This window comes from Bidens hawaiensis, unplaced genomic scaffold (genome assembly GCF_021521415.1).
Source record: "Bidens hawaiensis isolate Kalapana, Puna unplaced genomic scaffold, B.hawaiensis_p1.1 tig00011408_1, whole genome shotgun sequence".
NCBI lineage: Eukaryota > Viridiplantae > Streptophyta > Magnoliopsida > Asterales > Asteraceae > Bidens > Bidens hawaiensis.
In genome coordinates, this window is record NW_027491887.1 from 153,687 (window position 1) to 225,775 (window position 72,089).

Sequence of the window (72,089 nt, forward strand, 5' to 3'; positions counted from 1 at the left end):
GAGGGATATGATTTATCTAAAATAAACGTAATGGTAATAACGTATAAATATAAGTCCAACAATGATCAATGGTGTATATTGTTAAGATAAATTTGTGATCGGTCCATCTATTAATGTAAGGTTTGTGCTTTATGTATATTCTATATATAAATGATCTAGATAACAACTTTTGTTTTTTTTTTAATTCAGGATTCTTAAGCCGTTGCATGAGGCCTCAAGTTTATTTAAGGTTTAGTTATGTTTTATTGTTGTATCCTCGCAGTTCAATTCTACATTCTCTAATCCCTACCATGATTCTCTTAGTCCTTAATCTTTTGAATTTTATGTTGAAACTGCCACAACGTCCATGGACATCGCGATCACAATATGGAATATGATTGTCTCTAAGTAGATGTGTAAAAAAAATTGCTCATATCCTCATGTTTTTGTATCTTATTAGTTATTAAGCAAAATAAGAATTTATACAAAAGGTTCCTATTTAGAATCCGTTTTAGTCCGTCACAAACTAAGCTTAAAAAACTAAAAACTTTATAATAAAGAGAGAATAAATATATTTTTATTGGGTTGTTTGGCATTATTCGTTTATAATATTTATATATTTTTTTAAATTTTAATTTTATTTATTGTAAGGACATTAATAATAAACTTAGAATTTGATTATGAAAAAGTTTCACAAATAAATAAGATGTTATAACCCTGTTTAAAAGTTTTATGGATTTGGTAAGACCCATGACCCATTTATTTTTTACTACAAATTTGTTTCTTAATTATAATAATATCATTTCTTTATAAAAATCGGATATTAATTTTTAGTATATACCTATTTTATAGGATTTTCATATCAAATATTTTGTTAGATTATTTTTTAATTTAATGAGATGTTATAACATGTTTAAGGCTATGTTGGTTTGGTGAGACATATACCTATACCTGTAAATTCGGGTCAACTGCATGAAAAGTCTCTATTTACAAATAAAACAATCTGGTGGCTTGAGAGAATGTATGAAGCAACCAAGGAGATTTTAAAATTTTCGTTTATATATATATTTACTAGCTTTTATCCCGTATTACGAAGTTATTTTACATTATGCGTTTATATATATTGGATTTTTGTGCTTTCGTTTATATATATATATATATATATATAAACGAAAGCACAAAAATCCTACGTGTCGTGATGTGGTCGCTACCCCTTTTTTTGGAGTCACCAGATTTTCTTGATTTTTAAATAGAGGTTTCTCATGCATTTGACCCGAAATTCACGGTTATGGGTCTCTTCAAACCCAGATATTTCTTAAACGGGTTATAACATCTCATTAAATTAGAAACTAAGTTCACCAAATATTTGATATAAAAATCCTATAAGGTAGGGTCATACGAAAAGTTAATATCTGATTTATTAAAAAAAAGATTTATATTATTTATAATTAAAATATAAATTTTATTGTAAAAAAAATAAACGGGTCTTGGGTATCATTAAACCCATACAGATTTTAAACCGGGTTATATCATCTCATTTATTTATGAAACAGTTTATCATCAAACCACAAGTATATTATTAAATTTCATATAATAAAAAAAATAAAAATTCAAAAAACAAATAAATATTAGAAACAAATAATATAAATCAACCCCCGTTGATGTGAAAATCCTATAAAATAGGATATACTAAAAATTATTATATGATTTTTTTAAATATTATTTATAATTAAGAAACTATTTATATTAAAAAAAATAAACGGGTCTTGGGTCTTACCAAACCCAGATGACTTTTAAACCAGGTTATAACATCTTAGTTATTTGTGAAACCTTTTTATCATCAAACTCTAAGTATATTATAAATATTCATTACAATAATAAAATTAAACCTAAAGGTATATAAATATTAAAAACGAGTAATGTAAAACAGCCCCTGTAATACGGGGGATAAAAACTAGTATATATGTGTGTGTGTGTGTGTGTGTGTGTGTGTGTGTGTGTGTGTGTGTGTGTGTGTGTGTGTGTGTGTGATTTTAATTATATTTATTTTAAACAAATTAAGTTAATAATATACTCACAATTTGTTGATGAAAGAGTTTCATAAATAAATGAGATATTATAATCCGGTTTAAAAGCTAACTGAGCTTTGTGAGACCCATGATCTGCGTATTTTTCTACAATAAAATTGTTTTCTTATTTTTTTTAAATGGATATTAATTTTTAGTATATCTATATTTTATAGGTTTTCACATCAAATAATTGATGAGATTAATTTTTAATTTAATGAGATGTTATAACCCGTTTAGGGCTATTTGAGTTTTGTGAGACCCATACACGTAAATTCGGTTAAAATTAGGGGTGGCAATCTTGACTCAAACCCTTTCAAATGAGTCAGTTTGAGTTGTTTTAAAAGTTAAATGAGTTGGTTTGGGTAAAAGGTTTTAAATAAATGAGTCAAAATGAGTCATTTGAAATTCCATCCTTTTATTTTCGGGTCAAAATGGGTCGACAACTTCAAAGAAATGAGTTGATGTGGGTTAGTGTCATAATGAAATGAGAGAGGCTTCGGATTGGAACGGGTTTTCGTACAAGACAGGTTTCGGCACGAAACGGGTTTTAGATCGGAACGGGTTCGGTTCAGGTTTCAAGTCAACACGAGTTTTCACCCGGGACGTGTTGGGTTTTGGTTTCTTTTGTTTTTTTATGGTCGATTCCGGACTCGTTTTTGTTCATTTTTTCAGTTTTGTTTTTGTTCAGTTTGAATTCTTTTAGTTTCGTTTTGATTGATTTTTTCGATTTCGATTGATGTGGTCCGGTTTTGGCTTTTTGTTTCTTTGTTTCATTTTCGTCGATTCTTTCGGTTTCGGGGCGACTCTAGATGTTTTTTTTTTTTTTTTTTTTTTTTTTTTTATGAAACGAGGACAATGTATGAAACATTTTAGTGTTTTTATTTTTTTGTTTATGATTTATATTTTGAGTTATAATTTTTTTATTATTATTTTTGAATATTTTTTTAAGGGTTTTTAATCTTAATAGAAAACCCCTAAAAAAATTAAAAAAAAATCATTAAAAAAACATAACTTAAAATATAAGTAAAAAACGAAAAATCTAAAAAAACTAAAATGTTTCCGTCGTTATTATCGTTCACAAAAAAAAAAAAAAAATCCGGTTCGACCATAACCTATTCCGACCCAAACCAAAACAACCTTTTTTTTAAAGAAGTGGTGATAATTGCAATTACGATGAATGATCCGTTTAAGGTACGAAGTCATAAACTAGTCAAATATATATGTTGTTATTTGTTCGAAAATGACTCGTTGAAAGATAGACTTAACTCATACCTATTTTAAAAATAACTAAAATAGAGAAAACTTATCAACGAACACGAGTCCAAACCTTAAAAACCGAATTTCACTTATAGTAAAATTATATACGAGTATACCTTTGTTAAAAAAATACATTGTTTATATCCTTAAATCCTTATATTTTAGTAACGAACGTGAAAAACATGACACTTTGTTCTTTCTCGGAAGTCATCATATTATCAAAAGAATCCAAACAAAAACAAAAATGACAAAAAAATATATAATAATAATAATAATAATATTTAAGTTTTGTAAATGTAAGCATGATCAAGGGTACAATCGTCTAATGACAATAATTAAGGCTGAGGGGTGCGGAGCGCTAGTCAGGGCGCGTGAGGGACTTCGATAGCGCCCCGGGGCGCGAGAGCCACACCACCGGGGCGCGAGAGGGGCGCGAGAGGGGCGCGAGAGCGGAAAACGAGGCAGGCGCCAGGAGGCTCGCGCGCGTGAGTGGCTGTGGGAAATGGGAAAGAGCCGTTGGAAGGCTTTAATAATGAATAAAAATATATTTTTTTTTTTAACAAAATCATCTATATATATCACAATACATATATCACAATACATATCAAACACAACCATTCTCACATACTACAACCAAAACGAATATCACACACCACACCCAAAACCCAAAATCACCCTATCTTCGAAACCTTTTTTTAAAAACATGTCTGGAAATTGGTACCCAAACCTAGATTCAGATTACCCTTACGACGATTTATGGTCGGCACCGGAACAACCGATGTTTTATTCGGGGTCGCAACAATCATCCGGCTTTCAACCATCCAACATGCAACCGTCTCCTAACTTTGTAGTTCCGGAGACACAAGAACCGGAACCAGAAGGTGAAGCTGCGGGACAAAGAAGACGCGTCCACCGGAAAAAACAACTTGCAACGGACGGGTCGGGTTCGGCTTCGACCGGAAGGGCGAAACGGAAAATCACTCCGTGGTCATCGGATGAGAAGGAAGCCCTGTGTCGGGCTTGGATAGCCATTTCTGAGGATCGGCGTTGCGGTAATTGTTTTAACGTTTTTAAAAATGATTGTAAATAAAAAGTTAAATAAAAAAGTTAAATGGCTTACAAATTTATTTACATAATTTTGCAGCCGACTACCAAAAGAGCAAGGTCTTTTGGACAAAGGTTAGGGAGACGTTCTATTCGCTCGTTGGGAGTACAGAGCGGAATCCCGATATGATTTCGGGTCGGTGGACCGAAATTAGAAAATTTGTCGGCTTGTTTACTAATCTGTTCAACAGGAACGCCGGTCGTATGAGACCAAGTGGGTTGAGCTGGTGGCGCCGGACCTTGATGCGGAAGTAGGGCCGAAACGGACTAAAACTAGTTCGTCTGGAGCGTACAGCACAACGGACGGGTCGGATTGCCGGGTTGGATTCGACCTAAACGTTGCGGGGGAGGAAACGTCTTCACCGCCGAGGAGGCGGCCATTGGGAAGGGACGCCAGGGGGAAAAAACCGGCTGAGGGGGAAGCCGTAAACATCAACGATCTTGTTGAATCCCTCAATAAATTCAACAAAACCCTGGAGGTGGTCTCTGTTGACAAAAAGGAAAAAAAAAGAATGAGAGATTTGGACTTCCTTGCAAGAGACTTCAGCCACCTAAATCCGGTCGACCAAATGCTGATGGAAAAACAAAAGGAACGTATCCGGAAGAGGTTGATCGAAGAAGACGAAGCCGAAGAATAAGAATAATGTTAATGTGTTTTTTTAATTTTTTTTAATTAATGTGTTTTTTTAATTTTTTAGTACTTTAATTTTTTTTATATATTAATGTGTTTTTTTAATTAATGTGTGTTTGTTTAAATAATTACTTGTTTTTTTAATAATACGTTTTTTTAATACATTTATAAAAAAATAAAAAAATAAACCGCTCGCGCCCCCTCTCGCGGCCCTCCACACCATGCCCCGGGGCGCTATCACCACTACCAATACCCATCTTATCAAGTTTCTCTCTCTGCCACACGTCACAATATTATTGGATGGCGCCCCCACTCACGCCCCCTCTCGCGCCCCCCACACCCCTCAGCCTAATATCCACCATTGTCTTAACGCCGCGTATTAAATCCATTCCAGTTTCATGAAAGTACCAGACATGAGACAACGCATTGTGGGTCCCACTTCATCAAGATAAGCCTCGTTAAATGAACGATCAGGATCATGTGGTGAGTTTCATCTAGGCTGTCACGGTGGTCCCTCAGCACGAGGGCTCACACTGTATATAGATACAAAACGGGAATATACCTTCTGTATAATTCTAATTACTTTTGAACATGACTCTTTTTACTAAAATGATGAGATTGTACAAGTTTTGATGCATAGTGTACATCTGGTTAAGCTAGTTACAGTTTAATGGTAGTGAGTTGGTTTTTGGAGAGAGTAGAAACTATTGTTGGTAAGGTAATAGTTTCGAAAGTTAATAAAGCACCCTTGAGTTATTTTACATTTTTACGTACACATCCACCTATCTATGAAGCTTATCTCTATAACCCTTGGAAGAATATAATGCGTTATTACCTTCTTTTAGCAGCGAATATACTATTTTAAGAATTATATTAGTTGTTGGGCTATAAGCGAACTGAACGTCTAATGCATAATTCGTAACTCGTACGAGTTTGAAGAGAAGTTCGTTTACGAGGGTTTCATTAGCAAATGAATGTACTTAAACAGATTGCTTTGTCCCTTTTAGAAATAAGAGGGCATGAATACATGTGGCGTTTCTTTTATTAAGGTTCTTGAAATTTGCTTATGTTCGTTCATTTGGATAGTTTTTGTTTTCTAACTTATTAATTAGACTAGGTTTATTACCAAATCTATTAAGTCGAGTTCAAGCTAATTTAAGAGTTGAAACGTTAGTTAATTTCAGATTTTGTAATCATTGCCAATCAATCTACTTTAGATTTTAAAGACATCGGGCGATCAATATATTTTAATTAATAAGGTCAGAAAACGTGAGTATCAACTCAATCAATTATTTCCACATATGTCTCACACACGAGTCTCGGTCTCTTCAATGTTTACAATCTCACATTCTTTATTATCCATTTTGTGTTTATTAATGTTAGCTTATAAGGTTTTTAAATATCTACGAACAAACAATACCCACACGCTTGTTTTGTTAACAAACTAACATGAATAAGGATCATATAATAAAATAAGTTCGTTTACGTGTTTGTGATCCTTTACCTGTTCGATTTAAATACAAGCAAGCATGATTTGTTCGTATATGTTCGATTTTTTTACACGCATAACTAACCGTGTTTCTTTTAGGATTATCGGACTGAACTCGGATCAAAGTTATAAACTTATGGCTTCATTAAATGGTCATTTTTACAAGTCCCTAAAAACCTAAAACCTTTTAAAAGCCAAAATGCAAAACCTAAAGGTTTATTGAGTAATTAAAAAATAGAAAAAACAAATTTCCGAATATTCGAATATATCCTACAGAAATTACTGACTCAATACTGACGTGGATCCAAGCTGTTGGGCCCACCATCTTAGACCGTCCGTCAAGATGAAAACCATCAAATACCAACATATCCACGTGGCAGTCAATCACCATCCTATATAACCACCCTATTTCATTATTATTTCTTTCCATCGCAACCAAAAAAAAAACGTTCAAAAATATTAAATATAACGTGTAAGGGTAGGCCGATCCATGGGCGGAGCCACCACCAGAATTCCGATGAGCCACCGTGTCTTGTCACCGAGCCACGATTATAGCGGTGGAGACAACCTTGGTGATCAACAGGGCATCCAGCTGTCTGGTTCCATATTCAGGTTTCTAGAGGACGATACAACGTTGTTATCGTCCCCAGAAACCTACAATTTTCACTACACTGACGATGAAGAGGATGAAAAATCCGAAAAGATCGATGCCAAGATTAAATTTTGGGAAACTCAACATCAAAATTTACATGTAAGTTTTATATATTTTTAAGTTTTTTTAACCATTTAAATAATTTAACAAAATCTAGACGTTTAATAATTTGATCAATTTTGTCACAGGCCACGTTGTTCAGAACAACATCCTTAGAATCTAGGATCCGAACTACAACAAAGGAAGTACTTGCGGAACTAGATACGGCCGACAATGTATGTTCTTGCTCGAGACATGTTTCCGGCGGCTGTCGAACTTGCCATATGCGAGAAATCTGCCGAAGGTTACAAAATTCCGGTTTTAATTCAGCCATTTGCAAGTCCAAATGGAAGAGCTCATCAGATATCCCATCAGGTATTTATTTTATATTAAATAACTTGATATAGAAAATTAATTCTTATTCATTACCATATATGAATTATCCTAAATTAATACCCATAAAGTTATTCTCTAGAAATGTTGGGTTAATCACGTTAAATTTAATTATTATCTTTTAACTACTAAAAAAAGAGCATTGTATTAGTACACGAAACGATATAGCAAGATGTTAACCAAACCAGGTATAAAGAAACAAAGTTCTGAATTATTATTTTAAATAAATAAAACTTTGTTGTACTGTCGTACATGTAAACTTTTGTATTTTTACCTCTTTCGTAAAATTTTGTATTTTTTAATTCGTTTAATAATAAAACCATGTTAGAACTCGTGTTATAATCGGACTGGATATTAAAAAAATAAAATAATTAAATTAATAATATACATAATAACATATATTATGGAATCATTTGTTATTAAATGATCCAACAATGCAATACTTGTAAAACTTTGTATTGTTTAACTTCTTTATTAATAAAACTTTATGTACTTTTACGTTTCCTAAAAAAATATTAAAAGTTTAAAACCCGGATCTCGTTTACATAATTATCATGATTTTCTAATTAACTTCTATCATTATTTCACAGGTGAACACACATATATTGACGTGATCGACAACTCGAACCGCAAGAAAACCGAGACACGAGTGATCATCGAGTTAGATTTCCGTGGCCAGTTCGAAATGAAGAAAGGAAGTGACGAATACAACGGTCTTGTATCGAAGCTGCCCGAGGTGTTCGTTGGTAAAGTTGAGAGGTTACTAACGGTTATTAAAATAATGAGTAACGCGGCTAAACGATGCATGAAAGAGAAGAAAATGCATTTGGGGCCGTGGAGGAAGCAACGGTACATGGAGGCTAAGTGGCTTAGAGTGGTTGAACGCACAACATCTATGCCGATGGTTGAGCCGTTGGCGGTAGATTGTGACCCGCGACACGTGGTTAGGACTAGGGCCCGGGAGTCAATGCTGACTATGGATCTTCTCGACAAGTTAACGAAGATGTCGACTTATATGGTCCCTGTTGTTGAAGTGTTGTAACATGTTACATGTCTTGTTTGGATTATATGACTTTTAAGTGATTATTATTATTATAGATATAAGATGGAAAGTAGAGTGCCTAATTAGTTTGTGATGAATATAAGAGAATATTTTGTGAAATAGTATTAGCATGTATTCATGTTCTTGATATGGTTAAATCAATCTTGGAAAGTTGACTCACAACACAAAATGTAAATAAATACAAATAAAAATTAAAAATATAGTGACATTTGAAGGATGATGATAAAGTTTTATAATTATTAAAGTTTGAGTTTGAGTTTGAGTTCGATCGATTTAGTTAAGTTCATTGTGTTTATCTTTTTTTTAGGATACGTTTAAAGGAGTTTTGAGTTACAGTTTTTTAAGCTGTGTTTTCTTGTATATGATCTTCGGTGCCTGATTTCCAATAACATTTTACTGAAGAAAAGAATTAGATCATGGTTACAAAATTAGGGAAAAAATAACCAGGAACAAAATCATGGATTTAGATCTAGATTATGCCTACAAATTTGGTTATGAGAGTTCGACAACCTGTTAATGCTGTGTACTTGTTCATATTTCGTGGCTTTAATATGCTTGTTTTAAGCGAGTCTTTTTTTTTTTTTTTGCCAATTTGGCTCCGTCCTCTTTCGTCAAATATGAATTTGCTTACTTTGCATCGGATATGTGTTAATTCGGTTATCCTTAGATGTGTTGTAACTCTATCTTTGGGGCTATCAACCCTTTAGCGAGCGTACAACAAATCCTACTATTATATACCTCTGAACCCTTTTGCTTTGTAATTAAAAGAGTATAAAGTTTTTAATGTTAAATATATGATACATCTTTGAACCCTCTTGCTTCCTTAAAAAAATATTATCTAGTTTGGTTAAACGGGATGAAATTATAAAGTTAACAAAATAAGTAAAACAAAAATATCCTTTTAAACCTTCTAATAATAATACAGAAAAGTTAAAACCGAATGAAAACATTTACATAATTACATATATGATATAATAACCATCATTTTCTTGGGAAAGTTATTTGGAATCATCCAGAAGCCGCACAATTCTTCCTGAAAAGTTTTTAGAAATGGGAAAATGAAGAGGTTGAAATGATTTATATGAGATAAAAAATATTTTTGGGTTTCCAGGTGTTTCGTTATTTGAAATGGAATGGCGTAACCCACAATGATTGCAGAGCGTGTTAGAAATTGTCGGGTGAACAAGAGGTTTTTCTGGTGTTCCGTCATTTCAAATGGCGGAAGTGACTTATTTTCCATGTGTTCCGTCATTTGAAACAGCGGAACACCACTTTTACCTTGCCCTTATAACATTTGTTTCACTTCAGCAAATTGTGGCAGAATTGAATATTAATATTCCTGGCATGTTTGACAAGACCATTTTACCACACTGTTCACTTATGTCATTTCAAATGACAGAAGTGAACAGTATTGACACTTATGATAATTGATAAAACTTTTCTGTTTTTTGATCATACTATTCACTCATTTCATTTCAAATGGTGGAAGTGAATAATACTAACACTGATGACATATTGACAAGACTTTTCTCATTTTTGACCATACTATTTACTCATGTCATTTCAAATGGCAGGGGTAAACGATACTAATACTGATAACATGACAAAACTTTTCTTCTTTTTGACCATACTATTCACTCATTATATTTCAAATGGCAAGGGAAGAGTTATATTGTTATTATTTTTACAGTATTATTTAAAATAATTTATTTGAATATATAGTTTTAAATTTATTACAACTTTTATTTTTCTTTTAATTTTTTCTTATAACTATGAAACCAGAGTTTTTTTTAACATTTTTTAGTTTTTATTTCACAAGTAATTAAAAAAGTATAATTTAAATATTTTATAAAAATATCATAGGTAATTAAAAAAGTATTGTTATGAACTAAAATATACTTGTAATATTTTTTTTTGATAAAGTGTTTTTCAATTTCTTAATTAATTTGTTTATTAACATACATGTAATATTTTTTTAAAATGACTAATTTGAAAAATTGACGTTTTATTGTTATGAATTGGTTTTATCTCACCGCACCCTCGTGTCTTCGGACGAGTGTTTACAGACGTTGACCTTAAGTGAATTTAGCCAGTAGCTTATTTGGAAGATTCATGCCTTTCGAAAAAAAAGTTGGATCACTAATTGTATAAATATTTAAATATTCGACGGTTTCTACATGTTACAATTCACTAACTCATTATCAGGATTTAATAAATAAATTAAAAAAAATATAATTATTCTAACTTTTGCCATCTCAAATACAAATCTAAAATATTCCCCTATTCAGACATATGTCACGCGCCTCACATTTTTTTTTACATCATAAGCATGATTTTTCTTTATAAATAGGAGGTCTTCCAAATTATTTTTTTTATGCATTACCATGTCATCCACTTTCAAACCAATTCTAGTAAAGTTGTAGTGGGGAAGTGAACATATTTCATACGTAAATGGAGTTGTTCAGGGTGACGAATCCACTAATGTAACTTCGTTTATTATGAGATACAAAATGACATATGAAGAATTTGTTGCGTTGATTTGTAATTACGTTCAAATCAACCAACAATCCAATAGCCTATAGTTGTCACTCTACTACACATTTCAAGGCGTATGTGAATCCTCATATGTTGTTGAGGGTAAATAGTATGAGCATGTTATACTATCTAGCAGAATCTGGTGAAAATTTCATACATGAAATTTACGTAAAATGGCAAACGATAGCTCCTTTCCACCATAAAAGTTGCATGGATCTTTTGAGAGGGTTTTCTTCATTCAATAATTTTGAAGATGTTGAGTCACAAGCACACCAATACGATCATATACAATCACAAAATTTGGAGCTCGGTATGTCAAGTTACGCTAGAAATGTCTTCTGAACAAGTTGATAATAATGATGATGACAATGGGGGTTTTGATGACTTAGATGGTTAGCGTTTTCATTTTTCTTATAAATTTTTAAGATTGTCTGTTATATATATTGTGTTCATTTTATTACTTCCTTTAAGGTTACACGTCTAAAGAAACTGAAGAAAGTGAATTCACTCCAGAAGATGTTGAATCGAAAAAAGATGTTGTCCCTCCATCATCAGAGCATTACCATTCCGGTATTTATAACGGATTTTCTCAACAACAAGTTGATTATTCTGATCATGTTGGGGGAGTTAGAATATTATCAGCTTTCTAATATTAATGATGACATTGACATTGTTATATGGAATGATATATGAAGGAAATCCAAGTTGGTATGTCATTCAAATCCAAGGATGAGGTGATGTTAGCCGTCCGTAGGTGGAACGTTGAAAAGCACAGAGAGCTCTACATGTCCGATAGCAAACCAACATTTTGGAAAGCAAAATGTTGCACATTAAAGCCAACCAAAGATGGTATTCCTATCCAGACCCCTCCGACATGTCGTTGGACTGTAACCACCTCCAAAAGAAGAGATAATAACTTGTGGAGAATAACTGTGTGGAAATCTACACACAGTTACTACTCCAAAGTAGAACGCAACAATAACCGCTCATTAGCATCCAAAGATGTTGCCTCACATATCTTGTCGCAAATTCGTGTAGATGTAACTTTTAAAGCAAAACAAATTCAAGTTAACATCAAAGAGAAGTTGCACGTTGATATTACTTATTCTAAAGCTTGGACGGCACGAAGAAAAACGATAGAGTATCTACGGTACTTGGGATAGTCACTTCAAAGAGTTACCTTGCTGCATTACAACTCGCTAAAGAAAAATTTTCTAAAAAATTTCCATTTCTTCCTCCATCAATAGATCATTCCATGTGCTGATAAGGTTAAAACTTAGGAGCCTCGTTTTTACGTCTTAAGCCAAATATTGCAAAATTTTATAATTGATAGAAATATATAAGTTAAGTTCGCAAATATTTAAATAATCAATTACTTTATTCTCAACTTTAATGTTATATTGAATTTAGAAAACTTATTTTCATATTAACCATATATTAATCACAAGACATATTACACGTAGATTTATTAATTTTGAAGGTTTTTTTTACCGTAGTGAGTTCCAAATGACAGCTATCTATTGGTTTATTTTTTTAAAAAATTCTTTGAATGTACAAGCAATAATACTTAGGATACAACACCGTCTTAAACCACCATCTGTCTCTAGCACCGGCACACCACCAAAGCAAAGGGTGCAGTTTCGGTTCACAAACGTCGTTGGCCACCACACCACGACTCTGCCGCTGGCTACATTTGGGTCCTAATCGATCTGGTTGTCGCTAATAACCATAAGATGAGACTGCCACCGACTAGATCAAGGTTCTAATTGATCTTTCGATTGTCATAACTATAAAATCAAAGAGAGAAAAAAAATAAAAGAACACTAAAGAAAAGAAAGTTAAAATAAAGAAACTCACCATTCATATGCATGAAGGATAAAACGAAAATAATACATTGTAGCAAATACAATGAAAGGATCATGAAATGTGAGATAATGTGAGACAATGAGGTAAAACTTCTCACTAGTGCAACCAATAATATATAGCTCTATACAGTTTAGATTTTTATAACTATACATCCCGCAAACATCATTTGTATCTCTTACCGTTTTCTAACAACGGCGCAAACCAACCGCTTCCACAACACCGCCACTTCACCACCAGCGGCCACTACCCTACGTCGCCTGTTAACACTTGTGACATCTTTCCATCCCTTAGCAACCAACAACACCATCGCTCGCCAATAAAAAGGGCAATGTCAGTGCACAATACTCTTGCTTGCGCAAGCCCGAGGGTTGTGACTTGTGAGGGTAACTTGTGCCTTATTTGTGTATCTTTTACAATGCGTTCCTGTAAAAGGTTGGCTCGCTAATAAAAAGGCAACGCCAGTACACAATACTCCCGCATATGCGGATCTTGAGGGATATTTAGCTAACTTGTGTTTGATTTGCGCATCTTTACTATGCATTTCTACAAGAGGGTGTTTCCACCCACTCGACTTGTGACCTCCAGATCACATTAGCATTGCTCCAAGACTCATCACCGACGACCATTGTGAAACCAAGATTCTTGTTAATATGAACCGCATATCGATTCTTGACTATAAGGGTGGTGGGGCCGACTATGAAGTGGTCAACGGTGTCCCGTGGTGGTTATGTTACCATGATTGTTTGCCATTTGCAAATGGATTATATTCATAACCATGTAACAAAATTTCACTTACAACTCACACTCTACAAAACTTCAACAACATGAGCATACAAATAAGACATATTGGGCAAATCGTCAAGAAGATCCATAGTCAACATCGACGCCCTAGCCTTTGCCGGCCGAGCAAAACCAATATCCATCGCTAATGGCGATGATACCGTGGCGGCGGTAGTTGTCCGCTCCATCACTCTAAGCCACTTGGCTTGCATATATTGTTGCTTTCTCCATGGCCCCAAATGCATTTTCTTCTCTCTCATGCATCTTTTTGCGCCTAAACTCATTATTTTAATAACAGTCTGTAATCTGTCACACTTCCCGACAAACACGTCGGGAAGTTTGCAGACCAGACTGTTATAATCATCACCCCCTTTCTTCATCTCGAATTGACCTCGTAATTCCAACTCGATTATCACCCTCACCGCGCCTTTTTTCCGACAACCGGAGTTGTCGATCACGTCCAGAAACGTGTGTTCTCCTGATGGAATATCTAACGAGCTCTTCCATTTGGATTTGCAAATAGCGGAATCGAAACCGGAGTTTTGCAGGCGGCTGCATATTATCATCATCCGGCAGCTCCTGCAGCCGCCCGAGACCGGTCTTGAGCAAGAACATGTGTTTTCGGCTGTCTCAATTTCACTGAGTGCTTCTTTTGTTATGTTTCGAATTTTGGATTCCAAACTTGTCGTTCTAAATAATGTTGTCTGTCACATATTAATAAAACAACATATTAATAGATGATTTAAAAAAGCTCGTGACTTGTACCTCTTTAAAAGATAATTAGCTCGAAATCGGCTATGTAATAAACAAGCCAAGCCGAGTTTGACTCGATTTCTAAACGAGCCAAACCCAAACTAGCCCTGGCTTGGTTCTATTTAAACCGTGCCGAGCTCAAGCTTAATTATATTTAGATTTCGAGCCGAGTTTGTGCCGGATATAACTCGGGCTTAGCTCATGAACAACCCTAGTTTTTAATGACTAGTATGAGATTTGTATTCCAGTCATGATCCAGTTGTAAAATTGTGTCTCAAATTCATTCGAAAAATAATATAATTATATTAATTACTTTTCGGGATTAGTAAGCACTTTAATTTAATAAATTCAACTTTGGATATTTATTTATTTATTTATTTTTACCAGGAAATACAAAAACACATTTGTTAGTCTAACTTTTGTATAATTATTATGTTAAAAAATCTAATTATAAAAACAAAAAAATATTAACAATTTATTAACATTTAGCCGTTAAAAAAAAATCGAAGATCATGTCCTGTAAAATGTAACATTTAGTCGTTCAGAAAAACAAAACCGATAAAACTTACATGTAAATTCTGGCGTTGGGTCTCCCAAAACTTAATCTTATCATCAGAATCTTCATGTTTCTCACACTCATCTTCGTTTTCAATCTCTTGTTTAATATCATACACGTCACTTTCTAGTGATGACATCACGTTAGCTTCTTCCTCAAGGAACCCGAATATCGAACCGGACAACTGAACCTCAAGTGGGTTTTCCACGATGTCGTACATGTGGTTCGGTGACAGGACACGGTGGCTCATTGGGATTTGTGTGGTGGCTCTGCCCATGGCGACAGGTCAAAGGTTTTTTTAACCTTTTTGATGTTTTTTTTATGTTGTGGTGAGATTAATATTTGGGAGAGTTGGTTTTATAGGGTGATGTGTTCCACGTGGAATATTACTTTTGATGGTAGTGAGGTGAGGGTCAAAATTGATGGGTTGGATCCACGTCAGTTTGAGTCAAGATACATAAGAGCTGTAGATGAGATTCACAAGTTTAAAGATTTTTTATATTATGGTTTTCTTAACTACATAGAAGCCCCTTGAGCTTGAGTGACATGTCTTAATTAAGTGTTGCTTCTCTTTTGTTGGCAATTTAAGTCTGAAAATTTGATAGGTTATCGAATCGATCGCGGTAGTGGTTTACTGGTCAGATGGGTTTCAAAACTTATATTATATCATAGTTAACTTAAAGGAAAAAACAAATAATAAGAAAGTACGGTTTAGAGGATCATATGTAATTTAACTATACGTAAATACAATATCTTTCTAGATTAGTTGACAATTTATGTGTGTATGAGAGTTTTCAGTTTTGAATCAATCATACTAACATCAATGCACAAAAGCCCATAGAACTTTGCGGTCAAGCGTGTTCAGGGGAGAGTATTTAATTCATATTTAGAGTTGGGGATCCCCATATGAGCGACATTTCAATCTCTAAAAAAAGGTAAGGTTTTCTTTCGGCATATTTTTCCTAAATTCTATCAGTAACTTTGTTATATGTGTGATTTATAATGAATAATATATTTATAGTTATTTATTATAAAAATTTATCATTAAAGATGTTTTCTAAATTTTTAATAATTTGGAAAATATTTAACTAAATTATCTAAAAATATAGTTTTAACATATTCTTAACATATAACTTATAAGGATTGATCGAATGCTCACAATAATAAGAAGCGTGACTGGAGTGGCTTTGGTAGAGGTAGCAAAACAGTATCTCATGATCAACCCCTAAGCATGATCATGAGCAACGCCAAGAAGTACAGTAGGAACACCAGCTCGTGGGCACTGGCACCATATGAAGTTCGAGAGAAGCGGATACAAAAGATAGATGTTTTCCTTCCTAAGAAATTATAAGTTCGGTTCTTATAAACTACAATTAAAATATGTCACGTAAGTATTTACTCAAGATCGGTTCAACCAACGTGCAGGGTCATCGATTCAACTATTGCTTCCGAAAATCTTCCGGTCCAACAATGGTGGTCCAATCCATACAAACTAAACCCGAAAAACATATAGTTTATAGTCTAACTGTTTGGTCCGAGTTTTACAACAATAACTGTGGGAACAAATAAACCAAATTTGAAAACTGTAAGATATTACAAGGACTGTTTCATAAGTTATTATCAATTATTATGAAAGGATATCCTATCTTGTAGGGAGGTGGTATCTAATATCTAATATCTATCTTATATTCTCTTTCCATCTGTCGACTACAGTTTGTCGCATGCTTGCCAATGCCACACACGCGTGACAGCTTGGAATAATTGGTAAGATGTAATCCTGGCCGTTGAAAGTTGATGAGTTAATCAAATGAGGTAGGCTCCATGGCATCACCTACTCCATTTAATCATCAATGGATTGGATATGCGGCGTAAGGCCCATGGTTTTTCTTTTTTTTCCAAATTGGGATTTTAATTTACAATATTTATTGCCTTGTCAATGTTATTTTGCATGGCCAAAATGGTCAATTTTCGTGGACTAAGGCTGAGGGGTGTGGGGGGCGCGAGAGGGGGCGCGAGTGGGGGCTCCAGCCAATAATATTGTGACGTGTGGCAGAGAGAAAAACTTGATAAGATTGGTGTTGGTTGTGGTGCTCGCGCCCCGGGGCATGGTGTGGAGGGGCGCGAGAGGGGGCGCGAGCGGTTTATTTTTTTATTTTTTTATAAATGTATTAAAAAAACGTATTATTAAAAAAATAAGAAATTATTTAAAAAAACACACATTTTTTTGAAAATTCATAATAAAAAAAACATACTAAAAATTAAACAAACAATAATATTTAATAATAAAACTAATCTAATACAAGATCATCTGGTCGCCTCGCCCACAAATGTTCAACCAACTCATGTCGAAGACCCCCGTGTATCTCACGGCTCTTGATATTTGCTATGTTATGAAGTTTTTGTTGATCACTGATTGTGGACGGTTGTGGCGGAATGTCACCTTGGTAGTTTTGGCATATAGCTTTGCCCTCGTCTTCTAACGTCATGTTGTGTAGGATAAGACACGTGTAGACGACGTCCATTATCCTCTCCCGAGTCCAATAACGTATCGGGTTCGCCAGAACATAATATTGTTTTTTTATAGCTCCAAAAGCTCTTTCAATATCTTTTATAGCAGACTCTTGCTTCTTCGTAAAATACTTCCGTTTGTCGGCGATTGGATCTGTAAAAGCTTGAACTAACACAGCCCATTCGTTGTAAATACCATCGACCAGATAGTACCCGTACTTGAAGAGTTCTTCATTTGCAAGAAAAGATTGAGGTGGTTCAACCCCGTCGATAAGGTCGTTGATCAAATGTGACTGATCGATAACATTAAGGTCGTTATTTGACCCAGCAACACCAAAAAAAGCATGCCAAAACCAAAGATCCTGTGACACCGCCGCCTCAAGTATGAGGGTCGGCCCTTCATGATCACCACGGTGGAACTGACCTCGCCAGGCCGTTGGACACATAGCCCATCCAACATGCGTACAATCGATGCTACCTAGCATCCCAGGAAAACCATGTTTTTCTGCGTGCACCTCATATATGCGTTGGATGTCATACGTTGTAGGTTTACGCAGATATCTCCGAGCGTAAGTCGATATGACTCCTACGTACAATATATATTACAAAATGTAATAAATATTTAATAAAAAGTAAAATTAATGTTTTTTACATTGGCAGAAAAAATGAAGGGATTCACGTGCAACCCTTTTCGACATCTGTAAATACTCATCCAAAGCGTCCGACGAGATGCCGTACGCTAATTGACGGATAGCAGCCGTGCATTTTTGAAGAGGGGTAAAACCGGGAAGACCCCTAGCATCCTCCCTTTGTTGAAAAAAGGGATACCGTGCCTCTAAATCACTCGCTATACGCGTGAACAATTGCCTGCTCATTCGAAAACGAGTTCGAAAATCCGACTCCGCGTATACCGGTTGAGGGCTAAAATAATGCCTCATCAAAGTATCGTTAGCACCCGATCGATCACGATCACGAGGTGGTGCTCTAACCCTCGGGAGTCGGGGTTGATGGGCTTGATTTTGCAAGAGATTGACCACGGTTGCGGTCAAAACTCCCCCTACATGAAGAAGCAAATCATCCTCTTCGGAGGAGTCGGAATCAGACGAGTACGACGACATTATTTTTAAAAAAATAATTTGGTTTTGGGATATTATATATGAGTTTGGAGCTTGAAGTTGTGTTTGATATGGTTAAAATGGGTTGATGGTATGTGATATTGGTATGTGATATGTGATATTGGTTTTATAGAGAAAAAATTTTTTTTTTTTAATAAACAAAGAGCCCAACGGCTCTATTTACGCAACCCAAGACCCCTTCACGCCTATTCCCAGCCGCTACCCCTCTTGCGCCTGCCTCTTTTTCCGCGCTCGCGCCCCTCTCGCGCCCCTCTCGCGCCTCGGTGGTGTGGTGCTCGCGCCCGGGGCTCGAGCGGATGGGCTCACGCGCCCCCTGTCGCGCTCCACACCCCTCAGCCTAACCATTATCCTATAGGTTGTTTTGTTGAGTGGTATTAAGGTTTTGGATAATGTTTGAAGAGTGACAGAGTGGTATTATTTTATAGATTGCTTTTAACGATATACAGCAGTTTTTTGATGACAGTTAAGAGATTACTAAGCAGCTCATATTAATTCAACGAGCAATGGTTCCAGTATTATTATTGTCTGAAAATGTGTATAGTGGGGTTTAAATTTTAAATCCAAAATCATGTCGGGAATTCCTTAGTTGGTTGTGGCTAGAAGCATGGACATGCTAGAAGACTTGATTGATTGGTGTATATGTTTGCCATATATATATACTTATAGTGTGTTTATTGTAGAGATATTGGAATCGAGTTTTTAAGATAGTTTTCTTGTTTAATAAAGTGTTTGAGAGTTAGCCAAATACAATTCGTTTTGATGAATTATATCAATTTGATCTTGAAATCATATATTTATTTTTGTAAACAAGTTCATTTTTAATTCAAAAGAAGATTCAGTTTTTAAACTTTAATGTCCTATCGATCAAAAAAATATTATTTCAAACTCATGATTATCAATCATCATCTAGGTATCACAATGCTTAATGCCTAGCAAATTGATTACCATTTATTTGGGTTAAGCTTGTCGTCTTCCCATAAGTGCTCGAATCGATTTCCAGTTTTCAACCTCAATTTTAAGATGACCTAAGAAGATCGTTAGGACCTGAAAAAGTATAAAATTTTCAAATAATATAGGACAATTGGTTTATATCGGTCCCAACTATCGTCTTTTGGTCACTGCCGGTCCCAACTAACGAATTGGCTGCTGACGGTCCCAAGTTTTAACGTATTGGTTCATAACGGTCCGCGACTAACAGAATTCTAACGTCGTTAGTTTCAGGTCGCCGGAAAAACGTTTTTGGCCGGAAAACACACATTTTTTCCCGAAAACTAAACAATTTTGTCCCAAGCATCATGGTAACTTTGTATCGTACCTTTAGAAACTTTTTTCTAGTAAAATCCCAAATTATTGAGGTCGTTGGAACCTTAGAACCATCGTCGGAATCAGTTGATGGTGTTTAAGTGATGGTGGTTGGTTGGCGGTGAGTCAATTGGTGGTGGTGGCAGTGTTCTGGTGGTGTTTTCTGACAAAAAAATTGACTTTCCCGGCCAAAAACGTTTTTTCGGCGACCTAAAACTAACGACGTTTGGATTCTGTTAGTCGCGGACCGTTATGAACCAATACATTAAAACTTGGGACCGTCAGCAGCCAATTCGTTAGTTGAGACCGACAATGACCAAAAGGCAATAGATTGGACCAATAAAAACCAATTTTCCAATAATATAATACAATATATTGTTAGAGTTTGATTATTATAGTGTTACCATAGTTACGAGATTGTATTTGATTATGTTTCATTGTATTTATCTCATTTTACTCATATATGTAGTTGATCAATAATATATTACACCTTACGAGGTTTTCATTATTCTGCACAGTGAAATCCTTAAAAAAGAATTTGCGTTTTTCGTTACCACAATTTACAAGGCTAAAACCATCATGAATTGCGACCATAACAAACTACCAAATCAATCTACTATCCATGAATCTACCACTACAAAATAAATCACTTTCGATACAATAATTTAACACACAACCAAATAATATTCTCTTACCATCAAACATATTAACCCCTATTATTACCACCACCCGTAACAAACTAACAACAAAATAAATTGAATATGAAATAAAAAAAAATTATGAATAAGAATGCATAGAGCATTAAAACGTATCCCTAAACTGAAGAAGATAGAAAGAAAGTTGAGGGAAAAAGAAGAGTGGGTTCTATCTAAAAGACAATAATTTAAAGATATAAACTTTGTTAGCGGGGTATTTGTTACAAGAGATATTCCATTGAAAATCTTGAATTCTCTTAGATTATATAAAACTAGTTTTTATCCTCTCTTATTATGATGTTGTTTTACATTATTCGTTTATAATATTTATATATTTTTTTGGATATTAGTTATATTTACTATAAGGATGTTAATAATATAATTAGAATTTGATGATAAAAGGGTTTTACAAATAAATTGGATGCTATAATCCGGTTCAAAAGCTATTTGGGTTTGGTAAGACCCATGATCTGCTAATTTTTTAATATAAAATTGTTTATTAAATAAAAATAATATATTTTTTTAAAAAAAATTGAATACTAATTTTTAGTATATTCCTATTTAATAGGATTTTCATATCAAATATTTGGTGAGATTGATTTTTAATTTAATGAGATGTTATAACTTATAACCCGTTTAAGGGCTATATGGGTTTGATAAGACCCATACCCGTGAATTCAGGTCAAATGCATGAGAAGTCTTCATTTACAAATAAAACAATCTGATATCTTGAGAGAATATAAACTGATTTCGTTTATATATATTTAAAATAAATTAAAATAAAAAAAGATAACTTTTTAACCTTTTTGATAAATGAAACACTGTGTTCTTGAGTTAAGTTATGAGGAGAAAGGAAAAGAAGGTGAATCTTTAAAATATAGTAACTTTTTCTTTAGGTTGTTGGAGACCCATGGGTTTACCGTCCCGATCATTCGCTCCTCGCGAGGCTCCTCTCTTCCCAAATTTCTTCCTTCACTCCGAAAATCCACCTCACACCTTTTTTGATCTTCATATTAAACGGAACAATGTTTCAACGTGTTTAACTTTGATACAGAAAGAGATGGGCGGTGCTTCTGCTGATACTGTTGCAGCACCGCCCCCTCATGTGGCCACTCCGTCCACCTTTAGAACATTAAAAAAAGGTAATGATAAAGAAAACTTGTAGCTAACGTTAAGCTAGTTAATAGTAAGTAATTTTCTATTTTGTTTTCTTGAACTTTTGTTGTGGTTTAGTAATAACTAATAAGGAATCATTTGTTTTTTTCTTTCTAAAGGATAAGAAATCATTTGTTCTCTATAAAGTAGAAATAATTGATCACATTAATAATTAGGTAGCTAAAAATGTCATTAAATACTTTTTCATTATTATAGTTTACACAAAAGGTTTACAAAGCGGATTTTCTTTATTAAAAACCGGTTCTTGTTGTAAACCGTTTCGGTTTGATCAACATTGGTCAAAACCGGCTTGATGAGAAACCGATTCTGGTCATAAGCCGGTTTTGGTGAAAGATATTTGAATGCTATACAACTAATTTGGGTTAGTTTGAAACCGGCGATTTGGTCGGGTTGGAATTGTGTTAGCTCAAACCGTATGGGTCGTAAATCGGTTGAGGTGACGAGAGGAGGAACCGATATACAAATTGACGGTTTGATTTGGGTTGACTCGGATCGGTTTTATAGGTAATATCGATTTGGGCTACGAACCGGTTTGGAGATCTAAACCAGTTTGTTGGACACCTCTAGTTTCTACCTTCTACCTTATAGGCCTTTTGAAACTTATACAGTTTTACAAGGGAATGTGGGCCTCACTTTGGGGGCTGAATTGGCAGTTTTTTGGCCTCTTCAACACTAATCACTAATCAGTAATCACTATGATCCACGACCATTACACATGAATATGTGGACAAAACCGACACCTATTATTTAGATACGATCATAGCACGTACTTCTTTAATGATTTTGTCGACTTTTCAGCCTTAGTAAAGAGATCTTCCAACACATGCCACAAGCCATCAATTCCACAATCTCCATCGTAAGAACTAGGAGGTTGATTTTCTCCAACGCAACATGCCATATGGATCCTAAAGAGCTCTAATACTAGTCATATCACCTGAAACGGGACAAATACGATAAAAGTGCTAGATACGTTCTAGCAAACATTTACATAAATCCGAAAGGAAAAGTTTTTTTTTCGTAGTGTCAAAAGTTCCTCTACCCATTGCAAATGAGTCTATACTTATAGATTATTTACTAGCCTACACATTAATTTCGGTCAAGTAACTGTCTTAACGACTAAATATATGAATAAAATAAATCAGTGTAACTGAAATATTAAAATTAACACCAAATTATTAGAAAGATACTTTATGTTGGGAAATTTATTTTTTTAGTTATTAACCCGTTTTTCACACTTCTTTCACATTCACATCAATCCAAATACGAGTCGACCAATTTGACTAATCTGCCCCACACCAATGGCCTATAACCTTGTTCCCAAGATGATGAATGTTTGAATGACACAACACTATTGTCAAGGTCACTTCAAACGAAAAGAATATCTTTCATCACACTCCTGTAGAGATCAAATACCCACTATGTCGAATATGTTGGGTTTCAACGGTGGTTCGGAACGAAAACGGACAAACCTTTTGGACCTGTTTTAGTTATTTATGTCGTTTCGATAATTATTAATCTATATTAATAATCAAGCTTATAAACGAAACAATAAAAATTAATATATCGTTTACAATATTTATGAATCCATATTAATAATCAAGGATATGAACAAGTTATAAAAACGCAGCGGAAAGTTAAACGATATAAAAACGAACCATAAACCGAAACCCGAACCCGGATCCGATTAACAAACGATACGAGTACGATTAGCATATAATAATAATCAACCATAGAAAGGTAGTCGATATACCTCGGTTATACACAAACCGGGAAGACACCAAAGGTTAACGAAGCAAGCTAGATGACACAATCAAAACCCCCACAAAAGGTCCGGCGGCGGCGGCAAGCTACGGCGGCGGAGCTCCGGCAAGAGATGCGGCGGCTGCTGGAGGTTAAATCGATCGGATCTGGAAGCCGTGGTGGCCTGCGGATGTCTATCAACCAACCCGAGCAGCTCACAGTAGCTATAGGTCGCCGGAATAGCTTCACCGGAAAAACGTATTGGCCGGAGTGAAGCTATAAATGGCCGGAGGAAGGCAGGGTGCAACACCAACAGTTAATAGAGGTACTATGGTGGTGGTATGCAAGTGAACGGCCGGGAGGATGATATGGACAATATTCCGGTGGCCGGAATTGCTCGCTGGAAAAGCGGTGGCCGGAAAAGCGGCGCCAGAAATTGTGAGCAGCTAGGGTTTTAGGTTTTTTTTTTAATGTTAGTTCTAAAGATGGAAACATCATTAAGAATTTATAGGATATAAATTAGGGTTTAACAATTAAACCCCATTGGGCTTTAAGCCCAATTAATAACCCAAAGCCTTAAACCACTAGTTTATCTCCTTAAATGAGTGTGTCGGGCCCAGTTAACGTGAACGCTTAAGTGGGTTAAAATTCGTTACCTCCGGTGTAACTCAGTCCGGGTCTCATTCGGGTCGGTCGCGTTGACTTGACCCGAAACGTCCATAAAATCCAACAGTCTCCCACTTGGACGGATTTGGGTCAAGTATCACAACGCTAACGGCTAGAGGCGTTTTAGCTACACATAGCTGTCCCCAACCGAATAAAACATTTTAAATCCATAACCAAAGTATCTTGGAATACCTTATTGCAAGATAATGAATTTATAGTAATCGTTGTCATCTATCCTTTCTGTATAAGACATTAATTGAACAATGAGACATGGATCAAATCAATCTCATATAGTGTTCAATTATTGTAATTCTCGATATAGAGTCAAAGTGGTCCAATCAAACACACAGTTAGTTTGGGTGAGGCCTCACACTTTACCAGTTTGAATCAACGAGGGCGCCAATATGTCTAACTGTTACATTTAAGTGTAAGGGCACAGAATCCCATCTTGACTACATACAACTCCCACTGAACTCCAGAACATTCCCAACCAATGCCTTTATGGCTGGCAGTTACGCAACAGCGGTTGACATGATCAAAGAGTATTCCTCGGTAAACGAAAGTTCTAATATGTATCTCATGTCTAAGGATACTAAATGAGCATACTATTATCAAAACATCTTATGATTAAGATCCATGAAGATGTTTGATGCGAGTTACATCCAACGTCATTCATAATGAGGTCTGTGAGTTTGGAAGTCAACTACTTGAGTCCAAAGTCAGAATAGTCTTAATTCAGAATCGCTCCCACGAGTCTGACCGACTACGGATAATTTAGAATACAATGTTCACGGATTAAACGTATTAAAATGAACACGGTTGTATCATTCAACGTTTGCATTTAACCATTAAATCAAAAGTGAACAGAAAAGTACAACTGATAAAACGTTCATACATCCAAATACTAAATCAAAATAAATCACTAGCAAGTCTAAGCCCGATAGCATCTCTATGCAGATCATGCTTGTCCTGAGTCATCGGCTTAGTAAACGGGTCAGCTAGATTTTGATCTGTGTCTACTTTGTTTATCACGATGTCACCTCGTTCCAATATTTCCCGAATAAGATGGAACTTCTTTAGAATGTGCTTGGTTCTGTGATGAGACCTTGGCTCTTTGGCTTGAGCAATAGCACCTGTGTTATCACAGAATATCTCGATTGGTTTGTGAATACTCGGAACCACATCGAGATCGGTGATGAACTTCTTCATCCAAGCAGCCTCCTTAGCAGCATCAGATGCGGCTATATATTTGGATTCGGTGGTAGAATCCGCTACTACACTCTGCTTGGAGCTCTTCCAATAAATAGCTCCTCCATTGAGAGTGAAAACGAAACCCGACTGTGAGCGAGAATCATCTCGGTCAGTCTGGAAGCTAGCATCAGTGTAACACTTTACAGTGAGCTCCTCTTCCACTCCCCCAAACACCAAGAACATGTCTTTGGTCCTATTCAAGTACCTTAGAATGTTCTTCACAGCAGTCCAATGGGCAATGCCAGGACTCTGTTGAAAACGACTGGTCATGCTCAAGGCATACGAGACGTCAGGTCTAGTACATAACATAGCATACATGATAGAGCCAACCGCAGAAGCATATGGAATTGGTTGCATACGTTTAGATTCAATGTCCGTTGCCGGAGATTGCGATTTGCTCAACATGGTTCCCTTAGTCATTGGAACAGCTCCTTTCTTGGAGTTTTCCATTGAGAAGCGTGCCATCACTTTGTCTATGTAAGTACTTTGACTAAGCCCTAGAATCCGCTTAGATCTATCTCTATAGATCTTTATTCCCAGAATATAAGCGGCTTCTCCAAGATCTTTCATTGCAAAACAAGATTCCAATCATAGCTTAACTTGTTTAAGCATAGGAATGTCGTTTCCAATGATCAGTATATCATTCACATATAAGATGAGGAATGATATAGTGCTCCCACTAGCCTTTCTGTAAACACAAGGTTCATCTTCGTTTTTGACAAAACCAAACTCTTTGATTTTCTCGTCAAAGTGAAGATTCCAGCTTCGAGATGCCTGCTCAAGTCCATAAATGGACTTGTTCAATATGCAAACCTTATTAGGATATTTTGGATCGACAAAACCTTCAGGCTGAACCATATAGACATCTTCAGAAAGATGTCCATTAAGGAAAGCAGTTTTGACATCCATTTGCCATATCTCATAATCATAGTATGCAGCAATGGCAAGCAATATCCTAATTGACTTAGTCATAGCAACGGGCGAAAAAGTTTCATCATAGTCAACACCTTGAGTTTGAGTGAAACCTTTCGCGACTAGCCGTGCTTTGTAGGTTTGCACATTTCCATGCATGTCGGTTTTCATCTTGAAAATCCATTTGCTCCCTACTGCCCGACAATCGGGGGGTAGCTCAACCAAGTTCCAAACTTGGTTATCATGCATGGACTGCATCTCGGCATTCATGGCATCTTGCCATTTCTTGGATTCCGGATCCAAGATAGCAGACTTGTAGTTAGTAGGCTCGTCCCCAGATTCGGCTACTAATAAGACTTCGGCACCATCTAGATGACCTAATTATCTAGAATTTGGTACGGGAGTCCTACTACTTCTACGAACGCTTGTGTTCATGTCTGATGTATCAGCAACAACAACTTGTTGATCAGACTCTCCAACTTCCTCAGCAGTTGGTTGTGGTTCTTGAATTACTTCAAGATCGACAATGTTATTTCTAGTTCCTTGACTAAGAAATTCTTCTTCAAGGAAGTAGCCCTTCCTCCTGACAGAAATCGTATTTGTATCAGGATGAAAGAAGTAATAACCGCTCTTGTAGTAGTATCCGACGAAAATAACTTTTTCGCCGCGGGGATCAAGTTTGTCATCAGACTCACTTGTGATATTAGCATCACATCGCCATACTCTAAGATAAGACAATTTGGGTTTCTTTCCCTTATGCCATATCTCATATGGTGTTTTGTCTATCTTCTTAGTTGGAGCTAGATTGACAATGCGGGCGGCGGTCATAAGGGCGTAACCCCAAAAGGAGTGAGGCAAGTTAGTTCTACACATCATCGATCGAACCATGTTTAGCAAAGTTCGATTTCTCCTCTCGCTCACGCCATTAAGTTGGGGTGTGCCAGGTGGAGTGAGCTGTGAAACAAAACCATGCTTTTTTAGATGAGTGATGAACTCTGTGCTGAGATACTCTCCACCTCGATCTGATCGAAATATCTTAATGGTTTTATCAAGTTGTTTTTCCACTTCGCTTTGAAACTCTTTGAACTTTTCAAAAGTTTCGTGCTTGTGTTTCATAAGATACACATAAGCGTATCGACTATAATCGTCGATAAAAGAAACGAAGTATCTTTCATGGTTTCTAGTCATGGTTCTGAAAGGTCCACATACATCAGTATGTATGAGTCCCAACAGATCACTTGCTCGTTCACTTTTATTAGTGAATGAGTCTTTGGCGAGTTTGCCAGCAAAGCAAAATTCACAAGTGTTAAAAGAGTCTGGTCCTGTGTATTCAAGAATACCTTCGGATTGGAGCCTTTTAACTCTTGCCTTGTTTATATGGCCAAGTCGGCAATACCATAGAAAAGTATCATTGACACTAGTCTTGATACGTTTTGAAAGATGATATACGTTATTGTTAGGTTGAACATCAATCTCATAAATACCATTTCAAGGTTTAGCCTCAAAATAAAAGATATCATTTAAGAAAGCAGAAATAGCCATGCCACTAAGAACATACTTAAATCCTTGTTCAAATAACAACGAAACTGAAATGATGTTTCTGGTCAAGCCAGGAGCATACAAACAATTATTTAAAGGAAAAACTAGGCCAGATGGACAAGTAAATGAAATACTCCAGTTGCCAGAACTGGTACTCTCTTCCCATCTCCAACGATGAGTTCCATGCTGCCTTTATTCAGTTTTTTCCACTTCTCAGGCTCCTGCAAGACATTAACGATGTGGTAACCACATCCGGTATCAAATACCCATGTGTTGCTAGAGACAGTGAAAAGTTCAATAACGTATATGGAAATACCTCCAGAAAAGCCTTCACCATTTGCTCTCTTCTTTCTGATCTCAGCAAGGTGCTCGGGGCAGTTTCTCATCCAGTGCCCCATTTGGTTGCATTTGAAGCACTTGCGCTCCTCAAAGGGCGGCTTTTTCTTTGCAACCACCTTGTTCGTGTTGGTGGCAACATGGGCAGCAACAATAACTTTCTTCTTGCCTTTTCCCTTAAAACCCCGATTCTTTGGTTTTGGCTTCTTGACACCAGCAGATCGAATCATCAGAACTTGATTGGTCCTAGAAGGAATGTTCATCTCAGCCGTCTTGAGCATGTTATGAAGCTCCGGCACTGTCTTCACCCAACCATTCATGTTGAAATTCATTACGAACTGGTCGTATGAGTTGGGGAGAGAGTTGAGAATGAAATCCGATGCCATCTCATCGGGCATGGGATAATCAAGTTTCTTGAGCTGATCGATGTGCCCCTTCATCTTTAGAACATGAGCACTGACGGGAGACCCCTCTGCCATCTTGCAACTGATGAGTTGTTTCATGGTGTCGAAACGTTCTTGACGGGCTTGTTTCTGGAACATGCCCTTGAGTTGCTCAAGCATCTCATAGGCACCAAAGTCTTCCAAGCCTTTAGCAAGCTCAGAAGTCATGGTGGCTAGCATAATACAGGAGATCTCAGCCGAGTCATCCTTATGCTTGTCAAGAACTTTTCGTGCAGCGGCTGTGTTGTTTTCAGGCTCGGTTGGAACAGGTCCATCGAGAACATACAGGCGCTTTGCCATGGTTAGAACAAGTCTTAAGTTGCGGTGCTATTCGATGAAGTTGGTACCATTCAGTTTATCCTTCTCAAGGATAGTCTTAAGGGCGTAGGGTGAAATTTCGTTTGACGACATCTGATTAATTAACCAAAAGTAAATTAAATTAGTATTTTCGATGTTGTAGTCCTATTATTAATGACCCAATAACATTAATTAATTAGGAGTATGAGAATCTGGCTTCCAGTTATTAAAGGCAGCTGTAGCACACAACATTTAATAAGTGGTTAGGCAGACTGACAACGATTGCCAATTGTGAATAGAGCACAACTCTCGGTTATGAGGCCTATAGAGACAACGATTGTCTGTATAGATACGTTTAGCCTCATCTTTGCCCATTTTAAGTCTCCAGACAGCTTTAGCACGTAACAGGAGAGTAAAATAATAGTTGTCCTAGTACCGTGACGTGTGAAAGGGCCGGATGTGTCAACGAAGCGCTTTCACCTTGATGGGATAGGCTAGAAAACAAGTGCGGTGCTGTAGCTCCAAACACTTGAAATTTCGCAGTATGCCTCAAGTGTGACTTGTAGTAGGATTGGCATAAACTATTGGTTTTAAATTGGGATTAATTTTAAAATTTACCAAATAGAGTAAAAGTCAAATTTTACTGTATTTATTATCGGGACGAATAGATGAACCCTTTCATCTCTCAGGACACTTAGTTTTAGATAACCTATTAAAAACTAAGCTTGTCGCGATATGACTAACCAATTTTAAGTTAAAATAACTTATTAGTTTTGGAAATCAAAACGATTTTAATTTGCAAAACAAAATCGGTTAAATAAATGTTTATTTTCCAATTTATTTGGTATTCCTATTATAAACAATCCAAGCAACCACAAATAGCAAATAATAATATGTAAATCCTTATGGCCAAAAGGTGATCGGTCTCGCTAGAGCCAATCAGGGAGACCGATCGGGTCAAGGGGTTCACAACACAAACAACCACAAGGATGGACTTCTCCGTGCATCCCGTCATCTTGTCCGAACTCCCACTAACTCCAAGATGTCCATGAGCTCGTCCTCGGTTATCTTTGCGTCTTCTTAATTACAAATTTATAAACTAACAATAATATGTCCTATTACAAATTTGAACCATCTTTATGGCAAAAAAAAAAACCGAAAATTAAATAATAACCTTTTTACAACTTTTGAACCAACCGTATGACCAAAACAAGCTCAAACACCAAACACAACCAATCAATCACATAGGTCGGGGCCGGATTTACATATTCACAATAAACGAATTTCGGGTCGTTTTGACTTGGTCAAATAAAATAAACAAAACTTTGACCAATCCAAAATCACCCTAAAATAATTCTAGATCTATAAACTTTAAACGATTTAAAGTTTAAGATGTAGATCCGGTTTTAAACGAACCGGGATCGACTCGTACGTTGTAACTTCGGCTCTGATACCACTGTTGGGTTTCAACGGTGGTTCGGAACGAAAACGGACAAACCTTTTGGACCCGTTTTAGTTATTTATGTCGTTTCGATAATTATTAATCTATATTAATAATCAAGCTTATAAACGAAACAATAAAAATTAATATATCGTTTACAATATTTATTAATCCATATTAATAATCAAGGATATGAACAAGTTATAAAAACGCAGTGGAAAGTTAAACGATATAAAAACGAACCATAAACCGAAACCCGAACCCGGATCCGATTAACAAACGATACGAGTACGATTAGCATATAATAATAATTAACCATAGAAAGGTAGTCGATATACCTCGGTTATACACAAACCGGGAAGACACCAAAGGTTAACGAAGCAAGCTAGATGACACAATCAAAACCCCCACAAAAGGTCCGGCGGCGGCGGCAAGCTACGGCGGCGGAGCTCCGACAAGAGATGCGGCGGCTGCTGGAGGTTAAATCGATCAGATCTGGAAGCCGTGGTGGCCTGCGGATGTCTATCAACCAACCCGAGCAGCTCACAGTAGCTATAGGTCGCCGGAATAGCTACACCGGAAAAACGTATTGGCCGGAGTGAAGCTATAAATGGCCGGAGGAAGGCAGGGTGCAACACCAACAGTTAATAGAGGTACTATGGTGGTGGTATGCAAGTGAACGGCCGGAGAGGATGATATGGACAATATTCCGGTGGCCGGAATTGCTCGCCGGAAAAGCGGTGGCCGGAATTGCGGCGCCGGAAATTGTGAGCAGCTAGGGTTTTAGGTTTTTTTTTAATGTTAGTTCTAAATATGGAAACATCATTAAGAATTTATAGGATATAAATTAGGGTTTAACAATTAAACCCCATTGGGCTTTAAGCCCAATTAATAACCCAAAGCCTTAAACCACTAGTTTATCTCCTTAAATGAGTGTGTCGGGCCCAGTTAACGTGAACGCTTAAGTGGGTTAAAATTCGTTACCTCCGGTGTAACTCAGTCCGGGTCTCATTCGGGTCGGTCGCGTTGACTTGACCCGAAACGTCCATAAAATCCAACAGAATATTTATAGCAACGAAAGGCAATCCAAACGTGTTTATTTGGGAAGAAATCATGACGTTACACTCATGGAAAGCCTTGGTCCGCTTAAATTAGTAAGGCTTAGTAACGGGTCTCAATCATTTTAATAATTGGTTTTAGTAGTTATACTCGATAGCATCTAACTATAGTACATTGATGGAATGATTCTATAGCACTTTGATACTAACTGTTTTAGATAGGTTACACTGTCTATAATCTTATCTTGATAAAGTTTCAGTTTAGTGAAATCAGTTTAGCTAAAGACCATCTCTTAACCAGAATGCCTAAAGTAATATATGAGTGGAATGTGGTAACATTAGCACTAGCATGAAGATATTTCATAGAACAATTAAATTATAGAACTCATGCTATATATGACAATGACATATAGCATCTTGTATAATATCAGTTAACTTCTAAGATATTTTCCCATAAAGTTTTTAATAATTCAAACTTTAAATATTGCCAACATACCACTTGACAAAAATGTTTGCTATAAGAAACTATGTAAGAGTAAATATCGTTATTGATAATATATAGACATAATCATTCTTAGCCAAATAACAATCGGACTGTCAAGAACTCGAAATCTATCTAGTAATACTACAATTACCAGGATTACAAACCGAAATCAAATGCTTTTTTACAAGGATTGAAGAACAAGAACTGAAGTATGATTGAGAATTTTACAAGAGCTCAATCTAACAAAATAACAAACTAATAGTGTGTGAGAGTGATCGGGTTTGAGAGAAAATAGTTTGCAGCCACCACTCTTCTCAAACCCTACACTTCTTAATATATATTGACTTCAGACAAACGAGCCCTAACCAAAACCAAGCTCCTTGCAACAGCTACAAGCCCAAACTCCTTTAAGCCCATTGAAGTCCAAAATAGGCCCAGCAAGACTCTCGAGCAAATATGCACAGATCCAAAAAGTATAAAATATTAAACTTATGATTAATAACCAAAAATATTCAAGGATGTTATTGGATATAAAATTGATATATAGACGACATCTTCGAACACGGACAAAGCTACAACATTATGAAATTGTCAATAATGATCTAATATTGCCCGCCACGATTGTTGCATGTATTCATGATAAAATACATTCTAATTCAAACTGAACCATCTCGTGTACATCCTTATAAGGCTACTTATAATGACCAAAATGATACTGGAGTTTTTATTGTAAAAACTTATACTAGAGTTAAATATTGATTTGTGGAGCAATGTTGGTGCTCTATATCAAAATCCTCATTGATATCAAGAAAGACATGTTGTGTTCTAGTAAATTATGATATAAGATGATTGGAACATGAGGTCTATTAGTAAATTATTCCACTTAAAATCTCTTTAACCTTACACTTGCAAGAATCTGAACCCACCACCTTACTTTTGAAGTAACAAACACCGGCATAACACTAAACCGCCATGTCGAGTGGTTTTAAACTGTGAACCCATTTGATTTCATATGTGATAAGAGGGATGAGGTGTAAACTATAATTTCCATAGGGTTTTTTTAACTTTTTTTCCTACCCCTTTTATTTCCAAACGAAAAGTGCTAACGGGCTTTTTTTTTCCTTAACGGGCTTATTGCTTCTATAGAACCATTTTTTGATTAATGGGCTTAATGCAAGTATTGAGTTTGCTACAAAGTACAAAGCACCAAGCCACCAACTAGTTTGGATTGAGTTATTAATGATTAAACTATTACATTAATTGGTAAAATACCATGGTATGTGCATATGATTATACTTTGCTGGGGTATTTATTGCATGATGTACAAGTTATCAATGCATTATACATGTCTTTATCTTCACCTACATGCTTCATCAGCCAACTTCACACATATCAAAGCTGCCTTAATTTTTACCGACTTCATGTTTTAAAATTCGAATGCTTGTCATTTCAGTACACTTGAACCTTGTTTTATATTGAATAGTAAGCTAAGATGCTAATGATATTTTAATCAAATACATGGTCAATTTAATTTGAATTGTTTTAATCATATATTTTTTGTATCCTACATTTCTACTGTATTTCGAGATTTTTTTTATTTAGAGTTAAATTAAAAACAGTTACTAAGCACACATTTAGTCGAGATTTTTTTTATTTAGAGTTAAATTAAAAACAGTTACTAAGCACACATTTAGTCATACATCACTTACTCGAAAGTCATACATGGATATACAACCACTTGTTACATCTTACAATATATTAATATTTTTTTATATAAGTATTAATTATTATTATTAGGTATATTGGTTTTTATTAATTCAAACTATCGTCTTTTCGTCACTGCCGGTCCCAACTAATGAATTGGTTGCTGACGGTCCCAACTTTTAACGAATTTGTTCCTAATGGTCCGCGACTAACAGAATCCTAACGCCGTTAGTTGCAGGTTGCCGGAAAAACGTTTTTGGCCGAAAAAGTCAAATTTGTTGCTCGAAATACACTACCTGAACACCGCCAATCGCTAAAAATTTTGAGGCCCTTAAATATAGAGACTCACATTTCAACTTGTTAATTTGTATAGTAAAGCCGCCCGTACAAGATAGTTAAAATTTTCTTATTTAACATATAAAATTTACGAAATGAGTATAAGTAATTCATAACTAATATAAACATAACACAAATTAATACATCATTATTGTCTATTATGATATTTGAACCGGCGACCTCAAAAATTGGGGCTTTTACTAGATAATGGTTCCTAAGGGTCCGATACGAAGTTACCAAGATGTTTGGGAGGAGAATGTTAGTTTTTCGGGAGAAAATGTTAGTTTTCCGGCAAAAAGCGTTTTTCCGGCGACCTGCAACTAATGGTATTAGGATTATGTTAGTCACGGACCGTTAGAAACAAATACGTTAAAAAACAAATACGTTAAAAGTTGGTACCGTCAAGAGGCAATTTGTTAATTGGGACTGGCAGTAACCAAAAGACAATAGTTGGAATTAATAAAAACCAATATACCTTATTATTATAATTTTGTATAGTAATTTTATATTAGTGGTAATAAGTATAAATGAACTAGAACAATAAAAACACTATAAGATAATTATTCTATTGCACAACAGATGAATGTTTAGCTGAATTATCTGATTGAACAGATAACACGGTTTATAAAGTTTTATTATTTTATAAAGCATGTAAATTAATTAAACTAGTTGAATTAATTTAGGGAATTTAACTATACCAAAACTATTGATAGGTTTTTGGAAGGGTGTGATGTATCTATTCCTGGAGAATAGGGATGCTACTCTTTTTGGACCCCAGCTCCAAAAACAAACATAATAATAATAAAAGAATAAATAAATTATAAAATAGAATATTAAAAAAATGTAATATTTAATAAAAGAGAAAAAAAAGGTTGTAAGTAGATAAAATAATTATAATAAATAGAAGTATTAGTGGTAATAATAAATAACAATAGTAATAAAATAAATTATATTAAGTAGGTAAGGTTATGATCTTAAGATATATTTCTAAACCAAAACTATATATCATTCCCTTAGAAGTCTTTAACTTTAATCCTACATCTTTAAGCGGTTATACCATCATATCCTCATAGGGATGCATATTTATCAAATAATGCCTAATTGTCTCATTCCAGGTCAATTTGGGTCTACCGCTACCTCTCCAGTCCTCTATGGTAATGTTTTCTACTTATCTAACAGGAGTTTGTCGTTTGTCTTCTCTTCACGTGTCCAAACCACCTCAGGCTCCCCAAATGACGGATCTACGTAGAAAATTGGTGGTTCCCCGGAACCATCTGAGTTTCGAAATTATAGTGTATGATATATAGAAAATATTATAAGGAACCACCTTATAAATTAGGAAGGAACCACCTAACTAACAACATGATTGCTGGTCTAGTTGGTAAGTTGTTTTTGTAAACTGAAGGTCATGGGTTTAACTCTCCATACCAGCGTTTTTTTAAATATTTTTTTTAAATTCAGCTTTATATCAATTATACACTATAATTGTTCTTGATGTTGTTAATTGCTAACTTATTTGTTAAATTTAAGTTTTAATTTGTAATTGTTGATAACTAGTTTTATACCCGTCCGGTGGACGGGTATTATTGACTTCATTATGTAATGAACTTCATTATATCATACTTCATTATGTAATGACTTCATTTGTAATTGAATAAATTTTAGTTTTAATTCGTATTTTCATTATGTAATGAACTTTTCCCGAACCATCGAATCAAGCCGAACCTCGAACCAATCTAGAATTTTTTATACCCGACTCTATGAAATTGAAGCATCTAAAAGTAGCGCACCACCTAAAAAAAAATCCTGGATCCGCCACTGATCTCCCCTCCCCTGTATTCTTCGCATAGCCAACACTTTCTTATGATCTGTCATTGTACAAGCAAAGTTCGTCATATGTATATTGTTGGCCCAGACGGATCAAACAATCGAATCAAACGAACTTATCAAACAAATGAACACGAGATATTTGGGTGAAACCCTCGACTCTTTTCATATAATCAAACGAACTTCACGAACTTATCAAACGTACATGGAGATGAGACTCTTTGACTCTCTCTTAACTCTATCTCAACTCTTTCTCATAAAACTAATAATCTAGACCCTATATATATATATATATATATATATATATATATATATAGAGAGAGAGAGAGAGAGAGAGAGAGACTCACTAAACTTGCTCTTCAAGACATACATTTCCTAAATCTACTACAATTCAAATAACTAAATTATAACTTAACAAAATAAACCTTTAACTTTACTAATAGTTCAAGATTAATCCTTCATATATATAACCTTTTGTATTTTACGGTAAACATGGATTTCCAAGTCTAATTTCAGTAACAATAGAACTTTACCCGCATGTTCATATTGTTATTGTTGGTGCTGAATAAATGTTTTTTATGTAATAGGACATGGTTTCTTAGATATCATTCTTTGTTTCATGTGAAGAACTGTTGACTTCTTTAGGCGATACACTTAAATCTCTCGAGGATGTTCCCGGCATACTGAAGGTGCGACACTGTCTTTTTTTTTTTTTTTTTTTTCACTTTGATCACATGCTAGTTTCTTTTATGGATATACAAGTGTATTTAATTTGTTGTATAAACTGTGTGTACACAATGTTGACTATAATAACATACTACAATCCTTCACTTTGGTTTAGACACTGAAATTAAAACACCTTAATCATGTGTGAATATATTCATCAGGAATATTTATGGCATTCAATTTTAAGAGATCGGACACGAATGGCAAAAGTCACTCGCAATCCCACATTAGCTAAGTGAAAAATACATATATGAAGTGACCGCCTGTATATAGTTATAAACAACGGCTCAAGAATGGAGCAGGCATACCTTTCTCGGCCTTTTGGCTAAGATCAAATATAGTATTTGTTCTTATTAGTTTAATATCTGATATGTGGACCATTTGCTCACTTGATATTAATTTTATTTTTTTTATATAGGAAAACGTCTATCACAATAGCTTGCTATTAAGGTCTTTGCGTGTTGCACTATTGCCTTTGCCTGATGCATCCCTCAAAACCTTAGTTAAAATTTATGTTTGTTGCGCGCTTCTTGTGATTTTTACGTCCCTTATGGACATTGACATTTATGGCTTTTCAATTCCTTGTTTATCAGTTAACCTCAACTTTGTCAACTTCGGAAAACAAAATATATCATTTTTGAATATCTAATGTCACTACTAAGATGGCCAATATGTTGACATTTTAGGTTTAAACGAAAAAAATGTATTGTAGTATCACTTAGCCACCTATTTGTCTACCACTTACCTCACATATCCAATGAATCAATATGAAACGTGTGAAAAGGAATGTTCAAAAAATTAATATGGACATTAGCACTAATATGAACCATTAAACTGGCAGAACCATTAATATCTTGTCTAGTCGGCTGGCTTTACATATGTAGGGGGGTTTTTGGGATTGCTTATTTTTACAAACTTATAACTTATTTACTTTTTGAAAAATTAGTGTAGATACCCATATCAAAATTATCCGTACCCGTACCATAAAATTTAGTGTAGATACCCAGATTTAATGATTTTTGGTATGGATATGAGTACACGTAAGGTACTAATCTCATCCATACTACCGGTATAGAAGGGGAAGTGAAGATTTTGGCCGGAAACCAAAAGTTGTATGGACTACTATAAACCATGTTACTCTTTCATTAATATTATAGTGATGAAATATATATATATATATATATATATGTATGTTTTTTTAACTTTTTTACAAACCTACACCCAAAGCCGGGGCAGCGGCCAACAGAGAATCAAGTGCCACAAGAATTTTATCATAATATTAATAACCATGGGCTGACCTTCCAATGTTCCCAAGATATATATATACTCACATATATGTAACATTGACAGTCACAAAATACAATCTTTGAAAATATATAATAATAATAATAATAATAATAATAATAATGGCTTCTCTTGTGTTACTTTTATCTGAGCTTCTGAAACACCATGATGCTGAACTGGGCACCTACACATCTTCATCTTCATCTTCATTAACATCTTATTCTTCTTTTTCCGGTGGTCTGTCGTGTGCTACGGCGAAAAGGGTCACCGGAAAATCATTGAGACCTGAAGTTGTAGTTGAAAATGAAGAAGCTGAGTTGAGGGTTTCTGTTCAATTTGTTTAATTCTTTTACAATTTGGCTTGCTACCCTTGTTAATGTGAATGTGGCTATAATTAATTACGTCTACATTATTATGCAATCAAGTTATTAAAATGCTTTTGTCTTCTAAGACAACTTTAATACTCTTAACATCAACATAAATTAAGATCAGTGGCGGAGCCACACTATCATCGTTGGGTTTAACCCGGTCCTGTTTTGGTTTTATATATAACCTACAATGTTGAATTAACGAGCGAATCAATTCTTTTTCGGCGAGCGAATCCATTATTGTTTTAAAATAGTATATTCGAACCCATTGATTATATAAAGTTTAGTTAATAAACAAATAAAAACATCGGCCATCGACTTAATTAGCTACCGACCAACTTTTTCCTTCGCCGTTTGCCTCAACGTTTCAACCATCGCCAACAACTAATACCTGTTGGTCTATTGTTTGAGAAGTGTTTTACTTCAATGGAGCATGTGAAGTTGGATTTGCATTATCATTTGGGTGACGATTATATAAACGATGCTTGTATTTGTTGTATTGAGAATGAGTTCTTTTTCAAAGTCGCGATTGAAGATATTTTTCAAAACATGAAAACACGAAAGGAAAAATTATAATATGCTATATCTTAATATTTAATAACTTTATATTTTATTGAATGTTAATGATAAATTTTTCTTATGATAGTGATATTGAATTTTATATATCTAACCGAATGATCAACCCAAACCATTCGGGCACGAAAACTTTGACACCGGAAAAAAAATAAGCATCGAAAATTCCGAACTCATAGGAAAAAGTTTTTGGCTCCGCCATTGATTAAGATGACATGACGCTTTAAAGATAGATTAAACCACCCCCACTTGTTAAATTTGTTAAAAATGACCACAGAGGATGCTTTTCACGGGTTAAAAGACAAGAACAATATATTAAATTAACAACTAATAGGAGCGAGATAAAGTTAAATGGATTAAACCATTTTTTTGGTAAGATAGAGTGTAAGAATGAAAAATAAGTAATGTAATGCTTATTTGAATTTGAGAACGATTAAAGTATATCCCATAACCTAATTGAGTTAGCTCATCCTTAGATGGAGAATTTAATATATAGCCATTGATTGTTACTTGTTAGTTGTTTCAAAGTGAATTTAGGTATTTGAACTGAAACATAATTCCGTTTCTGTTTCAAACGGTTTCGGTTTGGTTTAATTAATAACAATACAAATAAATATCACATATAGTAAACATAGTCAAGTTATTCTACAAACGGTAACAAAAATGAGAAGTATGAGAAACCATATATAATTGACATGTGTCAAGTGGGGACCAAAAGAAAAAGGGCATAGAGGTAATTGTACACATTTTCTCACTACACATGCAAGGCACATGTTAATACCCCCTATCATATTAGAACGTTTATAACTTTTTCGTATGATATATTTTTAATAAAAAAAATTTCATCATAATAACAAGCGTTTTTTTATCTTTAATATGAGTATGATTTTTGTTATATAAAATTTAAAACAAAAATCACGTCATTGTGTCTTTTTTCGTCATTGTGTCTTTTCGCACACCATTGTGTCTTTTCGCACACCATTGTGTTTTTTCGCTTATCATTGTGCCTTTTTTCGTTATTGTGTCTTTTCGCACACCATTGTGTCTTTTTTCGTCATTGTGTTTTTTCGCACACCATTGTGTCTTTTCGCTTATCATTGTGTCTTTTTTCGTCATTGTGTCTTTTGTGTCTTTTCGCTTATCATTGTGTCTTTTTTCGCCATTGTGTCTTTCCGCACACCATTATGTCTTTTCGTTTATCATTGTGTCTTTTTTCGTCATTGTGTTTTTTTGCACACCATTGTGCCTTTTTTCGTCATTGTGTTTTTTCGCACACCATTGTGTCTTTTCGTTTATCATTGTGTCTTTTTTCATCATTGTGTCTTTTCACACACCATTGTGTCTTTTCGCTTATCATTGTGTCTTTTTTCGCTGATGTGCTTGAAGTAGTCAAATAATTATTAACTAAAAATAAGCTAATCTAGACACTAAGTAATAATTCTAGACTCTTAAACTTAACTTAAACTACTAACCGGCAAGTGTACCGGTCGACTCTAGTACAGCTAAGTAAGTCCGGATATCGAACCCACGAGACTCCATAAATTACGTATACTAGCTAATTAGACTCAATTACAAGACGTGACTATTTAATAATAATGTTTGAAGGGGGGGTTTTAAACTAATTATTAATTAACTAAACCTAATCCTAATTAAATAAAATATAATAAACTATTAAAACACTTAGATTAACTAAGATGATAAAAATAACTACCTAGGCTAGAATCCCCAATGTCACGACAATCAATCAAATGGGAAACTTAAGTTATGGAATTGGGATCGTAAAATAGATCATTGACAGAAAACCCGAACAGGACCCTTGACCTTCAAGAAGACACCTATGGATTTCTAACAAGTTTTAAGACTCACCAGTTTTATAAATTAAACTTCCTTACGGTTATTTAATAATTTATGTCTAAGTATCTTTATAACGAAATCCTACCTTACAGCGCGGAAATCAAAGATAGTTAAGAAGACTCAATTGACTTAATAGACTAAGCTGACAATCAAACCTAGACGGATTCCTTACAAAGAACTAAATCTAGCAATCCTGACCAACAAGGATCTGTAAGATAGTTAAGAAGACTCAATTGACTTAATGAACACTGAAATTGGAGTTGTTCGAGATATTCATTTGAAGGAACTACGAATTTATACCGATTATGGGCGTTGCAGTTCACTTTTCATTGTTGAGAAGCAAAGACTTCTAATAAAAAAGAAAGACATCCAAAATCTGCAAGAAAGGGTATTCCTAGTTCTGTACTTCATTGAATTCTGCTTCCAGACTTAATTCATCTGTATAGTTAATAACTTATTGTTTGTGTCTATTTTTCACAGGAAACTCCAGATTATGGTGGCTGGAATGATCTTGTGGCAAACGGATTCATTGAGTATATCGATACCGAAGAAGAAGAGACTACTATGATTTCCATGACCATTAATGTAAGTAGAGGGGTAATTTCAACCTTGGAACTGGTCAATTTGGGCTGGGTTGTAAAACAGTCAATGGGTCGACTCTAAAAAAGTTAGCTGAAAGTTAAATGAGTCGGACATTAAAGACGTTACCCTGAACATATCTAAGTTCTACAACCTCCTAGTTGGATCATTTTTAATCATACTTTATGAAAAACTATAATTGAATTTCTGATTAGTACCATATTAGAAAAATATAACCTGCTAATTGTGTCATTTTTTTTCAATAATTTTTTTAATTGTATTTAATATATTAGTTGTCTATGAAAATATAATTGGAACTTCCCGTGAGTACCATGTTTAAAAAACATATTTTTTTAATGGATGCAGGATCTTGTAAGCGCGTGGCTTAATCCAGACGAATCTTATTCGGATACTTATACCCATTGTGAAATTCATCCATCATTAATATTGGGTGTTTGTGCATCCATCATACCATTTCCTGACCACAATCAAGTAAGGCTTTACATTGAAACTATATTTTAACTAGCACAATGATTCTTTTTTTTTTTATGGCTATAATTTGTTGTTTTGTGTAAAACAGTCTCCGCGTAATACATATCAGTCAGCTATGGGAAAACAAGCTATGGGGATTTATGCCACCAACTTCCAATACCGTATGGTATGTACCAACTTTTTTCTTTTCCTAAGAAGTTATGTCAATGCGATTATTTTCTTACTATTTTGTTGCAATCATGTTTGTTTTAGGATACATTGGCGTACGTTCTCTACTATCCTCAAAAACCACTCGTGACTACTCAAGCAATGGAGCATTTTCACTTCAGACAGCTTCCGGCTGGCATTGTAAATATTTTAATATGCTTAATATGATGCTCTAGTTTTATTTGAATATCGTCCCTGTGTGTCTTTTTTTTAGAACGCAATTGTGGCGATTTCCTGTTATTCTGGATACAACCAAGAAGATTCGGTTATTATGAACCAATCATCAATTGATCGTGGGTTCTTCAGATCACTACTCTTCCGTTCCTACAGGTTCTCTCAGTCAATCCAACTGACTGTGTTGTAATTTTTTAATGTTTTTTCTCTCTTTAATAATTGATATATGTAAGTCTTTTCCAGAGACGTAGAAAATAAATCAGGGACGCTTGTGAAAGAAGATTTTGGCCGTCCTGATAGAGCTAATACCATGGTAAGCTTCATTTTCTTTTTCTCAATTGTTAACCCATTTATGTTTAAACGGGTCTACGTAGATATATGTACTCTTTCCATCAGCCAACCTGCCCATTTTGCCACCAATGAAGGCTGTTTAATTGTTTATAATATTTTTTTACAGGGTATGAGGTGCGGTTCGTATGATAAATTAGATAATGATGGTCTAGTTCCCCCTGTGAGTGCTTGTTTTTTGTGAATTATTAGATGGCATTTTCTTTCTTAGCTAAGATTTGTTTTCCTGAAAACTACTAAATTATAATTTAGGGAACACGAGTTGGAGGTGAAGATGTGATTATTGGAAAAACAACACCTGTTGCTCAAGATGATCAAGCCTCACGCTACACTTTTCGTGATCTCAGCACACGCTTACGTCACGGTGAAACCGGAGTGGTTGATCAGGTACACTCCTGTCTTCTTTCTGGGTCAACCAGTCTTGACCTGACCTGCCCACTTTACCGCTCACAGGTATTGCTGACTACAAATGCTGACGGGTTACGGTTTGTGAAAGTACGGGTGAGATCCACAAGAATACCCCAAATTGGAGATAAGTTTAGTAGTAGACACGGTCAAAAGGGAACCGTGGGTATGACTTACACACAAGAAGACATGCCATGGACCGTTGAAGGCATCACTCCCGATATCATAGTCAACCCACACGCTATACCATCCCGTATGACCACGGTCAACTTATCGAGTGTATCATGGGGAAAGTTGCTGCACATATGGGCAAAGAAGGAGACGCCACACCCTTCACAGACGTTACTGTAAGTCACCTTATTACTTTTAATTTGATTATAAATAAATTAATGACGTGGCGTTGACGATGCTGCAGGTGGATAATATCAGTAAGGCGTTACACAGGTGTGGGTACCAGATGCGTGGGCTTGAGACAATGTACAACGGTCATACGGGTCGGAGGCTTCCAGCTATGATATTTCTCGGGCCGACTTACTACCAAAGGTTAAAGCATATGGTGGATGACAAGATCCATTCCCGTGGACGGGGCCCAGTCCAGATTCTTACCAGGCAGCCAGCTGAGGGACGATCACGTGACGGTGGGCTGCGGTTTGGGGAGATGGAACGAGACTGTATGATTTCTCATGGTGCTGCTCAATTTCTTAAGGAACGGTTGTTTGACCTGAGTGATGCGTCTCGGGTTCATGTGTGTGAACGGTGTGGGTTGATCGCGATTGCCAATCTTGAAAAGAATTCTTTTGAGTGTAAAGGATGCAAGAATAAAACTGATATCGTTCAGGTGAGTTATTGGTTTGCTTTTATTTATTTATTGTTTTTGGTGATGAATCGACTCTTAACACGTATTAAAAAACAGTTACTTATGGTGCTAGTGTATGTATGCAGGTGCATCTTCCATACGCGTGTAAACTTCTTTTTCAGGAGCTCATGTCAATGGCGATCACGCCTAGAATGTTTACAAAAGATGCTAAACAGGCAGAAGATAGCAGCAAGAAGGCGCTTGACACGTATGAGGAACGAGAGATGTCATGAGCAGAGATTGAGTTAGAAACATAAGGTTCAAGTTCACTTCAAATCTTTGATCACTACTTTGATTTTAGGCCAAGTACAATTTCAATTTTATAACTTGGTTGTATGAAATTCTACATATCACTTTTACTTCTATTTTCGATGATTAGTTTGTCGCAAAATATATTTTAGTAGTGAACTTAAAGGGGAATCGACTTGTAATATAACAAGTATACTTTTCCTGTGTAAACTGTGGATTGACTTAGTTTTAGGACAGCAACACAGAGACACCTAAATCACTACATATTTGGGATGGTTCATAACAAACATATTTGGGATGGTTCTATCTTATCTAATCTACTCTAATATTTTGATTTGTATCTTTTTCAAATAAAGTGCGCTGCTATAGACACGAATTTGATAAACCGAATGGAGCCCTCTAAACATCGCAAAACAAACTCTCTTGAATTGCAAATTTTTCCATCCTGTCCCGAATTCCAAATGTTGCCATTGTTACTTGACTGATTTCTTAAATCGACCACATTTCTTAATTCGAGCTTTATTTGAACCCTTCGACGTTTCACATAAATTGAAATGTTGACATCTTTAGGTTTTTAGTTGAAGATAAAACCACAATAATTATTAAATTGTGATAGGAATCTGACCGGTAACGAATAGAAATTCGAAATGATAAATAAAACGGATAGAACAACGGCTCGTTTTCGGATACAGACACACCACCGAATCCAAACCGAAGGGCGTCTAAACACGCGCTTAGGATACAGAATTCACCACCTAAACTTATGATTAGATTCCAAAGGTCACCATTCAAGTTGCCACACTTGAACTAGCATTGGAGAATTAATTTCAACTCAAATCCATTGAGAGAAAATTAACACAAATATATTTTTCATCAAACATCAAAAACTGCTTTCATTTCACCATGTATTCGTACATATAGGAAATAAACAAAAGAAAACTAACTAGAACATGGCCCCTTGAAATAAGCTAATAACTGACTCAATGAAATCATGAAACATGCATAAAACTAAAAATAATAAACTAGAAACATGTGACAAAATAAAAAGATAACCACTTTGAACGTTGCATGGGAATATTAAATGTAGCATTAATATCTTGCAACCGGACATCACTGTTTCAACATGGAGCCAGGGTATCTCGTCTGACCCGATGGACCAAAATTAACATTGACCCGTCTTTTGAACCTGACCCATATGACTATCTTATCCGATTGCACCAACGACTAGTTGTTTCAGTTTGTGGCATTTTACGGGGTCGCAATTGCTATCAATTTGCCTTTCAGTGTTTTGATTAATCCAACACATTCAATATTTATATACTGACAAATGAGCGGGAAACATGCAAAACATACATCGAAAAGTACAAAAATGCTCTCCAACATATCTATATATATGATGGCTAGTTTATTTTAAACTTGTTCTCCAATCTAGTATCTTTTAAAGAATCTGGGTTCTAAACCAATTCAATGACTAAACTATGCGAACTAATCTTAGACCTACGTATCAGATCGTGTCCAAACCTGTTTAAAAACATTTTCAATTTGGATCACGAACTGGTTCGAATGTGCACCTCAAATTTTCTTTGTTTAAGGACCCAACTAGAGGTGGCCAATTGGGTATTTTTAGGAACCGGAACCGGGTAGAAACCGGTTCTGGATATAGCTAACAAAAATCAAGAACCGGGTCACCAACTAGACTAGAGTCTAGAGATGTGTGTAGTGCCGTCAAAACCGCTCATCGCTCGCTCGGATATTGCTCGGAAAATGCTCGCTCGTTTTTTCGCTCGATTGTAAACGAGTCGCTCTTCTCGGTTCAGTTTACAAACGAGCCAAGCAACGAGCAAAGGTCTGCTTGGTTTGGTTCGGCTCGAATATTTTTAATTTATTTTATATATAATTATATATGACAAATATATAAATATATAGACAAAACACATAAATATAAGCTTTCGATTTTTTTAACCATTTTAAAATTTTCCAATTCCGTCAATTTTATAGTTTTATTTGTTCGTTTCAAGTATTTAGAATACTAGAAGTTTGTTTACATGATCAATTTATTTCGCTTCAAACTTACTTTTAATAAAAATTTACAATATATTACACGCTTGTCTAAAAATTACTAACTTATTTATAAATCATATAATATAAAACCTTCAAACCTGTTTCTTATTTAAAATTTTAAAGTGAAACAAAAATAAATAATGCTCGAAATCGCTCGATATTCGATCGAAAAATGCTCGATTCGATTTTGGCTCGTTTCGGTTTTTGCTCGGTTCGAATTTAAGCCGTTCAGTTTGGTTCGGTTGTAAACAAGCCAAGCAACAAGCAAGCCTTCGCTCGATTCGGCTCGGCTCATGAACAACCCTAGATGTGTACAGACCAACCTATATCAAGCATGGCCCAATTGCCCAAGATCCAACTAAGCCCAACCCACTTCAAAACTTATCTAAACTTCTAAACATATTTTGTGAAAATAACTATAAAACTTTGTTTAAATACGATCTTAGATAAATTAACTTCATTCATGATGCAAAAGTAAAAAGTTAATAAGGTGACAAAATGCACTCTTCGGTTTCCTTAATTATATATTGTGACAACCGATAATATTTTTTTTTTGAACGGTACATAGTACGGGGTGACCCAATGACAAAAGATTATCGTTAGCTGACCCAACCCAGCCGTACAGAGCCCTTAAGTGCCTCCAAGTTATTTCCAGTTCCGGGTAAAACCCACCCGCCTGAAGGTTTGCTGGTGGTAAAACCCAGCCGCCTTCAAGATTGTATCGGAGATCACAAAGATCTCAATACAAAGAACTTCAAGATATTATAGCGATTGTTGGATTAGACGAATTACCCGAAGAAGATCGTTATAGTAACGGTCGTAACACAATCTTTTCAAATTCAAATTCCATTAGGAATTTAAGTTTAATATGAATTGATGCGTCAAGGCTTCATATTAACTATGGCTGGTGCCACCAAAGAAGGTATATATGGTTTTCGATTGTATATTTCTTGCATATGATTTTTGGTGGAAGAACATTAGGGTTCGTTCATAATATGTTTATGTCAAAGTGGGATTATTCAAGAATTTAGTGCTAATGATAATCATTTTTCTTTTGTAAATTATAAAAAGGTTTGAACGTATTCACCTTTTAACTAATTGACTTATATGTATTTAATGAACGATTACACTTATAATTCGGGAGCCATATGATGTAATGTAGTTTCCGAGGTAAAAAATAACTGCTAAAATATTTATAAAGTATGATAGCAATGCATTAATAATTACTGAGTCCCTTTTCTTTTATTAAAAATTTTTAGTTTGCTACTAGGTCTCATAATCTTTAATTAAGATCAACAACTTTGCGTATGCTTTCAAGGGGTACATAATGTTGTGGTTGAGTACGTCATCTAGTCATCTACTAGAGGCCGGTCTTCCGTTTGAATTCAATTTTACAACGATTTTCTATCTTTAATCTCGCTTAAGTTCACATGTCTAGTGTAAACTGTGCTTACCTAATCTCGATGGTTAGCGGCCATTAGGGCTGTAAGCAGACCGAACCGAGATAGATGAGACCTTGTTTGTGTTAGTCCGTTAAGCTTTTGTCAGACAAACGGATGGTTCACGAACATCATACCGAACAAAAATTTATGTCTGTGTCCGTTCATTAAGGAATTGAGTTTGTCCGTGTCCGTTCGTTAGTATTCTAAACTGACACTAACGAACACTAATGGACAATCGAACATTAATGATCGTTAATGGACAAACAAACATAAACATATCAAAATACTTAACATAAACACTAATAAATATTACATCACATAATATCCAAAAATACTTAACAATTAATAGAGTAACCAAACACATAATCATATCAAAATAATGTTTTGATGTTCAAAATCCACCGAGAAACAAGCTTTAAATTATTCATTCTTCAAGCAGTGGCGGATCCATGAATTTTTTTCAGGTGGTGCATAACTTTTAGATGATTCAATTTTATAGAATCGGGTATAAAAAATTCCGGGTCGGTTTGAGGTTCGGGTCGGTTAGATGGTTCGGGCAAAGTTCATTACATAATAAGAAAACAATAATAAATTCCGGGTCCGTTTGAGGTTCGGGTCGGTTAGAAACCATATTCACACAATTAACCTTACCTCAACAAAAAACAGCCACCAACACCACCACTCTTATCTTTCCAACTATTTTAACACCCAACACCAACAACTATGATTTGAAATATACTATTCGTGACCACAAGCCATTAAAACTAAATTTAACAAATAACCTAACAATTAAGTAGTTAGCAATCAAGAACAATTAACAAGTCAAGAACAATTAACATTTAACAAATGAATGCAAACTTACCTTCAAAGTGGGAGGATTCGAGCAATCGAGCTTCGAGGAAGAGTAGAAGACAGGAGGAGAGGAAGGCAGGAGGTTGGAGAACGGCCGGAAAAGCTGCGGTGGTGGTCGGGGAACGGCCGACGGGGAAGAGGGGACAGGGGAGATAGCAGGCACCATTGTGTTTAGTGTCTGTGTGTTTTATTTTTTGACTAATAAAACCTTAAATGGGTTGTGCAGTAGTTAGTAAAAAGGAAGAGTTCAAGAAAAAAAGTTCAAAAATTATATGGAAATCCGGAATTGAACTTGTGACCTTCAAGTTACAAAACCAGCACCTTACCAGCTGGCCAAACGTTTCAAATGTTTTTAAGGTGGTTCCTTCCTAATTTATAAGGTGGTTCCTCTAATGTTTTATATATACAAATACATTATTATTTTGAAACTCGGTTGGTTCCGGGGAACCACCCATTTCTACTACAGATCCGCCCATGTCTTCAAGGAATTTTAACATACATAACACTATTAAACGGCTGTTACCAGACGTAATCAGACGGATATTACTAGACGTTCACGAATACTATTGAACGAATGCGATATTTGTCCGTGTTCGTCCGTTAAGCTTATCAAACAATTTTTTTTTGTCCGTGTCTGGTTCTTTTATTAAACGGACGAACATAACGAACTTTTCACCAAACGGACATCCGAACGTCCGGCGGACGCTAGCGGCCATGCAAGGTATTTGTAAAGCCTCATATAACGATCGATAAAAAAAACTTGGAATAATTTAAGTGAGATATGAGTTCCTTGATCAATTTAAATAATCAGAAATCAAATCTTACTAAAAACATGAATTCTAAAATCCAAAGATTTGACCAAACTGTAGATCAAAGATTTGACTACCACAAATAATACTTGTGGGCTCACAACCATTCACATGCTTCATTTTCTCCTTTATGTAGTGGGTAAGATGTGTTGCACATGTACATATAATTCCCACAAGGGGCTAACCATATTGTTAATCATTCCGTTATGCTTACATTAGGCCAGATTTACATATAATAAACACTAGTTGTGCCACCTTTTATTATTTAACAATAAAACATTGATCTTCTCTCCACAAGTACACATGAACAACTAATGACATAATATCCAATCAATATTTGTTTGTATTATTTTTATATATTATTAAAATTCTTTTATAGATTTTTATTGTTAATTAATTACATAGATATTGTTTCATATATTTTAAAAATCTCCGACCAATATTTGTTTGTATATATCATTGTAACTATATATTGAGTATGATCCAAATGGAACCAACACTAATTGAAACAAAATGGTTTCTTGAACGGGGCAAACAACTTTGGTCATGTTATGTTATAATTATCTTGATTCAATGTTTCTTAATTACTCATCATTTTAAATCCCTCAATTGGTTTAGTTTTCAAACATCCACGTTCTATTGAATATTCCAATGTGAAAAGGTGACTTTTTTTTAACGATGAGAATATGTTATCGGAAAATTTATAGGACTAGTGGTGGACATAGCTTATAAGGAGGGGTAGCACCCGCTACCCCTCAACTTTTCCGGCGAAGTAAAATATTTTACGTTTTATGTATTACGTTACCCCTGAAAATTATATTATGCTACCCCTCAAAAAATTTAAAAAGCCCAAAACTTTACCTTTAAAAGTTTAAAAAACCCAAGATGAATAAAAGTCTACTATTTAATTAAAACTTTAAAGCCCAACTTAAATACTCGAGTGAAGGTAGGCATGAAAAGGGTTATCGTGTGCCTGTACGAAATGCGTAACCAGGCATTCGTATGCGCTAAATAGGTGACCTGGCGACTGGCGCTGAGACGCGAGTAACGCAAAACTAGGCCCGAGACACGTGAAACGCATAACACGGTGGTTGTATGAGCGAAATGTGTTACCGGGCGCCGGTACACTCGAATTCTCGAAACACATTACCATACCAGCGAAACTGGTAACTTGGCGCTAGTACACGCGAAACAGTTAATCTAACCCCAGTACGTGCAGACGTGCAGTGCATATATCAAGCTGGGGAAGCGCGAAACGCGTTACCAAGCCCCCATATGTGTGAAACGCGAAACTAGCCACCCAAACGCGCGAAACGGGTAAAAAATAATTCATTAATGTACGGTCAAAAAAAATTACGCTACCTCTAAAATTATGTTCTAGATCCGCCACTACAGGACCCACTAAAACCATGTGACAAATGGACCAAGTAAATTACAAAGTATGCGCACTAGAGAAACTGGTTTTCAAGAGATTATAGTAGGCAACTACGGAAAGCAAAATTCAAGCTTGAGGTTTCTACCAAAGAGAAATAAGGTGTTTAATACTACACCACCCATTAAAAGTTGAAAGAATGAATTTACCTAGTGGTCTTAGTAATTGTACAATATCACCAAATATTGATAGAAGCGGAAAGAAAAAGGGTCCCACAATTTCCCTTTGAAGAATGGGCAAAATAACACAGAAGAATCTTTCTTTCTCATCTTGACATCAATCAACTCAAGTCCCTTGAGCTGTAAGAAGACCCCAATGTCTCTTCACATGCACTTCACTCCAAATTTCTTCCCAATTCTAATCACAAATTCATATATATGGAACCCCACTCACATTAAATAATATTCCATCAACTCATGACACAGATTCACAAAAAGAACATAATTAAACCATGAAGCTGAAATACTAAAAATAAGAAACCACAGCTTCAAGACCAAGTATACACCCAAACACCCATGCATTACTTACAAAAAAAGAACCCTAAAACAAATTAAATAATCTAAATTTAGTTAACTTTAATATTAATCTCAATCTCAATCTCAATCTCAATCTCACCTCCATTTAGTTTTTCATTTGTGGACCATCAAAGGGTTTGTTCTGATCATCTTGAACCATTGAATCAATGTCATTCCATGTCCAATAATTAGGTTCCAAGAAATTGCTTGTGGACGTTGGAGCTTGCATCCAAGGTTGCGAAACGGTTGACGAATTCGGCATCATCATTCTTGTTGTTGTGAGGGTTGATTCATCTTTGAAACCAGATAATAAAGGTGTTAAAGAAGTTGGAATGCTTGGATTAGGGTTTGAATGTAGAGAAAACCCTAAATTTTGATGAGGTAAGTGTTGCAAATTAGCGGTGGTGGCACCGGTGAAACTACCATTAAAATCCCAAGAAACTTGATCAAACTCACCATCATTTGGCTTAAAAAACAAACCTTTATCATCTGGGAACATATATTTCTGATCATTCAACCCTAAACCATGATCACCATTGGTAGTGGCAGCCGCGACAGTGGTGGGGGTGGTGTTAGGCCGTTTGAGCCGCTTGTTTTTCCTGCCACCACCGACCGGGACATTACGAAGAGTACCACCTTTAGTCCAATGCCTCTTACACGCTTTACAATAATGTCGAGGCTGCGTTTTGTTGTAGTTGTTGTAGTAACAAAACTTAGTGTTTGTCGAATCGCATCTTGGACACTTTACAGGATCAGATTGTTGTGTTTGTAGTGATCTTTTCACCGGGGTTGAACGTTGGTTTGATGATGATTGTATGTTGTTTGATGTAAACATGTTTTGAGGCCAAATGAACTCAAGAATAGGATCACTAGAAGCTTGTTTGTTGCTCATCCCAATGTGTATTTACCTATATGTGCTAAAATTTGATGGGGGGATATATTGTATGAAATGAATGGTTTTGAAGGGATAAAGAGAATGTGAAAAGTACTTGATTTAATTAGTTGGTTAAAAAACAAAGTGTGATGTGAGGATACAAGGGCAGAAATAGAGGTGGGGCAGGGGGGAATGTTTAGGAAGGTGGTGAGAACTGGGAACTGAGCATGTGTGAGGAATCTATCATGTAAAACCATCTACATTGCAAGAGAGCATTAGGGCCCCCTCTCTCACTTAGGAATGAAATGAGTAGGGATCAGATCGGGTACCAGTAATTCCAACATCATATTTGGTAAAACGTACATTATTTGGAGAAATGATTCGATAGGACCCCGAGACAAAAGGAAATTTTTGCTTGTCTCAAGAGGGCTTATGCCCAGGATTTTCTGACTGTTATGCCCATTGAAGGTTTTGGGCAACGGATGTCGGCAGTTGAATACAGAGTTATCCTTAAATACCGGCTTATGATTCCTCTTTTCCCTACAGACGAATCATGTCCCATTTGTAAAAAAAGCCAGTTTGGATAGATTTGGTGAGCATGCCCTTCACTGTAAGGAATTGCCGGGATTCAAGTATCGTCACGACTGGGTTAGAGACGTCTTATGGGATGTGCTTAGGTGCGCCGGGATCTCAGGCAAGAAAGAGACACCTGTTAACTTTCTAACTGATCCGCGAGAGGGAAGATCTACCCTGCGTCATGCGGACATTCTTGTGTTTGGCTGGGCAAGGGGTAAGCATGCACGTGTCGACTCACTGGGGTGTCCACATTGGTGGGACTGAGAGACAGTGGCTTCGTTCCGTGACAGGCGATTTTGAGGGCAGAATCTAAGAAGGTTGCTAAGCATGAGGCAGCATGTTTGGAGAATCAACATGTGTTCATTCCATTTGCCTTCGACACATTTGGCTCCCTAGCTCCCGAGGCGGTTCACATTTTGGAACGGGTGCAGATGGTGGTCCACAGTGACTCGCTGAGCCCGAGGAACCAAGGATTGATATTTAGTAGAATAGGCTTGCGATTCAAAAGGGAATAGCGGCGTAGCTTGTTTCTTGCTTACCCATTATCCAGATGTAGCTCGGTTGGTGTTTATATGTTTTATAAAAAATACTCGACTGAATATCCGTCGGGTATTTATCGAGTGATTATCCGTTAAGTATCTAGCATATTTAGAGGTATCATGTATACATGTTATTTTTCTAAAGAATACTTGTTGGGATTTTCAAGTACACTCTTTTTATACCATTATATATATTATTATATATATTATTATTATTATTATTATATATAACAAACAAGAACTTTGGTGTCGTTGGACCATTATTGGTTCATTTGGCAGCCTCTAATTGGACCATATAATTTATATTGTTATTTTATCATTAAACGATTATTCGCATCGTCTCATCATCCGGGACCGACAACAATTGGATTTTACCGACTCAACGCCACAAGACAAGGGACGGTAAAGCTCGGGTTGTACCAAAGACCGAATTTTGCCAACATTTTTGTTTTAATCCGGTACTATGATGAACGTAATTGAAACCGATCGAATTAACGTTGACTCACCGTCGCAACGCTCGAGTTGTACCAGCGTCCTCCTGGTTTTACCAACTCTCCGCCCCAACGTTCGGCACCAACGATGCTTGGGTTTTACCAATGTCTGGGTTTTACCGACCGAATAAACGTCGTTTTAAATATTTTATTTGTTTATAAGTTAATTTGAAGAACTTATTTCATAGATTTTAACGCTTAGGTTTTACCCATGTTGCTTATCTAACTATACTATTAAATCAATAAACTTTAACTCAACTTGGCATCTTCCTATTGGTGTTTCTTAAACTTTTCATGTATATCTAGCATTTCTCTAATTTTCATGTGAATAAAATAAATCTAAAATAAATTAAAATAGTATACAACCAATTCTCTTTAATGATTCTTAATTATTAATTATTAATTTCTATTATTTCTATTATTTATATTATTCTGTATTCATTATTCATTATAACGTAATTTAACCTAAAACCCAAATCAATGATCTCATCTTTCACGCCTCCATCATCTTCCACAGATCTCTCTACCTTCTTTTCATTTATCCGGCAAATTCACCGTCCACCATCGATGAAGCTGTTCACCAGCCAGACATTTAATCTACAGCATATCGGCCTACCCATGATTGTGTTCAAAATCCATCAACGTTACTACCGGTCACTTAAATCATCAGGTTTTATTTTTTGTATGTTGATTCAAATGAAATTCTATTTTTTTTATTGTTTCATACACAAATTTAGGCTTCCCACCAGGTTTAATTTATTTTAGCTTTAGATAATTAATTGATATTTTCATCCATTGGATTCAATATAAAACAACCTAACCAGTGATTACGAATTTAAATTTACTGTAATTGGTTTTAATTTTAGATTTATGAAATTTGACCGATTGACTAATTAAAAATATAACCATTGGAGTATAAATTGAGATCCGTAATCAATTTCTGTATATTAGGAAAAAATCAACCATTTGATTAAGAATTACTTTAATTACGAAAATTTAAAATTATAATAAATTATGATATATACGTGGTATATATTATTTTAACATAATCATTAAATCAACCATATGATTACGGATTTAAATATATCATAATGATTCTTATTTTAAATATAAGGTAATTGATAATTATTATCAGTTACCACATCTTATATCAATTACGCAATTATTCAATTGTTGTTTAATTACATTAATGGTAAGAAATAAAAAAGAAATTAATAAGTTATTTTTGCACAGCTTATATCAATTGCTTAATTATTTAATTGCTTATTAATTATATTATATTGATTAATTATATTAATTTCAACCATATGATTAAGGATTTAAATATATCATAACTTATTATAATTTTAGATATACGGTAATTGATAACTATTACCAGTTACCACATATTATATCAATTACGCAATTATTCAATTGTTGTTTAATTATATTAATGATAAGAAATAAAAAAGAAATTAGTAAGTTATTTTTGCACAGCTTATATCAATTGCTGATTAATTATATTAATTTCAACCATATGATTAAGGATTTAAATATATCATAACTTACTAAAATTTTATATATACGGTAATTGATAATCAATTTTAGATACACGGAATTATTGAATTGATGATTAATTATATTAATGTTAATAAACAAATTGGTAAGTTATTTTTCTACATTAATAAGTTAGTGTTGTAGGTTGAAATATGACGTAGATTTAAATATATTAATTTTAATTATTTTGTTTAATTATAATATAATTTAACAACATTACATTCAAGTATTTCAAAATTTGAAAATCCCCTAATTGTAAGGCCCCGAACCCGGTAGCCCTACTTTCGCGTCGGATTTACTCATAAACACAGTTCTTACAAATCAGAGTTCATTAAAACTTTAGCGGAATATAAAAACTTTCTTAAAACATTTCATATCAAAACACGTCTTGTCTTAAAACATCATTTTGTCTTTCAAAATAAACGAAACATTAAACTTAAACATCTTGAGTCTACCGATGCCAGCCTCTTATTCAGTGCCACGTGTCTCCTCAAGCGAGATGCCTCCTCCTACTCACCTGCGTGCATACTAAAAGTCAGCTACTCTGAGTGAGTTCTAGTTAATCAAGCAACTTATCATACAACCACTACATGCATCATATACGTATCTGAAGACACGTAGTCCACTATCTAACCTGCTTACCTTACCACTTAGCCTCTTATTTACACCTACCACCTTACCACTTTGCCACTTTAATAACGTGTAACGTTATGCCACTTTGCCACTTTGCCACTTTAATAACGTTTAACGTTATGCCACTTTGCCACTTTAATGACGTAGTCACGTATAGGCTTACCCTACCACGTACTATCGTCATGCCACTATCACTCTTACTACACCCTTGCCACTTCTAACACGTTCTACCTCTACTTATCTACAACATGCTTCATATCATTTACATAATAAGCAAGTCACATCATAGCATACATACACACTAATAACCACTTGGCAATCACTGTCCTTGGCGATGCGTGCAATATCCGAAGATCGTTCACGCACCAACAAGTATTATATAATAGCTACCTCGTATAACATCTATAGCATACATACACACTAATAACCACTTGGCAATCACTGTCCTTGGCGATGCGTGCAATATCCGAAGATCGTTCACGCACCAACAAGTATTATATAATAGCTACCTCGTATAACATCTATAGCATACATACACACTAATAACCACTTGGCAATCACTGTCCTTGGCGATGCGTGCAATATCCGAAGATCGTTCACGCACCAACAAGTATTATATAATAGCTACCTCGTATAACATCTATAGCATACACTTACCACTTAAGGTAAGTGTATTCACACTTACATCGAGTATGCACACAGCCCTGAAAACATAACAAGGAAATGGGGCTAGAAACTCACCTGAACTCTGCCTCTTCCTCCGATAGTTGTAAATCCCTTCTTTAACTGAGCTCGGCTGACTGTATAAGTTACACGTATCAATACTCGCCTGATCTAATCTGGTGGCCTAGTATTAGCTTACTTTTACTTATCGTTTATAATTTATTTTCTAATCGAACTCGACTTTAGGCGAAGTTAAACCTTAGGCGAACTTAGCTTTAGGCGAAGTTAAACCTTAGGCGAACTTAGCTGTAGGCGAAGTTAAACCTTAGGCGAACTTAGCTTTAGGCGAAGTTAACCATTAGGCGAACTTAGCTTTTAGGCGAAGTTGTCATCAGGCGAACTTAGCTTTTAGGCGAAGTTGTCATCAGGCGAACTTAGCTTGCAGGCGAAGTTCATCAGGCGAACTTAGCTTGCAGGCGAAGTTGTCTGCTGCAGCTACTGTTCGTCCTTAATCATCTTCGTTTCTTAACCAAATAACTCGATTTAGGTATCCACGTAATCGTCTGACCAACGCCTACAAACCCCAACCATCAAATCGGCCTAACATCGATGTTTAAGGGGTGCGATTTAGGCATATAGGTTACGGGTTCTTTTAGGTTAACAATTAACCTATCAAATGCTAATCAATTCCAGTAATATTTGTTGTTTTAGGTTCGTTTATAACAAACTAACACAGATCTATGATTTCCCAAATCAAACCGAACCTATACGAACGATTTCTAACTATAAACGTACCTTGAACGAGTCGAACTACGAACCCGGTTAAGCCTTGATGTTGTTTTGGTCCGTCACGACGTTCCAGCACCAACAAGCTCGGGTTTTCGCCTTCGGATCTTGGTTCGGGTTATGTGTGTTTTGGAGTGTGTAGAGATTAGGATGGATAAATGGATGGAATGGAAATGATTGGGGTTTAAGGGGGTATTTATACTCCCTTAAGCCCATGGACCGAAGGCCCATATTTCCTTTTGGTCCATATCTAATCCCATCTAATTATCCTACTAAGTCTTCATATTTTGCTATTATTATTATCGTTCCACTAACTCGTTTATTTCACCCGGCAAAATAATATATTAAATATTACTTTAGAAATTTCGGGATGTTACACTAATGCAAATTTCCTAATTTTCGTCCATAATTTAAGCTAATTCAAAATCCCTAATTTTATGTTTTTAATGAATTACATTTATACCTTACTTCTTTATTTAACATGGATTATAACAACATTACATTTAAACATTCAATATGGATTATACATCTTAAATTCATAATTCTATTTAAAATCCTTTTACACAGACCCGTTTAAACATTTTATATCTCGTTTACCCGATTTTAATTTATTACCCGGATCCAATAATACTCACATTTGACCTTCATCCCATTATTTTCGTTTAATTTTTATGGTAACCTTTCTATTTTGATATGAACATTTAAGTAGATTGAAACTAGTTTTTTTTAAATATAATGTGTTACTTAAATTACATTTTAGTTATATCAAAATGTAACAACCTTCCATTATTTCAAAGAAAACTGAGATGGAAATCATTTTTTGACCTCCTTATATATACTTTCACTTTCACTTTCACTTTCACTAACGAATTCATACATCCTCATTGTTTCAACCACTTTAGTATGTTGTAACCCTGTTTATGTATTTTGTTATTGTTATTATTATTATTATTTTTATTCATATCTTTTGAATATAAATTTAATATTATGTTTGTGTTGTTTTTATTTTTTAACATCATAATGGAGTCACAAAACATAACCATGTTGAATGACTTGGATGTCCTCAAAATGATTCTATTCTCAAGGTTCGAATTTTGATACTATGGCGTTTGAAGGACAATGGATGCTTTTTACTATGACGTTTGATATTTAATGTCTTAAAGGTCTTTCATGTAGTAATTGATTTTTTACTATATTTATTTCTTATAAATGCAGCCGGTGAGTCAATGTATGCTTTTCATCTAAGCTGCAAGGATTTATATAGGTCGAGGTTATGATGTATGTCTCATTCACAAAGGATATCAAAGTTATACATTGCATGGATCCAATTTACCATGTAAATAGAATTCTGTTGAATATTTAATGATGTTTAAATTACACCTTTTTATGTTGATTACATCCTAGCTGAAAACAATACAAAACTTTACTACATTTTTATTGTGTTTTCAAACCTACATTATAATTTGATTATTCATGAATTAATACCAATTGATTGATAACTTGTTTTTAGAATTTGTGGACAATAGAAAGTGGGATTTTCTTTTTCTACATATAAAATCTAAATTTATTATTATTGTTGCTAATATGACTACTACAATAACTATTATTATTTGATTTTTTGTAGGAAATTTGGTGATAATAAGTTAAGAATTGATTTTTGGTTCATCATTTTATCATGGTTATATTGGATTAGGATATTAGAATTAAACCATCATTTATTGGTTTGTTTTTATGTTTCAAAATATTTATTTTAGAAAGCACGTTGACTTCGTTATTTTAAATGATGGTATTATTAATTTTCCGGCTTTACATGCTTAACAAGGTTGTTTGTAACAATAACAATACTAGGAACTATAATGAATATATAACAATAATATAAGACAATTTAAAACATTTTTAAGATATTTCAAAACACACGTTTGACTTCGTTATTTTGAATGTTGGTATTATTAAGTTCTTTAACCCACATTAATGACCATTTACAACATTCAAATACCTAAAATATAATAATGCTCTATGTATAGCTAATTGCTTTAAAGTCAACGTAAGATTGTGTATTGTATATTAATAAAATTTTGGTATTAAAATATTACCTACATTTAAAGATTATATGCTCGAATCCTAAATTATGAGATACATCTTTCATGTATCTACTTTACTGTTAATGATTTATTCTTCATTTCAATTGCTTTTCGTGGAATATTTCTATGGAATTTGTTAAAGATGTAATCTTTTTAGGGTGTTTGTTTACACATGGTCAACTATATGTTACTTTATCACGAGTGAAGAGTAGAGATGGTGAAAATGCGTATATTAGACAAGGAACAAAAAATTACAAATAAAACTACAAATGTGGTTTATAAGGAACTATTTAGTAATTTATGAAATTCTCATTTTGAATATATCTAATGATTGTAAAATGCATGTTATTTTAGTTGAATGTTATGTTTAATAAAGTTTTTATTTTGTTACCGATATTATTAACAATTGTATATCATCTTGTCGTCTCCACAAGTATGTATGAAATTATGTTTTCCACTTTCATATTATCAGTGGATGTTACATGATTTATATTTTTCCATTCGTGGCGCCCACGTGTCAATAACCTAGTACTATAACGAACGTAATTGATATTAGCCGATTTCGCGTTGACTCACTGCAATAATGCGACTGGTACATAAGCATATCCGACATGGCCTGGCGGAACGCACCGGGTACAAAAACTAGTTTTATATATTTAGCAACTATTTAAATTCAAATGTTAATTATACATTACATAACTATAAGCTAGTGTCATAAATAAATTATTTCACAACAATTTCTATATAACTTTATTAGGATATAGTGATATATTATATAGCCCGTGTAATACACAAGTGGTTAAAAAAAGTAAAACAAAAAAGTTAAATTTAATAGTATACGTAATACATGTCTTATGGATTTATAAGATAAATATTATTTTATAATTCATAAATATTTAAAAACCTCATTTAATGCAACATTTAAAGTTACATTTGTAACTTTGTTAGTAATTCTATATATGATAACTAGTTTTTAGCCCGCGTGTTACGCGGATTTATTTAAATTTGTTTTTTATATTATTGTGAATACATAATTCTTTATATTAAATTATATAAAATGTGTAGAGTTCTTGATTAGAGCGTGTATTATAATTAAGGTAGCGTTTGGTATGTAGGAATTGAGGACGGAATGGAATGACCCATTGTGAGGGAATTGAAAATAGTGTATTTGGTTGACCAAAAGAATGGAATGACTCATTACCTAGTTCATTACATTCCCTCTAAAATACCCCAATTTCATTCCATCCATACCTTATGTTTTTTTTTTCATTTCATTCCCTACTTCACCCTACATAATCTTCACCACCCTCCCACCAACACCACCACCCAACATCAACACCCACCACCGCCACCAACCACTGCCGCCACTGCCACCATCCACCACCATCACCGTCCACCGCCAACATTCATAAAATGAAAACTTGTATAAAGAAGAGAACACGCAAATGAAATAAGCCCTCACATCATGGTTTTATCCGATTCAACCTGCAACTGTAATGTTTAATGTTAGACTCTTATTAATCTAAATAGGAATAAAAAATAATGATCATTGGGAAAACTTGCCTTTTTTATATTGTCCCTAATAGCAACAGCAGCAGCTCTATGAAGTAACATTTTTTTGTAATTTCTTAGTCAGCTTTAGCAATCAAGAAATCACCATCTGCACTAACCATATTTTTAGCGGAGATGACAATTTCTTAACTACATAGAGGAGCAAACCAACCTCCTCTTAAAAACCAGTAACAAACAAAACCCTAAAAATTAACTAACAAATGGAAATCAAACATACAAAATGTATTCAGCATGATCTTATCAGTGTAAGGAGACACTTCCAAGTTTAGTAAAACTTCCATCCTGTTAATGGTTCCATCTGACGACACACATATTCTAAATTTTGTGGCGGTTTTGAGTGCACCTTTCTTGTTTCACTTCAATGAAAAAGTGTTAAGCATCTTGGATGTCATTGAGCTTGGTTTCATTGAACTCTTTGTTAGCCTCATCTGCCATTGCACATAAGGAGCCAAACATTGTGCCATTTTCACTTAATCATATCATCAACACAAAGACAAAGCCAATAAAGATAATAAAAAAGTCAACCATGCAGGTTCTTGTGACCATAGCAAGCAGATCACTTTATTGCGATATATAATCAAACTAACGTAAAATATTTCCAATAATGTTTGTATATATGTTTTTTTTATTATGGTCCTGCCACCACAATTAAACACTTCTAGTGCTACCAATCAACTGTAAAATGAAATCTGTTAATTTAATGCTTTATGTTCCTTTGTTAATGACATAATTTTTCCCTCACTTTATATAATCTTTATCCAAGATTTTTTATATTAGTTTCCTTCAGGTTCATATAAACACAAAATTAATTTTTTATTATTTTCCTATAAATTCTGTTTAGTCATAATTGCACTCACTTGGTGCTACCTTCCTGCTATCAACAACAGTTATGAGTGGACGTTTCATTTACAGTCTCTTGTTCTTGAATTAGATTTAGAGGGGTATTTTAGACATTTGGCTAATAGTTATATATGATCATTTCCAAAATGAATGTTTTAAAATGAAGGGGAGAATAAAGAACTTACTTATGATCAGCTTATCTCCTTTAGAACAAACGCCTTTAGAGAAAACACGGCTGATACTTTATACAATACACACCGGCCTTCTTCTAATGTAAGCACAATGCTCGTCTTGAAAACAAAAATGTAAAAAATTCAGTATTAATAACATATTCAAAAGATAATAAAAGGTTAGTTTTCATGTAGGTTTTTACCTTATGAGATTTGGACGCTCCCGGGACTAATAAATGATATTTAGGTGACACCGGGATCGTTTGTGCTAGAATGTTAAGTCCATATATTTCTGCAGCGCGAGAAGTTGCAGCCACTCTGGTCTCTCGTACGCCTTCACACGCTACAATTTACCACCACCACCACTGATGACCGTCGTTTGAGTCAATCAAAAATCTAGTTAAACTATATAGATAGGATAAGTAAGGTATCGTAACCACCAGGAGTATGTGGTCAATGTATTCGTGTAACAGATTTCTAATTATGAAGTGACTGGTTTTTAGTGCTGATCACACAAGCAATTAAGTTGAATTTAGAGAATTAAGCAAACAAACAAGTAAACGAGTTTCAATCAATTAACAAAACAAATCACACCCGGGACTTCAAGTAGGTAACTTACAGTAATCTCATGCAACCTAACAGATTAATCATTAACGGTTAGCTACAGACTCATCAACTAGACAAAACCTTAGGCAACAATAATTGCTTTACACACGGCACTGGTTATCAAACGGTCCCTGCCAGTATGACTCAGTTAAGGGAAATTATATGCTTTGTCGTATTCAACCTAATCAAACAACCCTATGATCAATTATTATAGCAACTGGTAACTAATCGTTCAGATCAACGTAAACCTAAACCGATTGAACACACAGAAATACTAAACATCAATAATCATAGATTAACCATAAACAGTTATACATAAATGTTCTTAGTCACATGAGGAAACTGAAATTGTTACAAACTTTACATCCCAAGTATGATTCGGAGAAGACTAGCCGAGCATCGTCATCGATAGATCTTCAATATGATGAGGAAGGCCATTAGGATTGATCAAGAGATGACTGGTAGCCCTGGAATTCACCCAAAATCGCCTAATAGCTGCTGCTGGTCGTCAATATTCTTCAAAAACCGAGTTAGGGTTTTTTCTTGATGAAAAAGAAGTTATAAACTCAAAATCTACCGCGACGGGCCTTCTTAAGAGTCGATCGCGTAGCGCGATTGACCGAAGTCAAAGATATTTTATAACCCGTCGCGGTACGCGATGGGGACCTCAGCAAGCCCATCGCGTACCGCGATGGGACCCTGTTACAGCAAACTTTAACCATTTCATCGTTTTGCGTGCTGGACATCCCGGGTCTTCATTCCGTGTCACGACAGGTCCATAATGAGTACTTTAACGCCTATGACCTGAAATCCAATAAAACACGTATGAAGTATCAATAGTTCTAGAATAAACAGTTAAAACTAAATAATAAACAAACTAAAACATATACAAATTAACCGACCATCACATCCCCACACTTATCTTTTGCTTGCCCTCAAGCAAAACTCTAAAGCAAACATCGACCTCCATCATAGGTATGTAGATTATCGCCATTAATACTAGTAAGGTTTAAGGTCATACCCAGTTTCCCAGACTGACACTGTTTTTAGATTAACATCTCACAAATACGGTTAAATACTATAATAAAAACAATAGAGCCGCCCAGACAGGTATACTTTGTTTCCGGTTAAGGCACACATGCTCATACCACTCGTAATATAACATCTCTCCTCTCGGGTTAATATATGGACTAGCAAAAGATGTGCCAGTATCACTCAGCTCTCAATATCACTCATAAGTACATATTAATCCATCAAGCTGCTTTGGCACAAATGAAAATCAAGAGATCTTTAAAAGGGTTGTAACGGGGCCAGGTGTAAGGGTATGGAAGGGAAATATTTAAGTAGATCAAACGATCCGACCCGGCTTATTACAAAACATCTAAAAAAACGAAACTAATGTATAACTAACTGACTGATTATATACATCTAAATAAACAAACTATCAACATACTGATTTCACAAAATTATTTATTTATTTATTATTTTTTTGACATAAACGAACATCAACGAACTACAGAATACATAACTGAATACAAACAGACATATTTTTGTCTTTTTCTCATTTTTTAAGCATAATAACGTGATGCTTAACAATGGAACAAATACAAATACAAGAACAAAAACAAATACAATTACAGTTACAAATAAACCTAGTAAGTCGGATCGTCTCGTAACATAATGTCGGGGTTAAAACAAACGAAAAATAAGTCCAAGAAATGTTTTCTAAGGGACCCAACCCCCCGACCCTCACATAAACCATCCTCATATGTATAACGTATGAGGCCCCAACCCCCCAATACCCACACTCACGCTCATCCAGACGAGGCTTAACATAGTTGCCTCTATCACTTTTGCATTTTGCCAACTGTGATCCCGTAATCCATGAACATCAGTGAAAGCACTCAAATGACATGTGTGTACTATATATTATATGTGTATTATATATATTTGGGTCAACTCACACACGTACCGGAGGAATAGGGTTGGCGATATAAACATGTGTACCTGTCCCCATGACTCGTTATCCCCGCCTAAACGACCCCATTTTCAACTTCTCGTAATAAAAACATTTATGAGTAAGACTAATGAGATGCTGAAAAACCAACCATGACCAGAAACCTATGACTTGGCATTAATGGCAATAATTAACAGTTAACAACTTTGGTTTCTGAACACTCTTCGAGGTACTATCGGGCTAAAATTTTTCAAATTTCTCCATCCCCACACTTGAGGTTTACATTGTCCTCAATGTAAGAACACTTAACATTGTCCTCAAAGTTAACAAAAATGATAAAACGATTAATGAACATTTGAGGGACGGAGTTGAAATTGACTTTTTGATTATTAAGCAATTTTAAAATTCCGGGGCTCATGTGTGGCGGTTCTACTAACAATTATACAATTACACTTTTAACATTTTAAAGTAATAAATACAAAATAAATTATGAAACTAAAATCACCTGATATCAACGTGACTAGAGAAGGACCATTCGGCTCGTGAACTCTCATAACACTCGTATACTCTCGTCTCATCCAATTACCAAACTGACAATCGAACCTGCAAAATCTTGAGATGTGTAGAAGCAAGCTTCTCACAAGTGTAAGACATAGGTCTTTTAAGAGTTACGAAAATGAATATTTGTTAATTTTATTAAAACACTTACCGAGCCAAATTAATTCGTTTCATAATAAATTCTGTTAAATTAGTTGAAAACGTTAAAAGACCTAACTCACTTTCGTAGGAATCACGATTGCATTTAGCGTATGCAACAAGCCCTGTAAACCCCCGGTAGCCCGGGAGGACGAGTGGGGTCTCGTGAGGGTTTATAGCGAACAACACCCACAAAATTCGATTACAACAAAATATACAAATAAATCAAACACAACAGCAATCAAAAGATATATAAACGTAACGCTCAACCAGTTACCCAAACATGAATCCCCAAAATATAATATAATATAATACAAACCATGATACTAATAAAAACAAAATAAAGTGAAAAAGGTAACCAAAAAGCTACTGTGCTGGGGAATCATCAGCTGCCTCGTCCTGCGGATCCATAGCTGCTCCGCTGTGATAATCAATGACTGTGGGAGCGGTACCTGCGAAGAGACAAATAATAAACGAAAATAGTCATCATGGCAGGCCATATGGGCCCGCGTCTCCAGCCTATGTGCTCGGGCCTCCTCCATCTCGGCCCGAACCTCCTGTCGATGGGCTCGAGCCTCCGCCAGGATCTCCGACTGCCGCTGATATATCATAGCCAATGTGACGGGCTGCTGCGGCTGGCGTGAGGAAGATGCTGATGTCTCTCGGAGTGAATGTTGCTGCTGAGGTAACATAATATGTGGGGTCGGACCACGCTGACGGCGTGTCCGAATACCTCTCTGTAGAGAAACAGCAGCCTCCGACCCCTCTGGTGGTGGTGCCTGTAGACCTTGTCGGACCGGTACTAAAGCCACTGGATCATGCTCTTCAACGATCCCGGCCCGACGGGCCTCCAATATCCCAAAAACGCTTATAGCTGGCCCCCGCGTAAAATATGTAGTCGGATAACGCTTAAAAACCCCAAGCCGCTCGGCGATCCTCGTAATATAAGGCACTAATGGTAAGCGTGCCGAGGATCCCTGTAGTCTGCTACCCCGAGCGAATACGTGAGCTGGAGCATAGCCACATTGGCCGGTCGCTGGACAAGAATAGAATATAAGCACAACAGATCTAAGTTGCTGCACTTCTTGTGGCCCAAATGTCGTCCGACGAGAGTACAGGAAACGATCCTGTGAATGTAGCGATGGACGGGGTCCCGAACAGACGACTCCACAACAGCACTGGTGTGGGCCCCGTCGGCGATCTCCGCCCAATACTAGCCGAGCTGGGCCTCCGTGAGCCAGTACTCACGGGGGTCCTGAGTATGTGTCGTGTAACCACGTATACTTTGGAGGAAGGCAGGCGCCTGAACCTGCTCGGGCCTCCGCCAGGATCTCCCAGTGAGAATGATATCGCGCGTGGCTCACTAAACTCCGTGGGCGTGAAGTCAAAAGTCGAATAAAACTCACGTGTGAGCTCGACATACGGATTCGAGTCACACGCAAGAACATCTGACCACGGACCTGTCAATAAATCACGTACCTGGTCGTGAATCTCCAACTGACGCAGCAATGTCCAATCGAATGAACGATGGTGAAGTAGCTGCATCTGCCGAAACCGCTGATATCTCGTATACTCCTCTGATGTCAAATAGAATCGGAGAACCTGATGAGGTATACGAGCATCTCCCACAATATCCGCTGGCTCGATGCTCTATACAATCTGTACCTCCTCACTGTCATAGCGGATGACACGAGGGTCAGTCCGCTGCCTCTTGCGCCGGGTGTGCGAGGACTCTGGTGCATCACCCATATCAGCAAACTCAAGCAAGCAAGTTAGATATGTTAATATGGCGACGACAGTATAGCATTTCGGTCGCGGTCGTCCCATATAATAAAATAATATTAAAATATTAATAAAATATTAAAATAAAAATAAAGACGAAAAATTCGGGGATACCCTTAGCGTTTTTCTAAAAACCAGATTAACCAGCCCGAATGGAGATTGAGTACAGGTGAGTAATCACTTAACAATTCAAACTGACAAGGTACCATTGAGACTCGATTAACAAAACCCAAACAAACGTGATTCGACACAACTCGATTAACCACACATAACCAAACAAAACAAAAGACAAACTAACATACTTTACACAAACTGACCAACTGTCTCGAAAAACATGCAAAACAAACAACTAATATGTCGAGTTGGGTTTTGAAGTATTAAGAAAATATTTTAAAAATACGTTCACATATATCGTTTAATATCGAACAAACACTATCATTAGTTTCATAATAAAATAATGATTTTTAAATGTGAACATCAAAACCCGACTCGTCATATTGAACAATCTCGATAAGTCCTCCGAATAACCAACCCGATCAACCCGTAATCATACTCCCAAAGTAACTCCCATAACCCGGTAACCATACTCTCAAAACTACAAGTAATAAAGCAATCATCCCGACACACTAAACAAACGGAACCCAAACGCAAATAACCCGGCAACATCAATCCAACAATTCTGCAAACTAAATTAACAAAATAACAAACGAACCCTTCCCGACATCCAATATCAAACTAAATAGGTATCTGAAAAATTGAACAAGTTAAATGAATGCCTCTATGTCGGGAATAAATATTGAGAGCAAAATAGATAACAAAAACGATGGTACTGCGGATGGCCGACAATGGTAAGAGTGGACGGCAGTGGTGGTGATTGTAGGAGAGTGGTGTCGGTGGTGGATGGTTATGACAGTGGTGGTGAGGGTGAGTAGGTGTGTGGGTGAGAGACGGCGGGGTAATGGTGAGGGTGAGTGGTGGTAGGTGTATGGTGGTGCGGTGATTGGGAGGATTTGGTGGTGGTGATACGGAGGATGATGTTTGTGGTTGATGGTGGTAGTAATGGTGGCCGGAGAAGTGGGTGAGAGACGGTGGTGCGGCGGTGACAGGGTGGTGGTTGTTGTTCGCCGGAGAAAGAAGAAAAAGAGAGGAGGAAAGAAGACGAAGACGAAAGGAAGAAAGAAGAGAGAAGAGGGAGTTATATAACCACTCGGGTCAGGCAGGGCTCCATGACCCATCGCGGTACGTGATGGGTTAATTGGGGCTGAGCGCGTACCGCCGCCCAAAATGGGAAAATTAGGGTTTTAACTCCATCGCGTATTGCGATGGGGTGTTATGCCATGCCCATCGCGTACCGCGATGGGTTCAGAAATCAGATTTGAAATTTTTCGAAAACGCACCTGTTTTGGCATCCTGATATCACCCTGGACACGTTTAAAACTGAAAATACCTTTACATACCTGGAGTGACGTGTACTACACCAATGCTTACCGAACTTCTTAATTTCCCATTCTTCAACAAGCTTCCCCACACTTGGCGTTTACTGCACAAAACTCGAGACGACACTAAGTACAAGACTCAATAAAATAAAAACAAACCGGAAAGACACTTACCGACCCCGGGTTGCCTCCCGTAAGCGCTGAATTTAAAGTCTACAGCTCGACAATGCTTCGAACTCAGTTATCTTCATAAACTGGTGAAGTTACAATAAAATTCACCGATTCCTCATCCAGCTCGTGGATGTCCTTCATCTCCAAATATGGCTTCAGTCTATAGCGATTTACCACTTGTCTCAAATGATCATCAAAATCTTCAATTTCGTACTGACCATGATTCCCGACTCTTACAATCAAGTGCGGGCCCATCCACTTACTTCTTAGCTTGCCCGGGAAGAGTTTCATTCTCGTGTTGTACAACCACACTCGTTGACCAACTTCAAAATTCTTCAACCGGATATTAGCATCATGAACTTTCTTCATCTTTGCCTTGTAAGCGGACGCGCAATCGTATTCCTCGTCTCTCAATTCCTCGATCTCGCACAAAGCCAATTTCCTCGCTTTACCTGCATCATCATAATCCATATTAACCTGTTTAGTAGCCCAAAACGCTCTTTGTACAATTTCAACTGGTAAATGGCAATCCTTTCCATACACAAGTCTATAAGGGGTGGTTCCAATTGGCGTTTTATAAGGAGTTCGGTAGGCCCATAGAGCATCAGTCAACTTAGTTGACCAATCTTTTCGGTCCGCCCGAACGGTTTTCTGCAACATTTGTTTAATTTTCCTTTTAGAAACCTCCACTTGTCCACTCGTTTGTGGATGGTAAGGAGTTTCTATTCTGTGATCAACACCGTATCGTTTAAGCAATTTCTCGAATTTAAAATTCTTAAAATGAGATCCCCCATCACTTATGATAGTTCGGGGGACTCCAAATCTCGAGAAAATATTACTTTGAACGAAATTGCAAACGACTGTATGATCATTGGTCCTAGTGGCTATTGCCTCGACCCATTTAGACACATAATCAACAGCCACTAGGATATACAGATTACCGTGCGAGTTAGAAAACGGGCCCATGAAATCGATCCCCCAAACATCAAAAATATCAACAACAAGGATCGGGTTCAAGGGTATCTCGTCCCTCTTTGAAATACTCCCGATTTGTTGACTCTTTAAACAGTGTGTCACAAACTCGTGAGCATCCTTAAACAAGGATGGCCAAAAGAAACCACTCGTTAAAACTTTTCGAGCAGTTTTCTGGCCAATAAAATGACCACCACACGTAGACGAATGTGCGTGTTCCAACACCGCTCTGACATCCTCCTCGGGTATGCATCGTCTGATCATCTGATCTGCACCGATTTTAAACAAATATGGATCGTCCCAAATGTATTGTTTAGCTTGGGATATCAACTGTTTCTTCTTTCTCCTTGGCCAATGCTCTGGTAAATCACCTGCAACTTTAAAATTAACAATATAAGCAAACCAGGGATTTTGTGAAACTGCCAGAATATGCTCATCCGGGAAGGACTCGTTAATGGGCCCATCTGTGTCCTCATTTTCCACCATAATTCGGGACAAGTGATCTGCAACAACATTTTCACTCCCTTTCTTATCCCGAATCTCTAGATCAAATTCCTGCAACAACAAAACCCATCTGATAAGCCTCGGTTTTGCATCCTTTTTGTCCATGAGGTACCTGACAGCAGAATGGTCAGAATATATAATAACTTTACTACCCCAAATATAAGACCGGAATTTATCTAGAGCATATACTACTGCTAGTAACTTCTTCTCGGTGGTAGTATAATTCAATTGAGCATCCGAGAGGGTTTTACTTGCATAGTATATAGCAACGGGTTTCTTGTCAACCCGTTGACCCAAAACAGCCCTGACTGCATAATCACTTGCATCACACATTATTTCAAAAGGTAAACTCCAATCGGGTGATTGCAAGATCGGGGCTTCAACTAATTTCAATTTCAAAATGTCAAAAGCCTTAGCACATTCATCATTAAAGTCAAACGGGGCATCCTTAAGTAATAATTTACATAAGGGTTTGGTAATGTCACTAAAACCCTTAATAAACCGTTTATAAAACCCGGCATGCCCCAGAAACAATCTAATGCCTTTGACATTGGTGGGATGAGGTAGAGTAGAAATGACTTGGACCTTAGCCCGGTCCACCTCGATCCCTCGACTCGAAACAACATGGCCCAATACAATTCCCTCTTGGACCATGAAATGGCTCTTTTCCCAACTAAGAACCAAGTTCGTTTCGACACATATTTTTAAAACTCTTTCGAGTTGGTTTAAACATGGCTCGAAAGATGTGTCGAAAATCGAAAAATCATTCTTGAAAATTTCCCGAAAGGTGGCGGGGGCGTTACATAACCCGAATGGCATTCGCCTAAACGCGAATGTGCCGTATGGGCACGTAAACGTAGTCTTTTCCTGATCTTCAGGATGAATAGCTATCTGGTTATACCCGGAATACCCATCTAAAAAGCAATAAAATTTTTGACCATATAGCTTTTCGACAATTTGATCGATAAACGGAAGCGGAAAGTGATCTTTTGATATTGCCGCGTTCAGTTTACGATAGTCAATACAAATGCGCCACCCGGTTACCGGCCGGGTGGCGACCTCGTTACCTGAGTCGTCCTTGACGACTTGGATGCCCGCCTTTTTCGGTACTGTCTGTGTCGGGCTCACCCACGTGCTGTATGATATGGCAAAGATAATGCCAGCATCTAACCACTTCAGCACTTCCTTCTTCACCACTTCCCTCATGTTCGGATTCAACCTCCGCTGAGCATCATGCGCAGGTTTTACAGCCGGATCTATTAAGATTTTGTGCATCACGATTGAGGGATTGATTCCCTTCAAATCCGCTATCGTCCACCCGATTGCTTCCTTATGCTCAACCAGCACCGCCATCAAAGCATTTTCCTGTTCAACAGATAAGTTAGAAGCTATACTAACATGCAATGTATTATTCTTTCCAAGAAAAGCATATTTTAAATGCTTTGGGAGCTCTTTCAGCTCAACTTTCGGTGCTTCCAGCATTGATGGTTTCAACCCGGTATTAATCTTCTCGGGAAGCGGTTCCACCTGAACTGACCATGGTGGACGGTCTCCTCGCACAGCTGCGATCTCCATTTGTTTTTCTTCATCTTCCAGCAACCTGTCTGTTTCCACCTGTAACCTGTCAAACAAAAAACACGTCTCCGCTGTGCCATCCGAACTGACGACAGAATCGTATTGCGGGATGCAATCGTCAATGACATCAGCCATGAAGCACTCGTCATCGACCGGAGAATTATTTCCACGTGTGAAAACATTAATTCTCAGCTTACGGTTACCGAATGCCATGTCAACAGTACCATTTCTACAATTAATGTTGGCATTTGCGGTAGCCACAAATGGTCTACCGAGGATAACCGTAGGCTGTTTGGTCCTTTCACCCGAAACATAATCGAGGACCAAAAAGTCAACTGGAAAGTAAAAGTCTTCCACCTTGACGATAACGTCAGTCAATATTCCTC

General features: G+C 35.9%; 3 protein-coding genes, 1 non-coding gene and 1 pseudogene across 5 annotated transcripts; 3 read left to right on the top strand and 2 right to left on the bottom strand.

Annotated features, from left to right (window-relative positions):
- Positions 1-6,898: 6,898 nt before the first annotated feature.
- LOC143537810 (uncharacterized) lies at positions 6,899-8,722 on the top strand. The gene is made up of 3 exons (XM_077031494.1): positions 6,899-7,280; positions 7,370-7,595; positions 8,204-8,722. Exons 1-3 carry the CDS (start codon positions 7,020-7,022, stop codon positions 8,653-8,655), a joined length of 939 nt encoding a protein of 312 aa, XP_076887609.1. The 5' UTR covers positions 6,899-7,019; the 3' UTR covers positions 8,656-8,722.
- A 4,941-nt stretch (positions 8,723-13,663) lies between these two features.
- LOC143537811 (uncharacterized) lies at positions 13,664-15,781 on the bottom strand. Its single transcript, XM_077031495.1, has 2 exons — positions 15,180-15,781; positions 13,664-14,561 (listed from the first exon to the last, which is right to left on the bottom strand). The coding sequence occupies exons 1-2, from the start codon at positions 15,441-15,443 to the stop codon at positions 13,884-13,886; spliced, it is 942 nt and encodes a 313-aa protein (XP_076887610.1). The 5' UTR covers positions 15,444-15,781; the 3' UTR covers positions 13,664-13,883.
- A 21,266-nt stretch (positions 15,782-37,047) lies between these two features.
- On the top strand, positions 37,048-37,236 carry LOC143537844 (U2 spliceosomal RNA). Its single transcript, XR_013136151.1, has one exon. It is a non-coding gene; the product is annotated as a U2 spliceosomal RNA (small nuclear RNA).
- A 3,827-nt stretch (positions 37,237-41,063) lies between these two features.
- Positions 41,064-44,330, top strand: LOC143537812 (DNA-directed RNA polymerase II subunit RPB2-like; annotated as a pseudogene). Its single transcript, XR_013136139.1, has 12 exons — positions 41,064-41,210; positions 41,303-41,407; positions 41,768-41,893; positions 41,982-42,059; positions 42,146-42,241; positions 42,315-42,430; positions 42,518-42,587; positions 42,732-42,785; positions 42,875-43,009; positions 43,076-43,374; positions 43,443-43,865; positions 43,970-44,330. The product of XR_013136139.1 is annotated as a DNA-directed RNA polymerase II subunit RPB2-like (transcript).
- Positions 44,331-50,980: 6,650 nt separating this feature from the next.
- On the bottom strand, positions 50,981-52,141 carry LOC143537821 (uncharacterized; the record flags this gene model as incomplete). The annotated part of the gene is made up of 1 exon (XM_077031501.1): positions 50,981-52,141. A coding segment is annotated over one exon (792 nt), but the record flags the coding sequence as incomplete, so codon positions are not given.
- Between the last annotated feature and the right edge of the window lie 19,948 nt (positions 52,142-72,089).

Excerpts from the sequence above, each read along its gene's own strand:
- LOC143537810 (XM_077031494.1), top strand. The coding sequence starts at position 7,020 with ATGGGCGGAGCCACCACCAGAATTCCGATGAGCCACCGTGTCTTGTCA. Across the intron at positions 7,281-7,369 it reads CTCAACATCAAAATTTACAT|GCCACGTTGTTCAGAACAAC; the intron begins GTAAGTTTTATA and ends ATTTTGTCACAG. Across the intron at positions 7,596-8,203 it reads CTCATCAGATATCCCATCAG|GTGAACACACATATATTGAC; the intron begins GTATTTATTTTA and ends ATTATTTCACAG.
- LOC143537811 (XM_077031495.1), bottom strand. The coding sequence starts at position 15,443 with ATGGGCAGAGCCACCACACAAATCCCAATGAGCCACCGTGTCCTGTCA. Across the intron at positions 14,562-15,179 it reads CCCAACGCCAGAATTTACAT|ACAACATTATTTAGAACGAC; the intron begins GTAAGTTTTATC and ends AATATGTGACAG.